Source organism: Neoarius graeffei, chromosome 6, assembly GCF_027579695.1.
Source record: "Neoarius graeffei isolate fNeoGra1 chromosome 6, fNeoGra1.pri, whole genome shotgun sequence".
NCBI classification, from domain to species: Eukaryota; Metazoa; Chordata; class Actinopteri; order Siluriformes; family Ariidae; genus Neoarius; species Neoarius graeffei.
The window spans coordinates 11,774,564-11,839,420 of NC_083574.1; the positions used below are offsets into that span (position 1 = coordinate 11,774,564).

A 64,857-nucleotide genomic window follows, 5' to 3' on the forward strand; every position below is an offset into this window, starting at 1 on the left:
AGTTGGGGTTAGGGGCCTTGCTCAAGGGTACTGTATCATGCTTCAGCCATGATACAGCGCGAGGAGAAAGTGCTGTTCATTCACTCAACTCGCCCTCACGTTTTTCCTGCCAGTCCTGGGAATCGAACCGGCAACCCTTTCGGCCCAACCTTCAGGCTGCCCCGTGGTATCAGCTCCTTTGAGTGCGACAAGAAAGAGGAAATCTGAATGATGGAACGGAGTAAAGTACTATCTAACTTGCTAAAGGGAAATTGTTATTTTGGACTTAAAGTGTATATGACGGATGGTATGACAGGAGTTTTTAATTCTGTCTGTGGATTTTCTGTGCATGTCAACAGAAAGCTCGGACTATAAGATCACCCAGAGACTCCGAACCTCAAACAAACCCCTGTGACGAGCGGCGTAAGCTTTATTTAGCCAAGATGTGCACTTTGCTAGCTGTCTACTATCTCAGATGAAAATGGGCATGAAAAGAAAAATGAAAACTATTCAGCAGACTAAATAAATGAATCCCATTTTAACTCATTTCTCTCTCTCCCTCTAAAGGCCTCTGCATGCTCTTGCGACAAGGCTTTCGCAGATAGCTTTTCGCAGACAGTTGTAATTTATCGTTGAGCGGGGAGTAATAGGCGTGCACGATGTTATTCACCGCTACAACGCAAGGGGGCGCGAAGTCGCAAAATCGCTAGGAGTAGTTGGTGGGTGTGGTTAGTGGAGTGTTTATCCTCCGGTTACTTATAATAACTAGAACTGGAGTCGTATAGATGTCCGTACTTTCTCACTTCCTCGATCAACCGCTCTTCGCGCTGCTCCATCTTCGCTCGTGTTTTTTAAAATGGCGGTCGTGAAAACAAACCCAACCGGGAAAGTAGGGAAGCGGAAGTGCGTGTACAGCGGATGTAGAGTGGACCAATCAGAGCCCTCTTGTCTGCGACGCTGTCTGCGAGGCTTCTGCGGTGGTCACAATTTTTGGGAAGTGCGCGCAGAGCGTCTGCGAAGGTGGGGGGGCTACGCAGACGCTATCTGCGACACCGTCTGCGAGGACTCGTTGTCAGCATAAATTGGCCTTAACAACACGACCACTGTATCTGAACAGTAATTCCATGAATTATCGACCTAATGAATTCGGTGCTAACGGCAGGTAATGATAGCTGTCCCAGCCACCAGCTACTTTTAAACAATGACTTCTTTTCCTTCAACACATCATCTACATTTATGAATAGAGACACGCATTAAATACTGAACAAAAAGACGTGTAGAAAAGAACTTTGCTACACCACACGAAATTAAAGACGGCGTTCTTTTTCGAGACACGAGCTCTGTAAAATATCCGCAAATTTCCGACGGACCCAAATGCCTGTGCTTTTGGAAAAAAGCGACGTCTTGGGGGTGTTTGCAGCTGTCACGACTGACTTTAAGAAGCAAGTCACATACTCCGGGTGGCTGCCATTTCCAGAAAACAATGTGCCAGTCAGCTCCGATACTGAAATGCTTTGTGTGCTTGGAAGTGATCAATTCATTCATTCATTCTTTCATCATTTCAGTGAATTCAGTCCGCTTTCTTTTTTTGCTTGTTGGCATGGTGACGGTTTCAGTACGATTACATGGGATTTCAAAATAAAGTAACTTGTAGACAAGACGCTTTGAAGCAAATAACCAGACCTGCCAACCTTCATGCATTTTGCATTAGAGCGCTGCATCTTAACTATACAGTATGACCCGTCATGCAAAAAAAAAAAATAAGCCAAAATGTGTGGTGTGGTGCATTATGATTCATCAAATGCGACACTAGAAACCCCAGGCTGTTGAGCCACTCAAATCGTATATCAAGCAAGTATGGGAAGGAATTGTGTACAGAACTTCAACAGTTTGTGTCCCGAGTCCCCAAACATCTACTGAGCGTTGTTAAAACACAAGGTCATCGAACACAGTGGTAAACATACCCCTGTTCCAACTTTTTGGAATGTACTGCAGGCATCAAATTCATGGGAAAAAAAAAAAATCAAGTTTATCAGTTGGAACAGTAAATATCTTGGTCTTGGTATTATATTTAATTGAATATAGGGCTTCAAAAGGATTTGCAAATCATTGCATTCGGTTTTTATTCATGCTTTACACAGTGGCCCAACTTTTTTGTCACTGGGGTCATAACATACGGTACAAGTTACAGAACCGTTTCTGTTGTAAAATACAAGTCTTAGGCATATGCAAAGAAATGACGTAGAGCAAAGATGCCTTGAAAAATAACAAAATTAAAATGTTTCCGTATTCAAAAATACAGAAACTGGGACGTCTGGTCACTGTAACTGTCAGGGATGGATGAAGACGAATGTATACGCGGAAGATATTTATTAAGAAAAGTGCAATCAGGCAAACAGTCCAAATCGGCAGGCATAAATCAGAAACGATAAACAAGTATTCGGTCGGGCAAGGTACAAACAGAATATCGTAGGCACAGACAAAGGAACTAGGAATTCGGAAACCAAAACATGGCTCGGTAATGTGACTAAACAACTCAATACTTCACAACCTGAGGTAGTCTTTGGCATCCTTATATATGCGTGCTGATTGCACCTTAATCCAGTGTGGGTGTAAGTCATTAGTGGCACACACACATGAATCAGTTTGCAGCAGTCCAGAGCCAGCCAATGCACACGGGTATAACATTACCCTATAGACCCAGAACGGTAAGAGATAGAGAATGACGCTTAGTGAGGAAAAGTTGCACCCTGCTGCCCTGCACAAAAAAAAAGACTGAAAAAAAATCATGAAAATTGACAGAGTTATTAGTGATTGAAAAAAAAAAATCCCGTTTTTCATGGATCATTCCGGTTCGGTGATCCAGATCAGCACCAAAAGTCACAGCAATGTAATTTAGCCCGGAGGTATTCTTCATGTGAAATGTGGTGATGACTGGTTGAAAACTGAGGGAGAAATAGTGTCCTAAAAACATTAGGAGGATGATAATAAAGTAGAAGGATCCTGAGCAAGAATAACAATTTGTGCCAGCACTGCTAGCGCAAATTAATAATAAATAAAAGAAAGAGTCAATATTTGGTGTGACTTCTTTGATTTAAAAACTAGAATGGTGCACAGTCGAGCACATACCTCCAAAAAGCCATGTTATCAACAGCAAAATAAAAATCGCTTGAACTTAGGATAAAAACGATATGATTGGAAGATGATGATGACATGATTGGCAAAACCAAGTTATCTCTGTAGGACAAGGTAACAAATGGGTGATCTAACATTACATCATGGTAATTACCAGAGGTGGGACAAAGTCACTAATGTGCAAGTCACAAGTAAGTCTCAAGTCCTACCACTCAAGTCCGAGTCAAGTCACAAGTCAAGGCACTTTTGACCAAGTCAAGTCCAAGTCCAAGTCCTACCCAAGCCAAGTCGAGTCCAAGTCTCATTTTTTTCCAAGTCCCTAACAAGTCACCATTTATTCTACAGGCAATCAACACATTTTTGATCACAAATGTATTACCTCTCCACACTGCAGTGTATGTCCTCCTTTGCCAGTCACCTTGGATAAAAATGTCTGCTAAATGTAATGTAATGTCAATGATTCATAGAGTCAGCACAAGTAACTACAGTACACCCATTCTTTTCCATTTTAAAATGTTTTAGAGCTTGTGCCCCAAGACAATCAAAGAATCTCAGAGGAGACAATGATTAGTTAGTTAACGTTAGTAAAGCATCCTAAATTTTCAGTGAGTTTAGTTTGAGTGAGTCAGTGTACATCTGAGGCTAAGGGTGTGAGAATGAGTGAAAGTATGACCATTTCCTTAAATTTTTTATTGGAAAATTAGTGAGAAATTAAAACAAAATTCTAAACAAAACTAGTACTGGTACTGCGTAACAAAAATAATTTTCTTTTCATTTCATTCATGTCATTTTTCACATAAAAATGCTTTTCATGTGCATTTTAAGACATGAAACTCAAAGTCCAAGCTAACAGATGATCTGTGTACTTTTAGAATCAAAGAATGGTTTTCCTTCTGAAGTTAGGCACTGTCCCAACATACAACATGACATGCCTTTCACACAATACAATGTGACTTGAGTACGTTTGTGTGTGTGAGAGAGACCAACTAACTGACAAAAAATTCCGGAAATATCTGTTCTCCACTACTGAGAGAGGGATGTTGCATCCCTTGACCAAATCTGTTAGTATGGAATTTGTGATGGCTTTTTGTTGTGGGTGGGTAGCATTGTACTGTCTATCTTTTGCAGTAAGGAATCTAGAAATGGACGGCTGCTCTGTCTCACTTGGGATGATCTTGCTCTTCAGATATTCTGCAAATCTAAACAAGAAAAAAAAGTAAAATTAGTAGGCCTACTTGTTTTCTGTTTTTAATCATGTAGACATTAACATGTTTTTATCATTTTCAATATCAAAGTCTGAGTTCATTTAATCTGAACATATTTGTTTATACACAGTATAATGTTTAATACAAGCCAGCCAGGATGTTCCCTTAAGCAGTTTAGCTAGACCACAATGCATTCACTAAACACTCGCTAAAATACCGGTAGCCTCAGTAAACACAGAACGTTGTGACGATGTAGCCAGAATAAGAGTCCTCTAGGGCTCTGGCCAGAATGTGAGAATGAAGCCCTGGCAACATTCTAGAGAGCCGTGTAATAAAATAGAATAAACAGTTGTTGTGAATTTCAGAATGTTCAGTGGAATCCTCCAGATCCAAGTTGCGTGCTTTTGGCGAATTTGGTTTCTCGCCAGAGACTAATAAATGCACTGGTAAAGCCACGCTATGTAGAGGCATTGTGTGCCCTGTCGTTTGGGTAAGACTGTGGGATAATGCTTCGCGTCGGAGTAGGCTACACTCCAATCTGTCGGGATGTACTGCGCTATAAAACGTCAGCTGAGCTTACATTTTACATAGCCCAAATGGCCCATTATTCACATTGCCTACATGACACCAGAGAGAGGAAGAGAATAGAATTGAATGTCTCTGATGACACGTAATCCCAGCACTAATAACACACATCGCACAGCGTCCACGACTTGGTGCAGTACGTAGCAAACAGTTAAACGCCTGGTTTAACTTGCATTGCTAGTCATCTCGTCTCAGTGGTTTAAATGCCTTTCATGACAAGCACTGACTTTCCCATTGCAAAGAGCGAACTTCTGTTTTACATACTTAGTTTGCAGCCTGGGTAACTGTTTATTTGATTCACGTTTTATCCTTTGCTGTCCGGTTCTTATCATAAGTCTGTGTCGTTCTGACCAGAGCCTTTATAACAATCTTGTAAATGTTCTCTGCTCTGACCAAATCACCACCTTCTGGCTATGCCTTCCCAATGTGTGTTAACTGGTAGCCTAGTCCACATAATCTAACACTAGACTGAACACAAAAGCAATCCAATAAAAAAAAAATCTACTTCACTATTTTATATTCAGCGAAGCAAAACAAATCCTTGACAGCGTTAATACATTAACACATTCCACTTCTAGCCACCAACTAGCCTGTACAGATTCTTGCTAGCTGTAGCCTAGCTTTGTTACTTACTTGTCCTTATGCAGCCTCAGGTGACGAACGAAGTTTGATGTGGTTGACTGACTGTCTGAAATTGTGGCTCCACATGTTCTGCACGTAGCAATGCGTTTGCCATCTGTATTGGGGTATTCTTTAAATCCAAAGGAAATTCCGCGGGGAATCATGTTTTTATCCGTCCGTTCATCATTCAGCGTCATCAATGTTCAGCGTCCTCGTTGCCCATCACCGTTTGGTTTTTCATTTGAACCAGTTGAAGTGCTTGAGTGACACCTAGTGCTAGTGGATCGAGCTGCCATAGCCTAGGACAAGGAGCTACACCGCATTCAAATAATAATGAGTGTACTTGGATTCAAAATCGAGGGGGGGAAAAAAAAGAATATTTATACCTGATACGCCAAGTCATTGCAAGCTAAAACTGTCAAGTCCAAGTCAAGTCTCGAGTCAACAGCGTGCAAGTCCGAGTCGAGTTGCAAGTCATTTCTCATCTAGGGATTTCAAGTCTCGAGTCATCAAAATGGTGACTCGAGTCTGACTCGAGTCCAAGTCACATGACTCGAGTCCACATGTCTGGTAATTACTAACACTGGCCACTCTTTAGGACTGGTAATTACCAACACTGGCCACTAGGTGGTGTGTATGACTGGTAATTATTAACAACACTGCCACTAGGCGGTGTGTATGACTGGTAATTACTAACACTGGCCACTAGGCAGTGTGTATGACTGGTAATTACTAACACTGGCCACTAGGTGGTGTGTATGACTGGTAATTACTAACACTGGCCACTAGGTGGTGTGTATGACTGGTAATTACTAACACTGGCCACTAGGCGGTGTGTATGACTGGTAATTACTAACACTGGCCACTAGGCGGTGTGTATGACTGGTAATTACTAACACTGGCCACTAGGCAGTGTGTATGACTGGTAATTACTAACACTGGCCACTAGGCGGTGTGTATGACTGGTAATTACTAACACTGGCCACTAGGCGGGCAGCACAGTGGTGTAGTGGTTAGCGCTGTCACCTCACAGCAAGAAGGTCCTGGGTTCGAGCCCCAGGGGCCGGTGAGGGCCTTTCTGTGCGGAGTTTGCATGTTCTCCCCGTGTCCGCGTGGGTTTCCTCCGGGTGCTCTGGTTTCCCCCACAGTCCAAAGACATGCAGGTTAGGTTAACTAGTGACTCTAAATTGACCGTAGGTGTGAATGTGAGTGTGAATGGTTGTCTGTGTGTCAGCCCTGTGATGACCTGGCGACTTGTCCAGGGTGTACCCCGCCTTTCGCCCGTAGTCAGCTGGGATAGGCTCCAGCTTGCCTGCGACCCTGTAGAAGGATAAAGCGGCTAGAGATAATGAGATGAGATGAGACAGTGGCCACTAGGCGGTGTGTATGACTGGTAATTACTAACACTGGCCACTAGGCAGTGTGTATGACTGGTAATTACTAACACTGGCCATTACTAACAACACTGCCACTAGGCGGTGTGTATGACTGGTAATTACTAACACTGGCCACTAGGCGGTGTGTATGACTGGCAATTACTAACACTGGTATGGTGGAGGCACGCACAAGACCGAAACCATCAGAAAACAACTCGATGGGTTTCTTTACGTAGCCACACTCAATGCCTATAGGGCTCCGCTCGCTATAAAAATCAATTGCATAGAAAGTCCATTTTCTGTATTATATGTAATTTCAGTAATAATAATAATAACAATTATCCATCCTAATGATCTTGTCAACTCTGTTACAAAAACGCATAAAAGCCACAAAGACTTTCAACAATATGCATGACACCTGCACCGAGAGATGTCACTTCCTCTGGTGGGAAACGTCAGAAAGGCAGTGAGGGACGTTCTGGTTTTTTTCTCTCATTAATTTGAACAAAATGTTGAGGATACACCAACAGTAGATTAATTATTCATCAAATCGGTCATTGTGATATTGGAGTGAATCTCTCAATCTGTAAAAAAAAAGATAAAGATCCATAAAATTCTGTTTTTATACATGCCATGTGGTAGCTAGTTTGAGGTCAGCATGTGGAGTTAAGACACAAAATGGGGGGAAATGTCAACTCCTGTTACGGACAAGTTTGTTAACGGATTGCCCAGTTTAACGAGAACAGAGTTGACGACATTTGAGACTAACAGAGTCAACATTTGAAACATCCATCCAGCCATTATCCATAACTGCTTATCCTGTGCAGGGTCGCGGGCAAGCTGGAGCCTATCCCAGCTGACTATGAGTGAGAGGCGGGGTACACCCTGGACAAGTCACCAGGTCAATTTAGAGCCTCCAATTAGCCTAACCTGCATGTCTTTGGACTGTGGGGAAAACCGGAGCGCCCAGAGAAAACCCATGCAGACATGGGGAGAACATGCAAACTCCACACAGGAAAGCCCCCACTGGTCACTGGGCTTGAACCCAGAACCTTCGACACCACCATGCCACCCATTTGAAATGTACCCGCAATTACAGAGTGGGCCACATAACGAAACAAACCAAACAAAATTATTATCTCACCCGGGACGGAGTCCACCAGGGGGCGAGGTATTGTTTTCAGTAGGGTGTCTTTCTTTCTTGTTTTTTTTTTGTTAATGATATTACAGGAAAACTGCTGGACCAATCTTCATGAAACTTACAGGATAGACGGGCATTGGTCTCAAATAGAACCTCCAACATTTTGACGGTCATCCAGTCAAGGTCACCAAAAAGGTCAAAATCGTTTTTTTCGCCATACCTTCCTTCATGTTCATTCAGATGTGTTCTGATTGGCTGAGAGCAGTACGGTGTGCGAATGAGAAATCAGAACCATGTTTATTGGCCAAGTATGTTCACACACAAGGTCAAAATCAAGGTCAAGGTCACCAAAAAGGTCAAAATATTTTTTTTTTCATGATATCTTGCTTCATATTTATCATAAGTGCTTCCAGGCGAGGTTTGTTTTGCCTGGCAACACTTATTATTATCCATCCAGCCATCCATCCATTATCTGTAGCCGCTTATCCTGTCCTACAGGGTCGCAGGCAAGCTGGAGCCTATCCCAGCTGACTATGGGCGAGAGGCGGGGTACACCCTGGACAAGTCACCAGGTCATTGCAAGGATAACTCATGCCCCTTTTCCACCAAAGCAGTGCCAGGGCTGGTTCGGGGCCAGTGCTTAGTTTGGAACCGGGTTTTCTGTTTCCACTGACAAAGAACTGGCTCTGGGGCCAGAAAACACGGTTCCAGGCTAGCACCAACTCTTTGCTGGGCCAGAAGAAAGAACCGCTTATATCAGCGGGGGCAGTGGAGTTGTTAAGACCAACAACAATCGCAAGACCGCGAAAGATCGCCATTTTTAAGCGCCGAGAAGCAGCAGCTGTACAAACACAAAGTCATTCATTATTGTTGTTGGTGCTTCTTCTTCTCCGTGTTGTTGTTGCTTCAATATTCGCGCCAAGGTTTATGCAAACGCAGCGATGTAACTGACGTATACAGCGACGTAACTGACGTGGCTCCCCTTAGCACCACGAGCTATGGAAAAGCAAACTGGTTCTCAGCTGGCTCGCAAGTTGAACAAGTTGTGAACCAGCACCAGCACTGGCCCCGAACCAGCCCTGGAACTGATTTGGTGGAAAAGGGGTAACAGAGACGCAGACAACCATTCACACTCACGGTCAATTTAAAGCAGGGGTCACCAAACTTTTTTCTCTGGGGTCCACATTGTCGTTCCTGACTGTGATGGAGGCCGGGGTTGGGTCAGCTATATCACATAGAATTGTATGACCCAGACAAATATGACCACCAGCAGGCCTCATTGTGTAGTAGAGATTACTAACCTGGCACGGCCATCCCCACTACTATATCCATACTACTATATCAACACTTGATTCCTGGCACATATTTATCTTTACTAGTGGTTTGCAAAAGTGGTAATCAAGTCTTCACACTTTGTTTTAATTTGAAATACCACTGATATTCCATTTATTTATTTTCTAATAAAAATAATATCAAAGCTGTCAAGGTAAGAAACATCTGCCTATTTGAGGTGATTGACACTGGCAAAGGTGAGTGGAAAATTATAAATTGTAGGTAGGCCTGTTGATATTATTAATAATATAAATAATAATTGTATGCAGCACTTAATAAAGGTCAAATAAATAGGCCTATAAAATAAATACATTTAAAAAAACAGTGAAATTATAATAATATGAGCAATAGATCAATAGATCACAGCAGTTGTGCTGTGTCCTGCACGTCATTGCTCTCATCCATGGCCAAAGCAAAAAACTCGAATTCTGACGCTCTCTCATTCAGCTGGTCATACACGTTGTCCCCCAAATCTTCGGTTCGCCTGGTCATAGTAGGTGCGGAGAGACTCACCGCATTGAGCGCATCCTTCTTGTCGGGACACGCCTCCTCGGCCACAGCAAGCATGCATACTTTAACAAAGTCCCCATCAGTAAACGGCTTTCCATGGGTAGCTAGTCGGTGAGCTGCCTTATAGCTAGCTCAGACAGCAGCCTGGTTGATCTGGGTTTGGTGAAGGAATACATTCTGTTGTGCAGCCAGTCCGCATTTCATCCTCCGAATCCTATCTTCTCTTGTTTGCCCTCGCAAACTAGCATACTCTTTGTGACGGGTTTCGTAGTGACGACGCAGATTATATTCTTTGAAAACCGGCACACTTTCTTTACATACAAGATAAACTGCATGGTCCTTACACTGAACGAAAAAATAATCGGTGGTCCACTGTTCTTTAAAAACTCTGCACTCTCTGTCAGCTTACCGCTAGCCATTTTGCTGTCCTGAACACTTTCAGTTCTCTGCGCGTGCGCTGCCTGTCACTGCTTGATCGCGAGCATATGATGAAAATTCGGAAAATATGAATAGTTCATTTTATAACTAAATATCAATTTTAATTGATAAAATCAACAAAATACAAGATACAGACGGGCGGCACGGTGGTGTAGTGGTTAGCGCTGTCGCCTCACAGCAAGAAGGTCCTGGGTTCGAGCCCCGGGGCCGGCGAGGGCCTTTCTGTGTGGAGTTTGCATGTTCTCCCCGTGTCTGCGTGGGTTTCCTCCGGGTGCTCCGGTTTCCCCCACAGTCCAAAGACATGCAGGTTAGGTTAACTGGTGACTCTAAATTGACCGTAGGTGTGAATGTGAGTGTGAATGGTTGTCTGTGTCTGTGTCGGCCCTGTGATGACCTGGCGACTTGTCCAGGGTGTACCCCGCCTTTCGCCCGTAGTCAGCTGGGATAGGCTCCAGCTTGCCTGCGACCCTGTAGAAGGATAAAGCGGCTAGAGATGATGAGATGAGACAAGATACAGACATGTTACAGTATTATTTGCCAAAAAGCAATTTAAAAAAATAGGCCATGACCACTTTTGGGGATTGCCTCATAGGGCCGGTTCAAGTGATGGGGGGCAGAGGGGCTGGGGGGCCGGTCAAAGGGGGGTGGCGGGCCGGATCTGGCCCGCGGGCCGTAGTTTGGTGACCCCTGATTTAAAGCCACCAATTAACCTAACCTGCATGTCTTTGGACTGTGTGGGAAACCGGAGCACCTGGAGGAAACCCATGCAGACACGGGGAGAACATGCAAACTCCACACAGAAAGGCCTTCGCCAGCCGCTGGGCTCGAACCCAGGACCTTCTTGCTGTGAGGCGACAGTGCTAACCACTACAGCACCGTACCACCCCTTATTATTATTATCCATCCATCCATCCATCTTTTTGGTACTGACTCAATAATGTAGAAGTCATGGAATAAAAATCTATCACAAAAAGTTTGTCCTCACACACACACACACAAAGGGGGAGAGGGAGGACAAGGACTTTGCACAGCACTGTATGTTGCATTGCAAACACTGGAGTGATAAGGGAGTGGAGAAGATCCAAAAGAAGCATATTTTATGGATTAAATGTCGAGAATGTCCAAGTGCTGGACATTTTGCTGAGTTAAATTCATTCTTATTTGCATCAATTGAAAGCTAATTCAGATACAGTAGCAAGATCACAACCAATAAATAAATAAATAAATAAATAAACTGGGCGTGGCCAGGAAGCAAGCAGAACTATACATTTACACACACAGGTCAGGCTGGAAGTCAGCTAGATACATTTTAAACACATAAAAACTGCTCGTTTCTGTTATTAAAACTCCCTCATGGATAAGCCTATGGCAAAAACTGTCGAAGTTGCATTATGACGTAATATTTAACCATTTTTAACAATCCAGAGATAAGAACTGTTTCCACTTCCTTGGCGACAGGGTTGTGAAAAGCATCGTTACTGAAATGGAGCCTGTTTTTGTTTTGAACTTCAGAGTATTTATCATTCCCAGTTAAACCCACTCCACTTACTCTTTCTGAAGAAGTCACTGTCCTGAGTGTGCTCCCACTCTGTCGTTATGCCCAGTGTTTATGTCAAGAGTGTCGTGTTTCAGTCCCACCTCATTCTCAGTACTGCCGAGCCTTTTCAGGGGAAAGTAGGCAAACATAAAGAAAAATAGAACCGTCCAGATGACGTAATCGACTAATTTGCATACTATTTTTTTTTTTCATTTGAATGAGCATGTTAAATTTAGGAAGTTTTTTTCCCCCCTTTTCTGAACACATACAGTACAGAATAGACTGGAGAATGTAAAATAATAGATCAGAACTAATGTCTTCAAGAAAGAAGTCTTTTGGCACCACAGCCTGTTTACAGTGCTCAGCGTGAATGAGGCAAGTCAAGTCAAGTCAACTTTATTGTCAAATATGCTCGACATACAGCACAGATGAAATATCAGTCCTCTCTGACCCACGGTGCAAACAGGCAATGCAATAAATAAAAACAGAATGATTGAAAAAAAAACAATATAAACAGTATAAACACTCTAGATAGGAACTAGACATAGACTAAACACTCAAACAATATAAACAGTATAAATAAACAGTATAAACACTGGGTGGCACGGTGGTGTAGTGGTTAGCGCTGTCGCCTCACAGCAAGAAGGTCCTGGGTTCGAGCCCCGTGCCCGGTGAGGGCCTTTCTGTGTGGAGTTTGCATGTTCTCCCCGTGTCCGAGTGGGTTTCCTCCGGGTGCTCCGGTTTCCCCCACAGTCCAAAGACATGCAGGTTAGGTTAACTGGTGACTCTAAATTGACCGTAGGTGTGAATGTGAGTGTGAATGGTTGTCTGTGTCTATGTGTCAGCCCTGTGATGACCTGGCGACTTGTCCAGGGTGTACCCCGCCTTTCGCCCGTAGTCAGCTGGGATAGGCTCCAGCTTGCCTGCGACCCTGTAGAAGGATAAAGCGGCTAGAGATGATGAGATGAGATGAGTATAAACACTAGATAAGAACAAGACATAGACTAAACACTCAAACAGACAATATAAACAGTATAAACACTCTAGATATGAACTAGACCCATACGAAAAAAACAGTAAAGAACTTATAAGGATTTACCACTGTCTTAGTAGTAAATCCTTATAAATATAAGGATAAATCCTTATAAGGATTTATAAATAAATATATATGCCATGTATGATTTACTCCTGAAAGTGGCCCCTTTTGCATTTTCCTCATACAAATTTTTTATGAAAATCTAGTATGTATGAAGTGAACATTGTGCATGGTTTTTACAGATAATTTGTATGATGAATTACACCGTCTTTGTATGCTTCGTGTAATGTTTGTAGTTTTAAATTATATTTTACAGTTTAAAATGTATATGCCTTTTATATGTAAATCCACACAAACATACATGTTTTTGTTTGAATTGTGGATGTATCATAAAGGTATTCTATGATGGCTCTCTATGTTTTTTATATGTCAACCTACTGAAAAAGACAGGTTTATTGTATGACTTCTTTAGGTTTATAGATGTTTTTATATGTCGATCAATTACTATAAATGTAAAAATAGAAGAGGTTTTTTTTGTATGAATTGTTCAGGTTTATCTATGTTTTTAAAATGTCAACCAATTACTGTCAATGTAATGTTGACATATAAAAAACATAGAGAGCCATCATAGAATACCTTTACGATACATCCACAATTCAAACAAAAACATATATGTTTGTGTGGATTTACATATAAAAGGCATATACATTTTAAACTGTAAAATATAATTTAAAATTACAAACATTACATGAAGCATACAAAGACAACACTCATATATATACATACATATATATACACACACACACACACACACACACACACACACACACACACACACACATAAACTGGTTCAAATAACCAAACAGTCAAGGGCACTTGAGGTATAGCAGGTAAACATGAAACATGAAATAAGCAGTATTTAAGTAAGAGTACACCCCCTTTGAAACCCTTAGCAAAAAGTAGTATGCTTCAGTATAAGTACTAGGGTGCATCTTTTGTTTATACTTTTTAGTGTAAGCCAAGTATATTTCACTATATTATTCTTAAGTATATAAAATATAGTTTATAAAAAGTCAACTTCAAGTATACTTCCTCAGTTTTAGTAAAAAAAATAAGTATACTCATAGTACACTTGAATAAACTTCTTTTTGACAAGGGAAAGTAACATTTTAAACAATATCTCAATGAACACAAACAATTTCCAAAATGTTGACAAGACAAAGTTTAATATAACATCTGTTTAACTTATAACGTGAAAGTAAGGTTAATAATATAAACTTGGATTACACATTTTTCAGTTTTACTCAAATTAGGGTGGTGCAAAAATGAGTACACCCCACAACAAAAACTACTACATCTAGTACTTTGTATGGCCTCCATGATTTTTAATGACAGCACAAAGTCTATGCATGGAATAAACAAGTTGCCGACATTTTGCAACATCAATCTTTTTCCAGGGCGGCATGGTGGTGTAGTGGTTAGCGCTGTCACCTCACAGCAAGAAGGTCTGGGTTTGAGCCCTGTGGCCGGCGAGGGTCTTTCTGTGCAGAGATTGCATGTTGTCTGCGTGGGTTTCCTCTGGGTGCTCCAGTTTCCTCCACAGTCCAAAGACATGCAGGTTAGGTTAACTGGTGACTCTAAATTGACCGTAGGTGTGAATGTGAGTGTGAATGGTTGTCTGTGTCTATGTGTCAGCCCTGTGATGACCTGGCGACTTGCCCAGGGTGTACCCCGCCTTTCGCCCGTAGTCAGCTGGGATAGGCTCCAGCTTGCCTGCAACCCTCTAGAACAGGATAAAGTGGCTAGAGATAATGAGATGAGCTCTTTTTCCATTCTTCAAAAATGTGTAATCTAAGTTTATATTATTAACCTTACTTTCACGTTATAAGTTAAACAGATGTTATATTAAACATTGTCTTGTCGACATTTTGGAAATTGTTTGTGTTCATTGAGATATTGTTTAAAATGTTACTTTTCAAAGGGGGTGTACTCATTTATGCTGAGCACTATATATAAAATACTACTATTGACCTTTAAAGTGCATATCACGGGTAAATTCAGGAGCAAGATCAATGTAATTCTCCTATTTTATATTAAACTTTGGTCAAATATCTGTAACATTCTGCATTCTCTGCAATTTTTTTTTTACCTTGCGCAATACCAGAAAAATTAAGTTGAAATCAAGCCATTTGAGGCGAATTGGTCCGTCTCTGAAAAAAACTTGGCATTTGGATTTTCCGGCAAACATTGATTTTCGTGACGTCGCGTGCGGGACGCCTCCCTCTGAATCATACGTCAGCGCTGGTTTGTTTATGAGAAAACGGCCTGGTGGTTTTCTGCAAATTTCTTCAACGTTATCGCGTACTTATTAAAATGGTTAACAGATGTATCGTAGGAGGGTGTAGCAACACCAATCTTGATGGGACTAGTACTCATCGTTTCCCAAAAGACCAGACAATGAGAGAGAAATGGGAACGCTTGGTCTACACAGGCTGTGCACTGAAACTGCACATGCTGGCACTTCCGCAGATAACGTCATGATTCTGGCTCCAGACTCCCTTAGACACGTTTTGTTATTTTATTTTTTTTCTGCTGTAGACAGATGGCCTTGTGCAAAATTACCCTTCTGGATGAATGTATAAAGGGACATACTTTCTTATAAAAAAAAAAAAAAACGAAATTGGTCCAGAATATGCACTTTAAAGCACTGAATGGTCTCGCACCACAGTACCTGAGTGAACTTCTGGTCCTTTATGACCCGCCATGCCTACTTAGATCAAAAGGTGCAGGCTATCTGTTGGTACCTCGTATAGTGAAGGCTACATCAGGGGGCAGAGCCTTTTCTTACAATGCTCCACAGTTATGGAACAGCCTTCCAAGTAATGTTCAGGAATCAGAGTCAGTCTCAGTGTTTAAGTCTAGGCTGAAAACATATCTGTTTAGTCAAGCCTTTTGTTAATGGTGTTTATGAGGTAAAGGAGTAGATCTGGAGGGTCCTCAGACAGAGTGTTTTGGTTAACTGGGACGTATGGATGCTGTCAATCCCCACTCGCTTGCTCACTCGAGTTTATTAATGGTGTAGTGGCTGTTGCTTTATGTCCCGGGGCTCCTTCATGCCTGTGTTACCTTCTGGCTCTGCCCTTTTAGTTATGCTGTCATAGTTAGTCGCCGGAGTCCCTGCTTGTACTCAGTGCAATATGTATACTGTTCCTACTTATTCAGGTGACATTAGGCATACCTGACAACCTGCCCCCCCCCCAAAAAAAAATCTGTCCCTCTGAGTTACATGTTGGTCCTGGGATCGAGATGCTGACCTCTTCTGCTCCTCGGACCTGCCTGATCCATCCTGGTGCCCTGTGTCTGGTTGGAGTCTCATCGCATCACTCCTGTAGAGGACGGCCCCGTTTGGACAGTTGAAAGTCGCACTTGGAGGATGCTCTGGACTCTTACAGTAATGCTTTTATGGCTGAGGACTACAGTTGACTTGCTAACTTTAGGATTGCAGTTGTCATGAACAGTTTTGCACTCAAGTTTCCATCACTTATAACATCAGTGAAACTGACTTCATGTTAAAACTGTTAATGTTATAGTCATGTTGTCTGTTGTTGCCCAAATGAGGATGGGTTCCTTTTTGAGTCTGGTTCCTCTCAAGGTTTCTCTCAAGGTTCCTCTCAAGGTTTCCCATGTCGTCTGAGGGAGTTTTTCCTTGCCACCGTCACCACAGGCTTGCTCATTGGGGATAGATTAGGGATAAAATTAGCTCATGTTTTAAGTGGTTCAAATTCTGTAAAGCTGCTTTGCGACAATGTTTATTGTTAAAAGCGCTATACAAATAAACTTGACGTGACTTGACTTTATATAGGGGATAACGGGGAGACTTGGGGCAGTTTGTATTTCCATAAATTAATCAGGTTTTAGATGACATAAGGGTGGCATGGTGGTGTAGTGGTTAGCACTGTCGCCTCACAGGTTTGAGCTCAGTGGCTGACGAGGGCCTTTCTGTGTGGAGTTTGCATGTTCTCCCCGTGTCCGTGTGGGTTTCCTCTGGGTGCTCTGGTTTCCCCTACAGTCCAAAGACATGCAGGTTAGGTTAATTGGTGGCTCTAAATTGACTGTAGATGTGAATGGTTGTTTGTGTTCATGTGTCAGCCCTGCGACTTGTCCAGGGTGTACCCTGCCTCTTGCCCATAGTCAGCTGGGATAGGCTCCAGCTTGCCTGCGACTCTGTAGAACAGGATTAGTGGCTACAGATAATGGATGGATGGATAGATAACATCAGAAGTTAGATGTCCTCTTCGAGTAACCTACTTCCTTTGGAGCCACAGAGCTGGACAATGCAATAAGGTTAAATACTTTTATCAACCAAAACTTGTATTTTCTACTTCGTCTCCACCTCCATTCTATGGTGTAATGTATGCTGGTGAATTGGGGATTTGTTAGGAATTAAAGTATGCAGCCTAGGGTTACCATATATAGTATTATTTATTAAACTTTGATTCTGGGGAAAAAAACATTTAAGAATTTTTTTTTTCAAAATATCCAGATGGGGAGAGTTGGGACAGTTCATCGTGTTACAGGTTTTTTTTTCTTGTGGTTTACAAATATAAAATGAACTTTCTTTGTTAAAAATGTGGGTGTGTCCCTGCATGAGGATTAAGCTTATTTAATTCCTTCTTGAGAATGGAACTGTTTTGTCTTGTCCGGTTTTGGGTAAACTGACATTTTTCTATCGCTGTACCAGCATTGTGTGTTCATACAGTTCATGTTACAAGTTTTAATAATAAATAAAAATTATTCATCTAGGCCTGGGCATTTTATTTTTGTTCCATGTCTCCTCACAGTGTCCTAAGTCTCCCAACATATCATCCCAAGTCTCCCCTCAATGTCTTATGTCTTCCTGCAAAAAATAAGACTGTCACCTTTTCGTATTTGGTCATTTGGAACAATGGTGTTCAGTGATTGGTCAATGAGAACAGTGGTGTTCAGTGATTGGTCAATGAGAACAGTGGTGTTCAGTGATTGGCCATTTGGAACAATGGTGTTCAGTGATTGGTCATGTGGAACAATGGTGGTCAGTGATTGGCCATTTGAAAAAATGATGTTCAGTGATTGGTCATTTGGAACAATGGTGTTCAGTAATTGGCCATTTGCAACAATGGTTTTCAGTGATTGGTCAATGAGAACAATGGTGTTCAGTGATTGGCCAATTGTGATTCCAAAATGGCCAATCACTGAACACCATTGTTTCAAATGACCAATCACTGAACTTTTTTGTTCAGTGATTGGTCATTTGAAACAATGGTGTTCAGTGATTGGCCATTTTGGAAAAGTGGTGTTCAGTGATTGGTCAATTGCGAACAATGGTGTTCAGTGATTGGCCATTTGGAACAATGGTGTTCAGTGATTGGCCATATTGCTGTACCAGCATTGTGTGTTCATACAGTTTATATGTTACAAGTTTTGATAATAAATAAAAATTATTCATCTAGGCCTGGGTGTTTTATTTTTGTTCCATGTCTCCTCACAGTGTCGCAAGTCCCCCAACATATCCCAAGTCTCCCCTCAATGTCTTATGTCTTCCTGCAAAAAATAAGACTGTCACCTTTTTGTATTTGGTCATTTGGAACAATGGTGTTCAGTGATTGGTCAATGAGAACAGTGGTGTTCAGTGATTGGCCATTTGGAACAATGGTGTTCAGTGATTGGCCATTTGCAACAATGATGTTCAGTGATTGGTCATTTGGAACGATGATGTTCAGTAATTGGCCATTTGCAACAATGGTGTTCAGTGATTGGTCAGTGAGAACAGTGGTGTTCAGTGATTGGCTAATTGTGATTCCAAAATGGCCAATCACTGAACACCATTGTTTCAAATGACCAATCATTGAACACCATTGTTCAGTGATTGGTCATTTGAAACAATGGTGTTCAGTGATTGGCCATTTTGGAAAAGTGGTGTTCAGTGATTGGCCATTTGGAACGATGGTGTTCAGTCATTGGCCATTTGCAACAATGGTGTTCAGTGATTGGTTGATGAGAACAATGGTGTTTAGTGATTGGCCATTTGCAACAGTGGTGTTCAGTGATTGGCCATTTGGAACGATGATGTTCAGTGATTGGCCATTTGGAATGATAGTGTTCAGTGATTGGTCATTTAGAACAATGGTGTTCAGTGATTGGCCATTTGGAATTATAGTGTTCAGTGATTGTCCATTTGGAGCAATCGTGTTCAGTGATTGGCCATTTGGAACAATGGTGTTCAGTGATTGGCCATTTGGAACAATGATGTTCAGTGATTGGCCATTTGGAATGATAGTGTTCAGTGATTGGTCATTTAGAACAATGGTGTTCAGTGATTGGCCATTTGGAATGATAGTGTTCAGTTATTATCCATTTGGAGCAATCGTGTTCAGTGATTGGCCATTTGGAGCAATCGTGTTCAGTGATTGGCCATTTGGAACAATGGTGTTCAGTGATTGGCTATTTGGAACAATGGTGTTCAGTGATTGTCCATTTGGAGCAATGGTGTTCAGTAATTGGCCATTTGGAACAATAGTGTTCAGTGATTGGCCATTTGTAACAGTGGTGTTCAGTGACTAGTCAATGGCAACATCAGCTCATATGAAGTGCAACCTGATCGAGCCTTCTCTCTCAACTCATATAACCAGCAAACGTGATATCTGTTTAAAAAAAAAGTCACTTAATGTGTTCAATATGAATTCTCATTCAAACAGGAAGGTAAAAGAAATGTATTTTAAATATTTGTACCATCTGTCATATCTATCTCAGCCAATGTATTTATTCACCCCACACCACCATGTGAAGGAAATTTAGTGAATGAACATTCCTATTCTCTGTGTTTCTGTGTGTTGAGCTCAAGTGGCCTAGTGTATTGAGAAGAGTTGTTTTTCCACATGCTGTAATCGCCTTTCTGTGGCCTTGGCTGATGATAAGCAGGGTGTCTGAGTTCCTGCACATCCCAGAGCATGCCAGATGCACGCTTTAACAAAGCTTCATAGAAAATCTTGAGCCAATCACGTGAAGATGCGAGCAGTAAGCGAATGCCTTTAGAGTATAATAGATAACAGTCACTAAGATACAACTCAGAGTGAGTGTACTCTCGGCATCACTGAAGTGGTGTCTTCTTCTCTTCTTCTCCTCTTTCCTTTCCTGTTTTATATGATCTTCTATAATAAATACCGGAAAAGGCAACTGCTAAGCATTCTGAAGTGTTTATTAGAAGTTTCCATTACAACCACAAAGAAATGTAACCATCTTCATTTATTTAATTTGAACTTGAACAGTAGTTTTACACCATGTCCTGTCTAATTACACTTTTTAATGTTTAAGATCTCAGGACTACCAACTGTGTTTAATCTTTATCTCAGTATTACCCTTTCTACAGCAATTCCTAATAAAACAGATGCTGAAGGCATGTCTAATACACTAAAACTAATGAGTATCTCAATATGAGAACTAATAAACTTATTCATGAACTGTTCAAAAAAGAAATAAGCAAGTACATTCATACAAAGCATTTAATTACCATCAATAAGTCTGAAAACAAACACGAAGAAAGTTATGAGTAAAAATCATTTGTTTTTATGTAGAATTTCAATTGTGCATTGAATTATTTTTATCATTTCGTAATTATAATGCATTCATAATAGAAGCATGTCAAGCATAGCATTTTGCAAAATGTTTTTATTAATTGCATTATTTCCTAAAATTATAATAATACACAATATTTGTTGTATATAAGGAACAATGTGTAGTATGTTAAAAAAAATGATTGCAAAATGGAAGCATAATTTTGTAGCAGTTGCTGTGATCTTACTGAAAATTCTTAGGGAAAAGATCAAATCAGTTTCATATTATTAAAACTAAACTGCCTTTCAGATTTTTCAAGTTGAAGTCATAAAAATAATTTTCCTTGACACCCCATCATTTTTGTTTAGCCGACCAAAAGCTACTGAATGCAAATCACAGACTTCCAATTTTATTAGTTTTTTTAAAATAGAACAATTAATGAATTTAGTGTCACGTGGCCCTAAATTCTCCACTATTTTTTTTTCTGCTTCACCATGACCCAATTCTAGATACTACATCATGCATCACATAGTGGGCTTTCCCCGTTCGTGCAAGGCATTATGGGATACAAATTCGAAACAGGAGAGAAAAATGGAGGACATGAGTGAGCGAATGAAACGTGGAAGCCCGACTACAGTAACAGAAAATGACAAGAAAAGACATTATGTTGCGAAGGAAAGGAAACGCAGGACCAAACTAATAAATATCGGTGGTCAGCGAGCACCTCAGTGTGATTAGCTGTTTGTTTAGCGACAGAATGATGTAACTGTCAGTTACAAATTAAACCTGTAGATGGCAGTAATGCAACACTGTGGATGCCAGCTGCTGTAAAACCCAAAAGAAGAAGATGGTAAACCTACGCATGTGCACACGGACTTCCTCTGTCTGCTTGACTGCAGAAAGTGAGCGATTTCATGCGCACTATTTGTTCGGGAATCCCCTCAAATTAAATAACTTCCCAGCCACAGAATGGCTGTTTTTTTTTTTTTTTTAGGTATTACAGAAATAAACATGGGGCGGCACGGTGGTGTAGTGGTTAGCGCTGTCGCCTCACAGCAAGAAGGTCCGGGTTCGAGCCCCGTGGCCGGTGAGGGGCCTTTCTGTGCGGAGTTTGCATGTTCTCCCCGTGTCCGCGTGGGTTTCCTCCGGGTGCTCCGGTTTCCCCCACAGTCCAAAGACATGCAGGTTAGGTTAACTGGTGACTCTAAATTGACCGTAGGTGTGAATGTGAGTGTGAATGGTTGTCTGTGTCTATGTGTCAGCCCTGTGATGACCTGGCGACTTGTCCAGAGTGCACCCCGCCTTTCGCCCGTAGTCAGCTGGGATAGGCTCCAGCTTGCTTGCGACCCTGTAGAACAGGATAAAGCGGCTAGAGATAATGAGATGAGATGAGAAATAAACATATATCACAATGACCAAATTTCAGAGGGAACTAAATTTCACCTATTTTATGAAATCGAAAGGCCGTCTAGCTTTAATACTAATGCATCTCTGTTTGGATGTGTTATTGTTTAGTTACCTGTATTTGAAGTGTAGATGCTGCATTATAAAGAAAAGTGGTATAATCCTAGTGCAGTGCGGCTGTGACTAACCAGACGCTCGTGGATTTTCAATAAAATCAAGGGTTTAATGTGAGAAGGGTAATCCGAAGTCAATGTATAAAAGTCAAGCCAGGTCAAAACCTAGAATAACCAAAACAGTAACATGGGCAAGGCAAATCGGTGTCAAAAGCAGGCAGCAGTCGAAAAAACAGGAATCAAGAGATACAGGCAACCAAAACAAAAGGGCTAGGCAATAGGAAAAAAATGGAAGGCAAAAAACTAAATCATACACAGAGAAACAAACCATACAAGAATGCTCAGTACGCTTACGAGGATTGAAAGACAATACTTCGCAACGGGGTGTAAATACAAACACAGACAAAAAGGTATAGGTGTTTGTAATTAGAATTCGGGCGATGCACTTCTAAGAAGTGGTTCTGGATTGGTTGATGGAGTACATGTGATAGTAACTGGTGCGTGAGGGGGGTTATGGGAAATGGAGTCCTGAGGGTTCAGGCAGACGGAGGGTGAGCCCAGGAGCGTGACACCTAGGTTTTAGTTATAATGTGGCTCGATCAATCAATCAATCAATCAATCAATCAATCAATCAATCAATCAATCAATCTGCCTTTAATGAAGGCAGAAAATATTTTCTAGCTTAGCTACTGTTATCACCATAGTTTGGAACAATGATTTTAGCCCATTTGTAGATGACAGGAATGAAGAGCAGAGCAGAACCCAGCACAGATACTGACAAGAAGACCCACAGAAAGACACGATCTAAAACTTGAGCCACAAACTTCCAGTCCTGAACAACCTGTGAAGAAATGCAACAATATAAGTTAGCTTCTACCGGGTGGATTAATTAGCATGCGCAAATGACATACAACATTTTCAGAATCAGGAACACATGGGTATGTATGTGGAATTCCAAGCAAAGTAAAGTGGTGTAATGCTGTCATATAGTCCAACTCTCCTGCGATCACAACAGGCAGTCACCTACAGTCAAAGTCCCTCGCATGCCAGGACCTGGTCTTCCCAGGCAGTCTCCCATCCCAGTATTAACCACGCCCTTAAGGAGCATTGGGTGACACCAATCTCTGCTTCTCTAGCCCTCAGCCTCTCACTTATTATACAGCTAGGGTTACAGTGGGGGGCTAGTCCTCTGGTAACCGAAGAGTTTGACTCCCCACTCACATTTGGATTGCAGCTTGCCTTGCCAGACAGCAGTAGGTACCATTTTTAAGATGGTCTTTGGTATGACCCGACCGCAGGTAGAACTCATGATCTCCTGATCGAGAGGTGGACACACTAACGACTAGGCCAGCTCGCGGTCCAGTCAGTTAAACATATAGAGACTCTAAAGACGCTAATCAGACTTGAGTAAAAAATGTGAGGGGAGTTGAGTGAATGAACAGCGCTTTCCCCTCCCTGTGTATCATGGCTGACGTGACCTTGAGCAAGGCACCTAACCATAGCTGCCCACTGCTCTGGGTATGTGTGTGTGTGCTCATTGCTCACTTGTCTGTGCATGCGTGTGTTCACTGCTTCAGATGGGTTAAATTCAGAGGAGGAATTTCGCTGTGCTTGAGTGTACATGAGACAAATAAAGTCTTCTTCTTCTTCTTCTACTAATGTCTTTTATGTGTGATATAAAGAGAAAACACTACACCTCATAGCCAAATGTTGGCCAATGACTTGATTATGTTCTGCTGAGAGCGTAAATAGGATGTACGACATTAGAAACTTCTTTATAAATGGATAATGACCAAGTCTGTGTTGGAATACGTATAGTCTGTATATTGGAATCTACTTCTTTGTGTCTATATTCATGCACTTAACTAGCTAAGTAGCTTCAAGGCATAAACAATCTATATATAGATATAAAAATGTCACAAATGGAAGAAGACAAACAAGGAACAAGGTGGAAAATAATACGTGTTGCTATAAGCAACAAAGGCCATCACTCACATCAACAGATTACTTACTCCCCAGAAGGCGAAACCCACTGAGAGACATTCTTCTTACCTCTCTGACTTCATTCTCCTTTACCACATGCAGAGTGATATATCGAATAGAGTCCAGTGCTGCTTGAAGGTTGTGTGCTGCTGAGTTTAGCAGAAGGTTGTCGTCTTGTTTTAAGCCCTTCTCACAATTTAGCGCTGCAGTTCCTCCAGCTCGATGACTCCCTTCTGTTGTGGCATAGCGATCCACATGTCTGCGCATGCAAAGCAGCTTCGGAAGACTGTGCAGGAAGACACGACGGATCCAGGGTGCCATGTCGTGATGCGTGGATGGGGAGCGGTGGTGAATGTTAATGGCAAAGATCGTGATGATGATGGAGAGTGTGACAAAGATCAGAGTGAAGACTAGATACTCGCCAATAAGCGGGATGACCTAAAGAGAGAAATTCAGTGTAATTATGCCGACAAACTAACAATATGGCAACCACGATATGCCAACAAAACAATATGGCATCACACTTTGTAACGACATTTTAGGAATACACTCCTAGGCAAACAATGGGCCAAATCCAAAGTTTGTCGGTTGGGGTTTGGCCCATTTTTTTGCCCAGGAGTGTATGTACCACTATGAAAAGTTACAAAGGTGAAAGTTCAGGATTGGGGAGGGGTTACAGCCATCTATCCATTAATTATCTGTAGCTGCTTATCCTGTACAGGGTCGCAGGCAAGCTGGTGCCTATCCCAGCTGACTATGGGCAAAAGGTGAGGCACACCCTGGACAAGTCGCCAGATCATCGCAGGGCTGACAGACAACCAACCATTCACATCTACAATCAATTTAGAGCCACTGATTAGCCTAACCTACATGTCTTTGGACTGCAGGGGAAACTGGAGCACCCAGAGGAAACCCATGCGGACACGGGGAGAACATGCAAACTCCGCACAGAAAGGCCCTTGCCGGCCACGGGACTCGAACCCGGACCTTCTTGCTGTGAGGCGACAGCGCTAACCACTACACCACCATGCTGCCCAGAGGGGTTACATTTTTCTGTTTATTTGCAACCCCGTTTCTACATTCCACATTCTTCAAATTTGTACAAGTTTCCCATGAACTAAGCTTCCCACAAAGAATGATTTTCAAAGGATGAAAATAAGCCATTTCAGTTATTTAGTAAAAGTGAAACGATACTGAAAATAATTTTCCCAACAGTTATGAAATGGTTTGCATACCCTTAGAACAAAACGACAAACACAAGCAAGGAATAAAATACCACAGGGCATGCTATTATAATAAACTCCAGTCTTCAACATTCTGAAATTGATTATTTTCCAATAACAGTTTAATGTTTATTTATTTTTCTTATATCATATCACACTGGTAAAAATCTGTACCAAAAGCCACAAACCCCTCCATCTTGGGGACCATTGCATGCCTAAACCCTAAAATCCCAGCTTTATCTCTGGTTATTAGAAAGTCGTGACACTGGAAATGCTTCTAAAAATGTTTAATAACCATCTCATCATAGAAAACTTCACATCAGATCACTTTATATCAACAGTTACCTATGAAGCAGTTACTTACCTTTGAGGAAGACGGGATGATTTCCTCGATCACCAGAAGAAACACGGTGAGTGAGACGAGAACGGAAGTACAAAGAGAGATTTTCTCTCCGCAGTTAGAGGGCAGGTAGAAGACCAGCACAGTCAAGAAGGATAGACCGATGCAAGGAATGATGAGGAAGAGCGTGTAAAAGAGAGGGAGACGCCGGATGATGAAGGAATAAGTGATGAAGGGATAGGAGCCTGTCGTGTCCATCCTCAAACCACGGCTCCCTGTAGCTGTCACTATCTCCCATTCACTGTTGTCAAAGTAGTCTCGTTTGTCCACATGGATGTCCTCCAGGAGTATGTCCACCTGACAGTTAAAGAATAATTTCTGATAAAGAAACCTGAAGTATACAAGTTCAGATAAATATCTGCATATTTTTAAGTGTGATTGGGGTGCCATTTGTATCACACTGATATTTACAGTGTTTACGTACATACTTACATTTACAAATATGAATGTAAAGTAAAGGACAAGACATCTCAAACAGAAATAAAGCGTCCTTCACAATATCCTATGTGCTTGTTTCAGATCAATAACCGAAAACATTAATAAAATCTATACAACCTTTTCAGCAGCATTTTGCTCGTCTCATTCCACAATAACTACAATAAATACTTACTTTTTTTCGCATTAGATAGATAGATAGATAGATAGATAGATAGATAGATAGATAGATAGATAGATAGATAGATAGATAGATAGATAAACTTTAGTTCAACAGGGTGGCCCATTCAGCACAGCTGGTATCTATAGGGGTCCTGCAAAACTACAATGATTTACAATTTCAAAAATACAATATAAAACTATACTAGAGCAGCAGTTACAATTACCAGCAGTCCATAATTATCGACACCTTTTCAGATTTACCAATAAAAAACAATTTTACAAACGTAAGTTTCAGTTACAACAGTTAATTATTGGTTAATTAATCAACCGGAAGACCCCTCTCGCCGTTTGATCTTGTCGTCTGATGACATAGCTCGTTACTGGAGATGGAATTTTTTTTATCATGATCAGCAATTTGAGGAAAACCTGAACATTATCATCGCAGGTAAGCATGGTGGAAAGATCATGGACATGTTATTACTTATCAAATTCACCGATATTTCATGAGATCCTTGTCGAAACCTACTTTGTTTCTTACCCTTTCATTTGACAGTTGCCATTGTGTATCTAAACACGCGCTTGAAAAGTCACTTGAGGTGATCACTTTCACCGGTGTCCACATAAAGGAAGGATAAGTCATTTATTTTAGAAGTCTCATCTCATCTCATTATCTCTAGCCGCTTTATCCTGTTCCACAGGGTCGCAGGCAAGCTGGAGCCTATCCCAGCTGACTACGGGCGAAAGGCGGAGTACACCCTGGACAAGTCGCCAAGTCATCACAGGGCTGACACTTATGGCCCTTTTCCACTACCCTTTTTCAGCTCACTTCAGCTCGCTTCAGCTCACTTCAGCCCGACACGGCTCGCGTTTCGACTATCTAAGAACAGCACGACTCAGCTCGCTTCAGCCCTGCTCAGCCCCCAAAACTCGCACGGTTTTGGAGTGGGGCTGAAGCGAGCCAAACCGAGCTGAGTGGGGCTAGGGGCGTGAGCAGACACTCCCCTGTGCACTGATTGGTGAGGAGGAGTGTCCTCACATGCCCACACACGCCCCGCGAGCACGCTGGGATCTGTAAACACTGTAAACCCGGAAGAAGGAGAATTACGAATTACGAGAATTATGAAGCCTTATGCGCCTCGCCTCATCTATACGCTCTTGCCAGTATCTGTTGGCGTTGTCGGTGACAACAAGCCACAGCACCAAGACCAGCAACACTAACGACTCCATGTCCTCCATGTTTATTGTTTACTATCCGGGTTGTGAGACTACCGCTTAAAAGCTCACTGATGTCACTGTTTGCGCCGCATAACGACATCACCTGACATCCACCCACTTTCGCTAACTCCACCCAATGTGTCCACCCACTTCCAGCCAGCACGGTTCAGCGTGGTTGTAGTCGAAATGCAACTCCAACAGCCCCGCTCGGCTCGACTCAGCCCAACTCAGCACGGCACGGCTCAGCCCAACTCAGCCGCGTTGGTAGTGGAAAAGCGGCAATAGACACAGACAACCATTCACACTCACGGTCAATTTAGAGTCACCAGTTAACCTAACCTGCATGTCTTTGGACTGTGGGGGAAACCGGAGCACCCGGAGGAAACCCACGCGGACACGGGGAGAACATGCAAACTCCACACAGAAAGGCCCTCACTGGCCACGGGGCTCGAACCTGGACCTTCTTGCTGTGAGGCAACAGCGTTAACCACTACACCACCATGCCGCCCCTATTTTAGAAGTATTTTTGTTAAATTTTTGAAATTCTCTCTACATCCTGACAGCAATGAATAAAGCAAATGCTCTGACAATAAAAAGGAAAGTCATGGGGAAGTCATGGCCTAATGCTTTGGGACCAAAAGGTTGCTGTTTTGAGTCCCTGGACTAGCAGGAATGGCTGAAGTGCCCTTGAGCAAGGCACCTAACCCCCACCTGCTCCCCAGGCTACTCTGGGTATCTTGTACATCATTCTGGATAAAGGCGTCTGCTAAATGCTGGTAATGTAATGTAAAAAAAAAAAAATCTGTCATCTTTGGCAGTCACAGGGCTGTAAAAAGCCCATCCAATCATTTCATTTGATCGGAGTTAAATGATTGGCTGGCCTGCCGATTTAACTATACACCCATTGTGTGTGACTGGAGTCTTCCACAAGGCTAGACATATTGCTAAAGCAAACAAGCTAGTTGACAGCTATGAATACTCACAATAGCCATATTCATTGTTTACATTCATTATGATAATGTTAGGTGTTTTCTTACATGTGAATGAGACTTCACGTAGTTGGATATCATTGGAATGTCCTTTAGAGACATTTTGTGTATTTGCGAATTCTATGCTAAAAACTCAATTCGGATACTTTCAACTCTCTTACTTCTCAATACGTTACTTAAAGGAAGCATAGGTCATTTATTTTAGAAGTATTTTTTATTCTATTTCTTGAAACAATATGCTACGCTCCTCTCCCCAAAGCTCTCTGTCATGGACATGGCCTCCAGCAGTAGTCAGGCAGTGCGCGTTCATGTGTTTTCGAGGAGTGGCTTTGGAGGGAGCACTGAAGGGAGGGGGTGGGATTTTTTTTTGTTTGGATACTTTCAAAATCTAGCATACTCCTGCCGGTTTCTCCAAAATGACCTACATTGCCTTTGAGAGCAAAAAGCCATTGTCAGCAAAGAAACTTGAATGAATTAGATTGTTGCCTGAAATAGGTTAATACATTTTACTATGCTTCAAAAAATAAAAAAAAAAGGTGCAAGAGCTAGATAGCACCCCAATCATGGCATCATCTCATCTCATTATCTCTAGCCACTTTATCCTGTTCTACAGGGTCGCAGGCAAGCTGGAGCCTATCCCAGCTGACTACAGGCGAAAGGCGGGGTACACCCTGGACAAGTCGCCAGGTCATCACAGGGCTGACACATAAACACAGACATCCATTCACACTCACGGTCAATTTAGAGTCACCAGTTAACCTAACCTGCATGTCTTTGGACTGTGGGGGAAACCGGAGCACCCGGAGGAAACCCACGCGGACACGGGGAGAACATGCAAACTCCGCACAGAAAGGCCCTCGCCGGCCACGGGGCTCGAACCCAGACCTTCTTGCTGTGAGGCGACAGTGCTAACCACTACACCACCGTGCCGCCCACTCATGGCATCATGTGTAAGATTATTTAAATAAGTTAATTTAATAAATGTTGCTGTCTTTCAGATTGTGTCTTACCATAACTGTAAGTGAAAATACCTGTGAGCCATCGTAGGTCCATGAGCCAAACTTCATGGAGCAGTTCTGAAGGTCAAAAGGGAAGAAGGTCACATCAATAGTGCAGGCTGATTTGTAGTTCGCGGGTGGTGTCCAGGAGATGGTGCCATCATGCTTCACTACGGCTTTAGTAGCTGTGGCCTCAAATTGCCCATCTGCACTATTAAAACATATCCATTTATTTCATGATATATTCCATCAGTAATTTTCCTTAACTTACATTCTGTCAGACTTGCAAATTAGTGAATATTCATTGTATTCAATACAAATTGTATAGACAATAAGTATTCATGTAGCATTAACCTTGATATCACCCTCAAAGTTTAAAGCGTGATGAGCGGTAGTGTGAAACCATCCATGATTCTTTAGTGTTAAAGTTTAAAGCTGGGTTCAGTAGTTGTAGAATCCGTACAGAGGGTTTGCCAATAATAACGTTCATGTCATGTCAGAATTATGGTAATTACAAGCTAGAAGCTTTCACACCTTTATTTAACTCAATTACTAGTTGGGTAATCTTGAATTTTTCTGGAAGCTGTAATTTGATATTGCTTGACAGGACATTATAACTAAACATGCCAGAAAAAATGGCAGCAGCCTCAACAGGTCATTGATATGTCGAATAATAATTTTAAAAAAATCCTTCTCGTTTTTAAAGGACTGATGGAATAATTAATGTGTGGCAGCCTGAAAAAAAAATCCCCTTCATATACACAATTTTTCGACATGTTCCTCGAATGAAAAATTAAAACTACACGCTTTCCAGAACTGTTTCTCTGTTTTGTGTACAACCCCCATTCCAAAAAAGTTGGGACAAAGTACAAATTGTAAATAAAAACGGAATGCAATAATTTACAAATCTCAAAAACTGATATTGTATTCACAATAGAACATAGACAACATATCAAATGTCGAAAGTGAGACATTTTGAAATTTCATGCCAAATACTGGCTCATTTGAAATTTCATGACAGCAACACATCTCAAAAAAGTTGGGACAGGGGCAATAAGAGGCTGGAAAAGTTAAAGGTACAAAAAAGGAACAGCTGGAGGACCAAATTGCAACTCATTACGTCAATTGGCAATAGGTCATTAACATGACTGAGTATAAAAAGAGCATCTTGGTGTGGCAGCGGCTCTCAGAAGTAAAGCTGGGAAGAGGATCACCAATCCCCCTAATTCTGCACCGACAAATAGTGGAGCAATATCAGAAAGGAGTTCGACAGTGTAAAATTGCAAAGAGTTTGAACATATCATCATCTACAGTGCATAATATCATCAAAAGATTCAGAGAATCTGGAAGAATCTCTGTGCGTAAGGGTCAAGGCCGGAAAACCATACTGGGTGCCCGTGATCTTCGGGCCCTTAGACAGCACTGCATCACATACAGGCATGCTTCTGTATTGGAAATCACAAAATGGGCTCAGGAATATTTCCAGAGAACATTATCTGTGAACACAATTCACCGTGCCATCCGCCGTTGCCAGCTAAAACTCTATAGTTCAAAGAAGAAGCCGTATCTAAACATGATCCAGAAGCGCAGACGTCTTCTCTGGGCCAAGGCTCATTTAAAATGGACTGTGGCAAAGTGGAAAACTGTTCTGTGGTCAGACGAATCAAAATGTGAAGTTCTTTATGGAAATCAGGGACGCCGTGTCATTCGGACTAAAGAGGAGAAGGACGACCCAAGTTGTTATCAGCGCTCAGTTCAGAAGCCTGCATCTCTGATGGTATGGGGTTGCATTAGTGCGTGTGGCATGGGCAGCTTACACATCTGGAAAGACACCATCAATGCTGAAAGGTATATCCAGGTTCTAGAGCAACATATGCTCCCGTCCAGACGATGTCTCTTTCAGGGAAGACCTTGCATTTTCCAACATGACAATGCCAAACCACATACTGCATCAATTACAGCATCATGGCTGCGTAGAAGAAGGGTCCGGGTACTGAACTGGCCAGCCTGCAGTCCAGATCTTTCACCCATAGAAAACATTTGGCACATCATAAAACAGAAGATACGACAAAAAAGACCTAAGACAGTTGAACAACTAGAATCCTGCATTAGACAAGAATGGGTAAACATTCCTATCCCTAAACTTGAGCAACTTGTCTCCTCAGTCCCCAGACGTTTACAGACTGTTGTAAAGAGAAAAGGGGATGTCTCACAGTGGGAAACATGGCCTTGTCCCAACTTTTTTGAGATGTGGTGTTGTCATGAAATTTAAAATCACCTAATTTTTCTCTTTCAATGATACATTTTCTCAGTTTAAACATTTGATATGTCATCTATGTTCTATTCTGAATAAAATATGGAATTTTGTAACTTCCACATCATTGCATTCCATTTTTATTTACAATTTGTACTTTGTCCCAACTTTTTTGGAATTGGGGTTGTATGTAAATGTCCCTTTTTTATTCGGACTGAAACATTACAGCTTTGTCTCATCATCGACAGCTGGTATTTATACCATGTTCAAACTGAATGGATTAAGTTTATGTCTATTTTGCTATGGCATGTAACCAACAACTTTATCAAAGCATAACATTCACTGTGTAAGGGCCCGGTCCCACAACACCAATAACTATAACTACCTATAACTACAACTATACCTATAACTACAACTATGACTGTACCTCTACCTGAATTTAGTTCCAGTCTGGAGCAGAAACACCACAACTATAATCCCAACTATAATATTGGTTGGTGCTGCCACTCAGCTAAATAAACACATGCAATTTAGGAGTAGTCATGGAAGTTTTTTCCAAGTAGTAGCACGTTATTCCGGGTCATACTGTATAGCTTGGACTTCAAAACAGCCTGTGCACATACTAAGGTGGTTGATATAATATGGATAGGTCATGGATTACGGATATATAATTAAAAAAAGGACACAAAATACGGAGTGGTTACGGATTTTAATACGGATGCATCACGGATGCTAATAATTTACGGATTGGTCACGGATGTTTCACAGTATATTACAATTTGGACTGCTGAAGTTCATAATTAAAATATCTTACCTGCATTTATATGTTTACTTTATTCATTTACTATTGATATTTCATGGAAAATTACAAATCTGTGAATAAAAGATCCGTGCTTTGTATTATATTTTTTTATTTTCCGTGAATCTGTATTCTGTGACTTCATGATGCAGCAAGGATGTACAAAGATACTCGGGGAAAAATAGCACGTGCTCAGACAATGTCACATGTAAACAATTAACTGACTGGTCAGATGTTTTATCAGATCAGGTCCAGGCCTGGAAAAATTGCTCCAGAAGCAATCTCACCGATACGGATAAACCCAGGCCGGGGCTATAGGTATCGTTATCAATCTGGTGTGAACACCAACCATGTAAACTGCAGGGGAGCAATTTATTTATAGTTATTGTTATAGTTGTAGTTATAGTTATCGGTATTGTAGGACCGGGCCTTTAAAAAAGGACGCTCTTCTTAGTTAACGATTTAAGTCCAAAAGTTCTGTCAATATTTACATGTGGAACAGGTTATGCAGTTGCTTAAGTTGATTTTCTTTATGGTCCATTCAGATTATGCCAATTACCTGTGTATCTTTTCATCAAAAACAAATTTCAGCATGTCATTCAACTGTCAAATGGTGGCACTTGGCTTGGTTGCTTCATTCTGAATGGACTGTACATACTTGTCATAGAGCACAATGTCTGGAATCCATATAGAATCAGATGGTACTCTGATATACATGATATCCAGATAGCTCTTCGGGTTCCATCGCAGCTTTGTGTCGACCCATTCCTGAACACAAGACATTATGTTAGATCAATCTGAGACTTACAAGAAGGGCAATTTCAGTTCCCAGCGCTTAGGGTGATTTTATTTTTCTATCGATCTGCAGATGCAGTCTTCTGAGGGTCATAACTCCTGACTGTTGGCAAGCTCAATACTGACATGTTCTTCACTAGAGCATTACAGGACCAGATCGAAACAGTTCCACCCCCGTTTTCATCTTGCTTCTCTCGTCTGACGGATCAACACTTAAGCCACCTATAAACCAAAGAACCTCTCTTTGTATCAACCTAATCCTGTAAGAAATTGCTCGAGGCAACCTACGACCTCCTGACCCCTCTGGGAACAATCGAGCAGAAGCAGAAATACAGGTTTCAATCTCCATAAAGCTGCCAGGACAGGAAAAAGCACATGTGGGCTGGCGGTGCAGGAGGTGGAGGAGGAGGAGGATAAGAAAGGAAAGACAAAGATTAAAATTGAGTCTTGCTGGTAAATTTCCATCAAGATGCATTATCAGAGACAAGCCAGTTTTCTGAGGAAAAAAATAGAAGTATTATATAATTTAGGCCTTCACTGTGATGGAGCTTTAATGTAATACATTACCTGCTTCATCCATACATTGGTCGTCATCAGCTGATTCTTTTCATCCTTCGAACAAGGTGGATAAAATATTTAAATACACTTTTCAATAAAGTCCTTTATCAAGCAATATTTTTACTTCTAGATATCAATATATCAAAAAAAAGTATGAAACACCTTGAACTGCAAACCTGAGCATGAGTACGAAATATTTTCAGTACAAAGTAATCAATATTCACCACATCGACCAGCTGAGAGATGGCCAGTCCAAATTTGACTTGTACTGTCCCATTCAGAGTTTCCACTGGTCTCACCCATTTCTGGTATTCCTTGAAGAGATCGTTCAACAGCTCATCCTCTTTTTTGGCATACAAAGATATCTTGTGGGGAACTGAGGCAAAATAAATGCATCATGTACAGTATGTTTCCCAACATATCATGACCAAAATGCTTCTCATGCTTTACTTCTACTTCTATTCCAAGTCGCACCATTGGTTCAGTGGAAAATCTCACTTGGAAACTCTACATTTGGACCTAAGGACTGCTGCTGTAATCATGAAGATGGTCCTGTGAAGTGTGAAAGCAGTTTCCAAGCTTGGGAGTAAACAACCGATCTCAGGTCCTCTTTAAAGTAGTGGTTTGGGGCTCACTTTGACGAGCTGAACCATCTGAATCGTGGTGAGGTCTACATCAGGTGTGGAAGCTATCTGCTCTCAGTGCTACATGCTGAGTAACGTGATTGGTCCAACTTGTCACATTACTTTTGCTAAGACTGTTTCTATGTTTGTGATGCTGGGGAAAGGGTTATTGTGGTTGCTGATATATAAAATGAGACTTTCATAGGACTGGAGCACTGGAATTCGTTTACTTTTGTGGTGCTAGCGCTTGCACTGAGAACATTGCGAATAAAATCTCCTTAATATGAGAATATTTGCAGGTATTCTTGCATGACGACATGCTATACATCTAAAAATCTCTTCATCACATGGGGGTTAGTACCACAGGAACATAATAACTTAAAAAAAACATGGGAAGGGATGAAACTAGTGCCTAGGATGTTGCAAACCTGTATAAAAGTGACATGCTGTACAGGACCAGTCAAAAGTTTGGACACACCTTCTAATTCAATGGTTTTTCTTTATTTTTATTAATTAAAAGACACGCCATGCCTTAAAGTAATGATAGATGTCGTTCCTCTTTACTTAGTTGAGCGGTTCTTGACATAATATGGATTACTACAGTTGTGGAATAGGGCTATTTGTGAACAGGCTATTTTTATTATTAGCTCATCTGGTCGACAGGCGATGAGCTTATACCATCATGTGTCATCCGTCGTCTGTCCGTCATCGTCCACTGTGGCAGCGGGGGTGTGGTCAAGCGCCGGTCTGTGACAGGAGGGCGGAGTCAGGGAAGGTAAGTGGCAGAATCACTTCACCTGAGAGCAATTAACCTGTGTTTGTGTGTCTTCCCAGTGACCGCGCCCTATATGAGGAGGGAGAGTGAGAGCGGGGGGAGCTAATCTCCAGACCAGACGCCGGTTGTGTGTGGGTGTGTGTCGGAGTGGGAAGTTGTTCACTGAAAAGTGTAGCAATAAAAGCCACATTTACAAACCTCATCTCTGTCCTGCCGTCCTCTGTGCTCCACCCCTTCGTTAGAACTGTTACAGCGGTGCCGAAACCCAGGACCTGGAGCACAGCAGCCTCTCAGCCCCATGGAGTCCTCCCCATTCGCTGAACTGATCCATGCCCTCGCCACGGCCCAGCAAAGCCAGCACCAGGCGCTACTCACCCTCCAAAAGGAGCAAGAAGAGCGGTTCGAGGCCCTGGTGTTGGCCCAACAAGAAGATCGCCAGGCGTTCCGGCACCTCCTCGCGTCGGTGGGGCCCACCAGCGCTCCTACCGCGGGCCCGTCTCCCCTCACCGTCACCAAGATGGGCCCGCAGGACGACCCCGAGGCATTCATCACGCTCTTTGAGCAGGTCGCCGAAGCCTCGGGGTGGCCGATGGAGCAGCGCGCGGCGCGCCTCCTCCCTCTGCTCACGGGAGAAGCACAGCTGGCCGCGCTACAGCTCCCCGCCGACTGCCGGCTGGCCTACGCGGACCTCCGCCGGGCCGTCCTCCAAGGCGTAGGGCGCACCCCAGAACAGCAGCGCCAGCGCTTCCGCGCGCTGCGCTTGGAGGAAGTCGGCCGGCCGTTCGCGTTTGGCCAGCAGCTCCGGGACGCCTGCTGGCGGTGGCTGAGGGCCAACAACCGTGACGCTGAAGGAATCCTCGCCCAGGTGGCGCTGGAACAGTTCGTCGCTCGCTTGCCAGCAGGAACTGCGGAGTGGGTCCGGTGCCACCGCCCGGCGTCGCTGGATCGAGCAGTCGAGCTGGCGGAGGACCATTTGGCGGCTGTCCCGGCGGCAGGACAGCAGATGGCATCTTCTCTTCTCTCCTCTTCTCTCTCTCTCTCTCCCCCTCCTCCTGTGTCCCGTCCTCGCCCCATTCCCCCTCCACGGAGGTGGGGGCCGGCACCCCCCCAGCCGGCCCGCCGCACCCGCGGTGCCCTCCCGTTTCTCCCTTCTGTGTCTGTCTCTCCCCCACCTCAGGTGAGTGAGCCCCAGATCACCGGTGCAGAGGGAAAGCCCGGGCCGGTTTGCTGGCACTGCGGGGAGCCGGGCCACCTTCAACAGCAGTGCACGGCAATGGAAGTGGGCGCGGTGGTTCGGATCCCCGATGCGCCAGAGGCCGCCCTCGATCGGGCCGGAGCGTACATATCAGGCGTTGGTGGATTCTGGTTGTAATCAGACCTCAATTCGCCAAAGCCTGGTTCAAAACGAGGCATTGGGGGGAGCACAAGGGGTGAAGGTGTTATGTGTGCATGGGGATGTTCACAGCTACCCTTTAGTGTCAGTCCACATTATTTTCAGAGGGGAAAAATTTATAGTGAAGGTGGCGGTTAATCCTCGCCTTACCCACTCTCTAATTTTGGGGACTGATTGGCCGGGATTTCGGGGTTTAATGACATGCCTAGTCGAGAGAGGGTCCTGCCATTTGACAGGGGGAGGTCCCGGTGTCGCTTTGGCGGGAGCAGCTGTCACAGAGCCGTCTACGTCATCTCCGCGTCAGAGTGAGGAGCCGCCGGCTCCTCCTCTCTCTATTGGGGAATCCCTCGCGGATTTCCCATTAGAGCAGTCGCGAGACGAGACTCTGCGGCATGCGTTTGACCAAGTGAGAGTAATCGATGGTCAAATGCTCCAGCCGAACGCCACCCCGTCCTTCCCCTACTTCGCGATTATGAAGGATAGATTATACCGAGTGACGCAGGACACTCAAACTAAAGAGCGCATCACGCAGCTTTTAATTCCGAAGAGCCACCGGGAATTGGTATTCCAGGCGGCTCACTTTAATCCCATGGCTGGACACTTGGGGCAGGATAAAACACTAGCCCGAATAATGGCCCGTTTCTATTGGCCGGGGATTCGCGGCGATGTCTGTAGGTGGTGTACGGCATGCCGCGAATGCCAGTTAGTAAACCCAGCGGCCATTCCAAAAGCGCCTTTGCGCCCTCTACTGTTAATCGAGACCCCGTTTGAGAGAATTGGGATGGATCTCGTCGGGCCATTAGATCGGTCAGCACGAGGGTACCGCTTTATATTAGTTCTGGTGGACTATGCAACGCGATACCCGGAAGCAGTGCCTCTGCGCAATATCTCAGCATGCAGTATTGCCGAGGCACTCTTCCGCGTCATCTCCCGAGTTGGAATCCCGAAAGAGATTCTGACTGATCAAGGCACTACGTTTATGTCACGAACACTGCGCGAACTGTATGGGTTATTGGGGATTAAGCCAATCCGCACCAGCGTGTATCACCCACAAACGGACGGTTTAGTGGAACGATTCAACCGCACCCTCAAAAATATTATTAAGAAATTCGTAAGTGAGGACGCACGTAACTGGGATAAGTGGCTCGAACCCTTGCTGTTCTCAGTGCGAGAGGTCCCCCAAGCCTCCACGGGGTTCTCCCCGTTCGAATTATTATATGGGCGTAAGCCACGCGGCATCCTGGATGTGCTGCGGGAGAATTGGGAGGAGGGACCTTCACAAAGTAAGAACGAAATTCAGTACGTTATGGACCTGCGCGCAAAACTCCACACGCTCACCCACCTAACTCAGGAGAATTTGCGGCAGGCCCAGGAATGGCAAGCCCGCCTGTACAACAAGGGTACGCGCCTTAGAGAGTTCACACCGGGAGATAAGGTACTCGTACTGTTGCCCACGTCAAGCTCCAAATTGATCGCCAAGTGGCAAGGACCCTTTGAGGTCACACGGCGAGTCGGGGACGTCGACTATGAGGTGAGGCGAACGGACAGGGGTGGGGCGCTACAGATTTACCACCTCAATCTGCTTAAACTCTGGAACGAGGAGGTCCCCGTGGCGTTGGTGTCGGTGGTTCCGGAGAAGGCGGAGCTGGGGCCGGAGGTTCAAAAGGGAACATTGGCATCACGTACCTCTCCGGTCCCCTGTGGAGACCACCTCTCCCCGACCCAACTCACGGAGGTTGCCCAGTTGCAGGCCGAGTTTTCGGATGTGTTCTCGCCCCTGCCTGGTCGCACTAACCTCATAGAGCACCACATCGAGACGCCCCCGGGGGTGGTAGTGCGTAGCCGCCCTTACAGGCTACCCGAACACAAAAAAAAGGTGGTTCGGGAAGAACTTCAGACCATGCTCGAAATGGGCATCGTCGAGGAGTCCCACAGTGACTGGAGCAGCCCGGTGGTCTTGGTACCCAAGGCCGACGGGTCGGTCCGGTTTTGTGTGGACTATAGGAAAGTCAACGCGGTGTCTAAATTTGACGCGTACCCAATGCCTCGTATTGACGAGCTGCTCGATCGACTAGGCACTGCTCGCTTTTATTCGACACTGGATTAGACGAAGGGATATTGGCAGATCCCCTTGACTCCACTATCCCGAGAAAAAACGGCCTTTTCCACACCGTTTGGGTTACACCAATTCGTCACACTTCCGTTTGGGCTGTTTGGGGCGCCCGCTACGTTTCAGTGGCTGATGGATCGGGTCCTCCGCCCCCACGCCACCTATGCGGCCGCCTATCTGGATGACATCATCACATATAGTAATGACTGGCCGAGGCACTTGGAACACCTAAGGGCCGTCCTTAGGTCACTGAGGCGGGCGGGTCTCACAGCCAACCCAAAGAAGTGTGCGATTGGGCGGGTGGAAGTACGGTATCTGGGCTTCCACTTGGGCAACGGGCAGGTGCGTCCCCAAATTAATAAGACCGCAGCGATTGCGGCCTGCCCGAGGCCCAAGACCAAAAAGGGGGTGAGACAGTTCCTGGGGCTGGCTGGCTATTATCGTAGGTTTATACCTAATTATTCGGACGTCACCAGCCCGCTGACTGACCTCACTAAAAATGGAGCGCCAGATCCGGTCCAGTGGACGGAGCAGTGTCAGCGGGCTTTCTCTGAGGTAAAGGCTGCACTGTGTGGGGGGCCACTTTTACACTCCCCTGACTTCTCTCTCCCTTTTATGTTACAGACGGATGCGTCGGACAGAGGGCTGGGGGCCGTTTTGTCCCAGCAGGTGGAGGGGGAGGACCGCCCGGTCCTTTACATCAGTCGGAAGCTGTCAGTGCGTGAGGGGCGCTACAGCACGATTGAGAAGGAGTGCCTGGCGATCAAGTGGACGGTCCTCGCCCTCCATTACTACCTGCTGGGGCACCCTTTCACCCTCTGTTCGGACCACGCGCCCCTCCAGTGGCTCCACCGCATGAAGGATGCCAACGCGCGGATCACCCGTTGGTATCTGGCACTCCAACCCTTCAACTTCAAGGTGGTCCACAGGCCGGGGGCGCAGATGGTTGTGGCGGACTTCCTCTCCCATCAAGGGGGGGGGGAGTCGGCTGCAGGCCGGACGGGTGCCCGGCCTGAGTCGGGCAGTGGGGGTATGTGGCAGCGGGGGCGTGGTCAAGCGCCGGTCTGTGACAGGAGGGCGGAGTCAGGGAAGGTAAGTGGCAGAATCACTTCACCTGAGAGCAATTAACCTGTGTTTGTGTGTCTTCCCAGTGACCGCGCCCTATATGAGGAGGGAGAGTGAGAGCGGAGGGAGCTAATCTCCAGACCAGACGCCGGTTGTGTGTGGGTGTGTGTCGGAGTGGGAAGTTGTTCACTGAAAAGTGTAGCAATAAAAGCCACATTTACAAACCTCATTTCTGTCCTGCCGTCCTCTGTGCTCCACCCCTTCGTTAGAACTGTTACATCCACATTTCACGAAAATCACTTCTTCTCTCTCAATTCTTCACAGATTTTTATTCTTTTTGACAGGAAGGTAGGTCTGCCTGGGGTACATATAGCTTCTACCCAAATTTGCATAAGGGTGAATATCATTGGGGAGTGCCTTTTCAGGCCCAGGATTTCCATAAATTCAAATCTTAATTTCCCATTCTTTTTAGGTCCCATTAGAAATAATTGACATTCAACATTATGAAATGAGTATTTACTGAGCTCCTGCACATTTTTTAAATTAATTATGGGATATTAATTAGAGCGTAAACCATGTAATGCGTCCACCCTGTCATGGACATATGCAATTCTGTTAAAATGTGTTTTCATTATAATAGTAACATAAAAATAGACTTTTCTGATAGGTATAATGTCCCCTTTTCCTACTGAGGGTTATTAATTTCATTTTTTAAATTATGAATTAATAAAACTCTGTGCAAACTGTCAATTTTAAAGGAACTCTTACCATCCGCAGATATGTTTTCGTCAATTTTGATAAAACGGTGATATTTGGATGGAATTCTTACTTCCATGTTATTGACCTGAACTTAACTACAGAACACATTTGATTAAATATACAATATTTAACAGGATAAACTAATTATAATCTAAAAATATCAATATGACAGGGTGGACCAGTGCATGACAGGGAGGACCGGCAGACGACAGGGTGGACACATAGGCTAATCAAGTTTGGCAAAACATGAAAATTTATTAAAATGAAATTGTTTCTATTTTATTTGGTCATTAGTCTTTTTAACAAGAAATACAAACTAGGACACAAGACAAACAAAACATAAGAGATTCAATTCAATTCATATCAATTCAATTCATTTAAGATCTCCTGAACATACAGCCATGACTCCCTGTCCACTTGTAGGGAGCGTTTATTGACGGGTTGTGGCTCCTGAATAAAACAGATAATCTGTTGGTCTGCATACCAGTTGATGTCTTCCCGTGGGCTGGGCCAGTAGAATTTATTAATACCATTACGGCCCATGCACTTCACTAAAACACTCTGCTCTTCTACTTCAAGAATAATGGCTGGATATGCATCATCGTCATAGCTTATGACACACCATTGTCCAGTGTGTTTTGGCTCGATTTGTTCAGGGCGCCATTTGGTCTGACTAGTGCCAGCAGCACACACACACACACACACACACACACACACACACACACACACACACAAATAGTTATTACAAAAACACAACCTTCCTCTCCCTGCCTCAATTCCTCATCTCACACATCACCCCTCCTCCACACACCCACCGCTTTCTCTCCCATACACTGCCCAAATCACACACATCACCCCCCAACACATACAAACACCCATATTTCTTCCTCTTCCATATTTAGCCCCACATGTACGTCCATGTGCATGTGTGCGTCTGCTTGTGTGTCTGTCTTTGTGCCGTAAGAATCAGAGTGTCTGTTTGAGAGAGTAGATGATGTGTGATGATTCCCATTCAAATGTGTCCTTCTGTTTCAGACTGAGTGTTCAGGCACTCCTGAACTACCATTTCATGACCTGTATCATTTTATCTAACCTTGAGGGCCCTGGCTGTGGTGGACTTTCTGGAGTTGGGGGAGGAGTCTGAAGCTCCACCACTGTACGAACTTTAGCTCTGGCAGCTCTCTTTGCCTCTCTCCATTTCTTCCTTTTGGCTCGCTTTTGAGCAATTCCAGCGTTATGGACGTGACACTTGAACTCAAAATGGCAACAAATGACCCAGTGCATGTTTTATTGTCTCCCAGTATTTAAACAGGTGTTGCATATTTTAAGGCTGTACCATACTGGAGAAGTGATAGAACAAGAACAATTCCCATAGTACATCTAGGGCATGCCAGAAAATGCCAATAAAAGATGCGTTATGGATGTGACAGAAAAAGTATCACTTTTCTTGGGTGACTGTACATTTTTATCAAACTCTGTGAAATTGTAAACCTAATGTCGAAATGGAGATATCCATTTGATAGAGGGGTCCAAGGTGAATATTAAAAAATCTTTGTTTAAAATATTTTGTATTTTATGCAGAGTTTCAGAAGGAAAAGTCAGCGTTATGGATGTGACGAAATTCCGTTATGGATGTGACGCGTCTGAAATAGACATGGCATATGTTTAGAAAATCAGCAATTTAACCACCATAACCCTTTGAAAAACTCTCTAAATATCAGCTAAAACTATCAAAGTTCTTAAATGATATTTAGGATGGCTATTGTTTTGCTGTTTTGTGGATTTTAGCATACATTTCTGTGGATTGTGGCAATAATATAGAATTGTACATGATCAAAGTTATTCGTGTCATTAGCTAAAGTAGTGAAGGCGAAGGGAACAATTCTTGTGACAAATTGGTTCAACTTATTCACATCTGTAAAATACAGGCCTAGGTGAGATCTCTGGGAGTGGTTTTGATGTATTACATGTTGCTTTATTTTTGCATGGTGAGGTTGACATTTACATGGAATTGCCCTTTTGTCTCTCAGTCAGTTCACTAATTCCTTTCTTCTTCCCTGTCTCTCTGTCTTTCTTCCATCTCTCCCTTTCTTTCAAAAGGTATTCTTCTCTTCTTTCTGAGTTTGCATTTCGGCGTTCTCGATACCGCCGTGCAACTTCTGCTGCACTCAGAGGCATGTCCTGAATGAAGGCACAGATTACATGCAAATGTAAATAATTACTAACTTACATTAGACTATTTATTATTAAAATGTTCTTTTATTTCCACCTCAATATTTCAAATTAAACATACCATACACACATAGTATAACCTGCAATGTCCACCCTGTCGCATGTATGTCCACCCTATCAGAGCTAAGTGAATGACAGGGTGGACATTTTCAGAGAACGACAGGATGGACATTTTTAGCTATTAGTTAGCATTTCAGGTCACTACACTCTGTCCTTAGCTAACTAGCTAGTATGTCCTTGAAGAGAATTTTATGTACATAAACCTGCATATTTTGTAAATAATAAACATCTAACACATCCTTCAATATTATGCTGATAGGGTGGACATGGTAAGCTTAGTTAGGTGAAGAAAACACACTTAAACCAACAACAAAGATCAACACAGAGGTCATCAGACACACTCACCTCAGCAGTTACAGTGGTGCTTGAAAGTTTGTGAACCCTTTAGAATTTTCTATATTTCTGCATAAATATGACCGAAAACATCATCAGATTTTCACACAAGGCCTAAAAGTAGATAAAGAGAACCCAGTTAAACAAATGAGACAAAAATATTATACTTGGTCATTTATTTATTGAGGAAAATGATCCAATATTACATATCCGTGAGTGGCAAAAGTATGTGTACCTTTGCTTTCAATATCTGGTGTGACCCCCTTGTACAGCAATAATTGCAACTACACATTTCTGGTAACTGTTGATCAGTCCTGCACACCGGCTTGGAGGAATTTTAGCCCATTCCTCCGTACAGAACAGCTTCAACTCTGGGATGTTGGTGGGTTTCCTCACATGAACTGCTCGCTTCAGGTCCTTCCACAACATTTCCATTGGATTAAGGTCAGGACTTTGACTTGGCCATTCCAAAACATTACCTTTATTCTTCTTTAACCATTTTTGGTAGAATGACTTCTGTGCTTAGGGTCATTGTCTTGCTGCATGACCCACCTTTTCTTGAGATTCAGTTCATGGACAGATGTCCTGACATTTTCCTTTAGAATTTGCTGGTATAATTCAGAATTCATTGTTCCATCAATGATGGTAAGCCGCCCTGGCCCAGATGCAGCAAAACAGGCCCAAACCATGATACTACCACCACCATGTTTCACAGATGGGATAAGGTTCTTATGCTGGAATGCAGTGTTTTCCTTTCTCCAAACATAACACTCCTCATTTAAACCAAAAAGTTCTAGTTTGGTCTCATCCATCCACAAAACATTTTTCCAATAGCCTTCTGGCTTGTCCATGTGATCTTTAGCAAACCAGATGAGCAGCAATGTTCTTTTTGGAGAGCACTGGATTTCTCCTTGCAATCCTGCCATGCACACCATTGTTGTTCAGTGTTCTCCTGATGGTGGACTCATGAACATTAACATTAGCCAATGTGAGAGAGGCCTTCAGTTGCTTAGAAGTTACCGTGCGGTCCTTTGTGACCTTGCCAACTATTACACGCCTTGCTCTTGGAGTGATCTTTGTTGGTCAACCACTCCTGGGGAGGGTAACAATGGTCTTGAATTTCCTCCATTTGTACACAATCTGTCTGACTGTGGATTGGTGGAGTCCAAACTCTTTAGAGATGGTTTTGTAACCTATTCCAGCCTGATGAGCATCAACAACGCTTTTTCTGAAGTCCTCAGAAATCTCTTTTGTTCGTGCCATGATACGCTTCCCCAAACATGTGTTGTGAAGATCAGACTTTGATAGATCTCTGTTCTTTAAATAAAACAAGGATGCCCACTCACACCTGATTGTCATCCCATTGATTGAAAACATCTGACTTGAATTTCACCTTCAAATTAACTGCTAATCCTAGAGGTTCACATACTTTTGCCACTCACAGATATGTAATATTGGATCATTTTTCTCAATAAATAAATGACCAAGTATAATATTTTTGTCTCATTTGTTTAACTGGGTTCTCTTTATCTACTTTTAGGACTTGTGTGAAAATCTGATGATGTTTTAGGTCATATTTATGCAGAAATATAGAAAATTCTAAAGGGTTCACAAACTTTCAAGCGCCACTGTAAATGTCCCGCCACTGAGTAGAGAAAAAAATGTTGTTGTGATGTCACTGCAGTAGAGGACCTCTTCTTAAAGGGACAGATTTCTCAATACGACAGGGTGGACAATTGTTTCGGGGACATCTAAAATCTTTTCATTTTTTATGAAATTAATTATTATTTTTACTACCAAATGATAAATGACCTTGAAGTGGGCAAGGTATTACTTACCAAAAGAACAATTTAAAAGAAAATCTAAGGAAAAACAAATATGATATATATTTTTTTTCATATTGAAATCTACTGAGTGGTGTAGGGGACATGCCAAAATAGCATGCGTCCTATCACATAAAACTGAAAAAAGTCTTTAATATGAATGTAAATTGCTAAGAAATGGTGTTTTGTGAATGCAACACATGAAGCTCAGTACAATGCACCCTTTATCAATTAACTTTATATTATATCAACAGTGCAAATGACTTGTTTTATGTCCAGGACAGCAAAAGGCACTGCTCAGTGATATTCACCCATAATTGCAATTAAGACTGAAGATATGGAGTAATTAAGCTCTAACGAGCAGTTTCCACGCAAATCGCTTCTTCTCCCTCAATTCTTCGCCAATTTTGATTCTTTCTGGCATGAAGATAGGGGTACATAGAGTACATATAACTTCTACCCAGATTTGCTTAATTACAATTATTAATTATAATAATTAATTAGTTATGGACTAATTAAGCCTTAATGAGAAGTTCAACAAAAATTGCTTCTTCTCGGTCAGTTCCTCGCCATTTTGGATTCTTTCTGGCAAATAGGTCAGAATTCCTAAGGTGTATATAGGTTCTATATATAGCTTGTACAGTGGTGCTTGAAAGTTTGTGAACCCTTTAGAATTTTCTATATTTCTGCATAAATATGACCTAAAACAACATCAGATTTTCACACAAGTCCTAAGCGTAGATAAAGAGAACCCAGTTAAACAAATGAAACAAAAATATTATACTTGGTCATTTATTTATTGAGGAAAATGATCCAATATTACATATCTATGAGTGGCAAAAGTATGTGAACCCCTAGGATTAGCAGTTAATTTGAAAGTGAAATTAGAGTCAGGTGTTTTCAATCAATGGGATGATGATCAGGTGTGAGTGGGCACCCTGTTTTATTTAAAGAACAGGGATCTATCAAAGTCTGATCTTCACGACACATTTGTGGAAGTGTATCATGGCAAGAACAAAGGAGATTTCTGAGGACCTCAGAAAAAGCGTTGTTGATGCTCATCAGGCTGGAAAAGGTTACAAAACCATCTCTAAAGAGTTTGGACTCCACCAATCCACAGTCAGACAGATTGTGTACAAATGGAGGAAATTCAAGACCATTGTTACCCTCCTCAGGAGTGGTCAACCAACAAAGATCACTCCAAGAGCAAGGCGTGTAATAGTCGGCAAGGTCACAAAGGACCCCAGGGTAACTTCTAAGCAACTGAAGGCCTCTCTCACATTGGCTAATGTTAATGTTCATGAGTCCACCATCAGGAGAACACTGAACAACAATGGTGTGTACGGCAGGGCTGCAAGGAGAAAGCCACTGCTCTCCAAAAAGAACATTGCTGCTCATCTGCAGTTTGCTAAAGATCGCGTGGACAAGCCAGAAGGCTATTGGAAAAATGTTTTGTGGATGGATGAGACCAAAATAGAATTTTTTGGTTTAAATGAGAAGTGTTATGTTTGGAGAAAGGAAAACGCCGCATTCCAGCATAAGAACCTTATCCCATCTGTAAAACATGGTGGTGTTAGTATCATGGTTTGGGCCTGTTTTGCTGCATCCGGGCTAGGACGGCTTACCATCATTGATGGAACAATGAATTCTGAATGATACCAGCGAATTCTAAAGGAAAATTTCAGGACATCTGTCCATGAACCGAATCTCAAGAGAAGGTGGGTCATGCAGCAAGACAACGACCCTAAGCACACAAGTCGTTCTACCAAAGAATGGTTAAAGAAGAATAAAGTTAATGTTTTGGAATGGCCAAGTCAAAGTCCTGACCTTAATCCAATCGAAATGTTGTGTCAGGACCTGATGCGAGCAGTTCATGTGAAGAAACCCACCAACACCCCAGAGTTGAAGCTGTTCTGTATGGAGGAATGGGCTAAAATTCCTCCAAGCCAGTGTGCAGGACTGATCAACAGTTACCGGAAACGTTTAGTTGCAGTTATTGCTGCACAAGGGGGTCACACCAGATACTGAAAGCAGAGGTTCACATACTTTTGCCACTCACAGATATGTAATATTGGATCATTTTCCTCAATAAATGAATGGCCAAGTATAATATTTTTGTCTCATTTGTTTAACTGGGTTCTCTTTATCTACTTTTAGGACTTGTGTGAAAATCTGATGATGTTTTAGGTCATATTTATGCAGAAATATAGACAATTCTAAAAGGTTCACAAACTTTCAAGCACTACTGTATATAGTGTGCAACATTTATTGCGCAAGGTGGCCCACTTTAGTTTGTTCCTTCTGGACTAGACGGGGTCGGAGTGAGCTACGCCGTCATTGACGGCCTCATTTACCATTTACTGTTTGACCTCAAATGCATTAAGAAGGCAAGAAACTCATCCACTAATTAACTTTTGACATGGCTCACCTGTTAATTGAAAAGTATTCCAGGTGACGTCCTCATGAAGTTGGTTAAGATAATGCCAATAGAGTGCAAAGCATCATCAAGGTAGTCCAAAACTAGCCCAGAATCAGTCCTGGGTATGGACTCATTTATTTGGACCAAGTGTGAAAACACCCTTATTCACTGAACATCCTTTCTACACACTTTGCCTTGTACTCCTGTATACTGTAATGATTTATAATCCTATTATACAAGTATATAAAGGATACAAATAAGTACCTTAGAGGGTACTGCTCCAGTGACAAGCCATTGTACCTCAAAAGGTACAATACTGTATTTTATTTTCTAAGAGTGTATCATCGTATCAAGAGAATTAGAATTTTAATGGCTTGAATTATGTGGTTGTTTAAACGTTATTACCATTCTAGCTTTAAAAATCAGTGCGTTTGGTTACCAGAACTGATGCTTGATCATAAACTCATCCACTCCTCCAATTCTTACTCCATTATTCAAATTACCAACAAGCTTTTATTGTCTCAGCAATTACCTGCCAGGAACTTTTCTTTCCTCCATAGCATACCATCCATCCATTATCTGTAGCCGCTTATCCTGTGCAGAGTCACAGGCAAGCTGGAGCCTATCCCAGCTGACTATGGGCGAGAGGCGGAGTACACCCTGGACAAATCGCCAGATCATCGCAGGGCTGACACATAGAGATAAACAACCATTCACACCTACGGTCAATTTAGAGCCACCAATTAGCCTAACCTGCATGTCTTTGGACTGTGGGGAAACCGGAGCACCTGGAGGAAACCCATGCAGACATGGGGAGAACATGCAAACTCCACACAGCTGCTGGGCTCGAACCCAGGACCTTCTTGCCATGAGGCGACAGTGCTAACCACTACACCACCGTGCCGCCCCAGAGCATACCAGGAATCTTAAAATAACATTTTACAAATGCAAATGACCTGGAAAATGGCATGATCATTTTCAAAACTACTTACAGAACAGTAATAATGCAACTTGATAAAACTACAGCCTTATAAGTATATTTGGGCTTACAGGAAAACATGGGAAATACATCCGAGATTCTGCAAACTAATTCAGGCAATTTTCCTCTGTAAATCCAGAACCACCATTAGTGGCGTCCTCACTAATTTAATTTTGCCCTGACACAATGAATTACAGCAGGAAGCCCAACAAGGTTTAGTCAGATAAAGTGCATTACTGAAAGAGTAGATTCAGTTATGAGGTACAGTTTATGATCGATGGAAGTCTAGATATGGTTTAATGAGCTGCTGTCATATGTTGTTTGTATGATTAAAAAAAATTCTGGTGCGTACTATTTACATTTACATTTCATTTCCAAACAGAGAAATGAAAGTTTTAATTTCAGAAAACGACTTTAAAGTCCTGATATTTAGATTTCCAATCGCAGTGAAAGTAACAAAGTACAATTACTATAAATTTGTTTCTTTAGTATCTGTAGTGCCCTGTGATGACCTGGCGACTTGTCCAGGGTGTACCCCGCCTTTCGCCCGTAGTCAGCTGGGATAGGCTCCAGCTTGCCTGCGACCCTGTAGAACAGGAAAAAGCGGCTAGAGATAATGAGATGAGAGATGAGTATCTGTAGTTTTATAAAAGCTGCCATGCTTGAAAAAGAAAAGCAGATCAGTATCACGTTATAACGTGAAAGGTTTATTGTTCTAAGATATTTTCACGTTATTATGACGTACAAACTTATCCTGTGATAACAAGAAACTTTTTTGTAATAACAATGTACTTACTAAAATATTATCCACCATGCTCAATAACAGCAGAATCTTATCATGTCTCAACTCAAGCATGAAGTACTGTAGAACTTAATCAAATCATGTTAATGAGCCGTATTCATCAGTTTATCGGATCTCTGCACACCGTTTCCTCATTCAAACACGAGTTTCACCTTATAGCCTAACAATATAAATGATCTGTCTAACAATTATAACAAAAATTATAAAGGATATTCCACAGTTGCACGAAGATATGAAGTTTATCTTCGAGTGGTGAATGTATATATCACAAGTGAGCGAAGCGAACAAGTGATACACTACCGTTCAAAAGTTTGGGGTCACCCAGATAATTTTGTGTTTTCCATGAAAAGTCACACTTTTATTTCCCACCATAAGTTGTAAAATGAATAGAAAATATAGTCAAGACATTTTTCTGGCCATTTTGAGCATTTAATCGACCCCACAAATGTGATGCTCCAGAAACTGAATCTGCTCAAAGGAAGGTCAGTTTTATAGCTTCTCTAAGGAGCTAAACTGTTTTCAGCTGTGCTAACATGATTGTACAAGGGTTTTCTAATCATCCATTAGCCTTCTGAGGCAATGAGCAAACACACTGTACCATTAGAACACTGGAGTGAGAGTTGCTGGAAATGGGCCTCTATACACCTATGGAGATATTGCACCAAAAACCATTTGCAGCTAGAATAGTCATTTACCACATTAGCAATGTATAGAGTGGATTTCTGATTAGTTTAAAGTGATCTTCGTTGAAAAGAACAGTGCTTTTCTTTCAAAAATAAGGACATTTCAAAGTGACCCCAAACTTTTGAACGGTAGTGTATATTTTTCAACACGAGAAGATAAACTTTATATCAATGTGCCACCGTGTAATGTTCTTTATATTATATGGACACATCCACAAAAAAAAAAACCCTGCAAGTTAATCAAAAGAATTTTAATTTTGAACCTGTTCACCATTTTGACTACGCGCATCTACCGTAGTCAGCGGGAAAACACTGAGAGTGATGTCATCGGAGTGAAATATCGGGACTTATTATACATACAGGACACTTTTTTGATGGAATAAAAACGTGTTCTATTCCCTTCTAGCGGGTTTCATTTATTTGGTTTGATAACATGCAATATTGTTAGCATATCGCTTATCCTACGTGTATTATGTCGCTCTACCCAGTGGAGAATGAGCATTGAATATGGTTTACGATATTGCATGGTTGTCAAGACAACATGACGTCACACGTCAGAGACTTAAAACTTCCATGCTAGCGAGTGACTGGGACAATTTATAAACAAACATGGCCGCCAGGTTTGCTTTGTTAAATACGGAATATTTTGAGAGAATTTTGAAAGAGAAAGACGCGTTGTCATGGTACTGAACTGATCTTCAACTCGTTCAATATCATGCTAGCTGAATGGAATATATCTGATATGCCACTCAACGCCAGCCAATATTATTTAAACATGTCACTCAGATCCGCGATGTATTTCGTATGAAAAATGCGAGTTTTTCAACACGAGAAGATAAACTTCATAGCTTCAAGCCAATGTGTGATTTTCTTTTTATTATATCGACACATTCACAAGCAAAAAGTACCCAAATTTATCAAAACAATTCATCAATTTCCTCATGAGTGACATAAAGAGAAAGATGACACACTTGTCGTTCGTATGAAAAATACGAGTGGCGTGTTTCCCAGTAAAACACTCGTGTTTATGTAAAATATCATGATATAACACGAAACATTTTGTGTTATGACAAGAACTTATCACATTATAATAAGATAAATAGTATATTGCTGTAACAAGAAACGAGAAAAGTTTCTTGTTTCAATGTGATAAGTTTGTATGTCGAAATAACATGAAAATATCTTTTTAAAACATGAGAAACATCTTGTTGAAACAATAAATGTTTTACTTGATAATGTTTTTCTTTATCTGGCATGGCAGCGATACACTGCCGTAGTATTTTACTTGAATTTCATGGTATCAGAAGAAAAAAAAATCTCAACTTTCTGTCTAAAATCCTAACAAATCTAAACTTTAAAAGATATGACGTGATGATACTAAAGTTTTCACACGCACCTTGGTTCCCACATCCAACCTTACATGGCATTACCAAGGCATAGTCTACTAGGTGAGTGACTGAATGTTTTTTTCCCTAAAAAGTGGACGTATATTAGCATATTATACATTTAATTCATGCATAGAGGCAGTGCTATTTTATTTATTAATTCATGTAATGAAAGGAATGTAGGTGGAAGCGGTGACATTTACCTATGACAAGGGAAGTGACATTTCAAATCTGCTGATACAGCGGGATGTTTGATCTCACTTTTGATTGCAATTGAGCAAATGTTACGGTCCACAGAGACTGAAGTATTACCCAGACAAGCAAAGGCATAAAAGTCATTGTCCTGTTTTTGTACAGCTGGGTTCGGTGGACGTTCACTGTCTATGCCATGCTACTTCAACTTAAAGAGGCTATTTAATGACTAGCTGTAACTGTGAGGAAGCCATGGCCTAATGGTTGGAGAAGCTGCTTTGGGACCAAAAGGTTGCTGGTTTGATTCCCTGGACCAGCAGGAATGGCTGAAGTCTAAATGCCACTATATCTGTAACGGTCCATGTGTCTGAAATTGCTTGCTCTTTCACTACTCCCTATATAGTGAGCTCATTGGTAAAAAAAAATGCTTTTGGACACTAGTCCGTCATGCTGGTATTTACGTCATTACTGTCGCACAGTTAAAACGTTCCAGATGAGTTGGCTGGTGGGTTTTCAAAATAATAAATACAGTGGGGCAAAAAAGTATTTAGTCAGTCACCAATTGTGCAAGTTCTCCCACTTAAAAAGATGAGAGAGGCCTGTAATTTTCATCATAGGTATACCTCAACTATGAGAGACAAAATGAGCAAAAAAATTCAGAAAATCACATTGTCTGATTTTTAAAGAATTTATTTGCAAATTATGGTGGAAAATAAGTATTTGGTCAATAACAAAAGTTCATCTCAATACTTTGTTATATACCCTTTGTTGGCAATGACAGAGGTCAAATGTTTTCTGTAAGTCTTCACAAGGTTTTCACACACTGTTGCTGGTATTTTGGCCCATTCCTCCATGCAGATCTCCTCTAGAGCAGTGATGTTTTGGGGCTGTCGCTGGGCAACATGGACTTTCAACTCCCTCCAAAGATTTTCTATGGGGTTGAGATCTGGAGACTGGCTAGGCCACTCCAGGACCTTGAAATGCTTCTTACGAAGCCACTCCTTCATTGCCCGGGTGGTGTGTTTGGGATCATTGTCATGCTGAAAGACCCAGCCACGTTTCATCTTCAATGCCCTTGCTGATGGAAGGAGGTTTTCACTCAAAATCTCACGATACATGGCCCCATTCATTCTTTCCTTTACACGGATCAGTCGTCCTGGTCCCTTTGCAGAAAAACAGCCCCAAAGCATTATGTTTCCACCCCCATGCTTCACAGTAGGTATGGTGTTCTTTGGATGCAACTCAGTATTCTTTCTCCTACAAACATAAGTTGAGTTTTTACCAAAAAGTTCTATTTTGGTTTCATTTGACCATATGACATTCTCCCAATCCTCTTCTGGATCATCCAAATGCTCTCTAGCAAATTTCAGATGGGCCTGGACATGTACTGGCTTAAGCAGGGGGCACTACAGGATTTGAGTCCCTGGCGGCGTAGTGTGTTACTGAGTGTGCCTTTGTTACTTTGGTCCCAGCTCTCTGCAGGTCATTCGCTAGGTTCCCCCGTGTGGTTCTGGGATTTTTGCTCACCATTCTTGTGATCATTTTGACCCCACGGGGTGAGATCTTGCGTGGAGCCCCAGATCGAGGGAGATTATCAGTGGTCTTGTATGTCTTCCATTTTCTAATAATTGCTCCCACAGTTGATTTCTTCACACCAAGCTGCTTACCTATTGCAGATTCAGTCTTCCCAGCCTGGTGCAGGTCTACAATTTTGTTTCTGTTGTCCTTTGACAGCTCTTTGGTCTTGGCCATAGTGGAGTTTGGAGTGTGACTGTTTGAGGTTGTGGACAGGTGTCGTTTATACTGATAACGAGTTCAAACAGATGCCATTAATACAGGTAACGAGTGGAGGACAGAGGAGCCTCTTAAAGAAGTTGTTACAGGTCTGTGAGAGCCAGAAATCTTGCTTGTTTGTAGGTGACCAAATACTTATTTTACCGGGGAATTTACCAATTAATTCATTAAAAATCCTACAATGTGATTTCCTGGATTCTTTCCCCCCATTCTGTCTCTCATAGTTGAAGTGTACCTATGATGAAAATTACAGGCCTCTCTCATCTTTTTTAGTGGGGTCGCCATTTTGTAGTGCTCTCCAAAACCTTAGTGAGGATTATTTACACCCTATATAGTGCACTCAAAGTATCCCACAATGCATCACGAAAATAGTGTACAACGATGGTCACTAACCAAAGCAATATATCCCATCATGCATTGTGGTCGCGCTGAAAGAAATCAAATTAAAAGTCTCAAATTTGATTTAATAAAAGGCAGCGGCAAAGAACAAAGTATTCAGCCTTGATTTAAAAAAAATAAACCTGAAAGATGCAGGTATTGATTAATGTGGGAAATATGCTCAGTATAATATATATATATATATATATATATATATATATATATATATATATATATATATATGTTATTTACCAGCTGGGAGGTCTGTATCGTGAAATACCGTGACCGAGGTATTGAAAGTACTGAGTGAGGCCCTCTGGGCCGAGGTCAGTATTCAAGGCCGAGGTCACGGTATTTCACCATACGGACCGTCCTTAAGCTGGCAAATAATATATTTATTTTTTTCTTTACCAAATTCTAACAGAAAATGAGAGGGCTTGAAAGGGAAAACCGAGCCGAGCCGCCATTTTGAATCCTCATTCACGGCTGTAATGCAAATGGCTTTCTCCTCGGTATACAAGTGCACTTCCATGGCAGGAAAAAAACTACATTTTGCCGCCTATGTAGTCCCATATTTATACAAAATTGAGTCATTCAGGATTTGGCCATGTTTTTGCTCGGCGTTAGCAACAGTTACAGGTTTTTAGCTTTCTCCTGAAATGTTTTCTTTTATTTCTTCTTCCTCAGGGTAGTAAAACTCGCTTTCGCTGTGAAGACTGTCGTTATCGCTATCCATGCTGTAAAATCAATGCTATTCTCCTGAGAAATGCTGGCAAAATTTATAAGATTTTTTATAATCTTATAAATAAATCTTATTAAAAAAAGATAAATGTTGACAAAAAATGCTACTATGTTTGTTGCTGTTGTTGTGAACGAGCGAGTCGCCAGAGGTCCGTAACTGGGGTCCGTATCGTAGGCTATGGACCCACTTGCCAGCCAATCAGAGTGCAGGATTTGATGGAAACCGGACTGTGAAAAAAACAAGTATTTATTATTTTGAAAACCCACCAGCTGACTGATCTGGAACGTTTTAACTGTGCGACAGTAATGACGTAAATACCAACGCGACAGACTAGTATCCAAAAGTGTTTTTTCATTTTATCAATGAGCTCACTATATACTCCTCCTCTATATAGGGAGTAGTGAAAGAGTGGGCGATTTCGGACACAGGGACCGTTACAGATATAGTGGCATTTAGACGTCAGTCATTCCTGCTGGTCCAGGGAATCAAACCAGCAATCTTTGACGTTAGAAACTCCTTCCTTAAATGTTCAATAAATGTGTCCTTTTGGAAAAATTCGCCAGTTCAAGGCTTTGTTTTTCCTTGTACCAGCTTGTATTTTAAATGTTTAGTCTAGCATTAGTCTTATATTATGTGGATCATCCACCATGTTCACAAGTCCATCTAGAACCTGGGATTTGTCCTTCATCCAGAATTACAGTCAGAACTCCTGCTATAGAAAATTAATCAACAACTTCTGATCAATCTCGGACTGAATGGAGAATTCGGGTAATAAAATTAGGACAAATGAAATTGAATTTTGAACACAGGACTTTTTTTATATCAAGTATCAGACAAGCACATATCAGATATAAACACTTTGTCATAGAGGTTCACGCTGTCAGCATTTTGTTTATTTCTACTCTGAAAATATTAAAGTAAAACTGCTGAAATGAACTCAAAATGTAGGTCATTACAAAACTGTCAGTGCTACACTGTGGACGTTTATTATTATTATTATATTTTTTTTGAGGAAATGAGAAAAGCGGATTTAATTATATATTGCAGAAGCATGCCTAACCACTTTTCAAAAATGTATTTACACCAAATCCACCCTCTTTCAGTTCAATTTAGTTGTTTTTTTTCTAATATCTACTGTTTTAACAATAGACATTGTGACAAAGCAGCTTTACAGAAACTCGGAAAGTACAGTAGATTTAGATCCCAAATGAAAAAGCCAGAGGTGATAGTGGCGAGAAAATAATAATAATTAAAAAAAAAACCCGAGAAACTTCATGAGGAAGAAACCTTGAGAGGAGTCAGAAAAAAAGGAAGCAGATGATTTTCTGGTTAATGATGGATGAGTGAATTATTTAACAATTATTCACCAATATTCACTGAGCCTGAGGTGGATAATTGTCTTAGTATAAATACACAGGTGATTATTTAAAAAAAAAAGTGTTAAAAATAATTTATTTCAGTCATCAAAAGCAGCATGCAAATGTAATAATGGCATGGCGCAGGCTTGTATCACTTATCTACGCTCAGTCATATAAAATACTTTGTTTTGAAATCAATAAAATAAATCACAAGAACACTACGTTTGAATAGTTTTAGACCAAACTTCGTAGCATCTCAAATGCTTTTAGAAACAGCATTTTCTTTCATCATTTCTAATTCTTCTTCACTTATGGCGATGAAGCGATTGGCCGCCATTTTGCCGAGTCGCTCGAGGTGATTATTGAGAAATAGTCTGAATTTCTCGACCAATCAGCACACGCGATTTCCTATAATCACCTCTGTATTTATACTAAAAACCATTATCGTATACAGGTGTAGAGGAATAAAGTCATACACTACTGAGTGTATTTCTTGGATGTTAAGTATGAGCAGATTGTAAATATGAGGCCTGGGATGGGAACAGGACCGTCTTTATGATTACAGCAGCAGTTCTGACTGTATGTAGATTGAACAGTATCCATGAGAGGAACCAGATTCAAAAGGAAATGCATTGATTTTTCAGTTATACATTTAATAGTTATTCCACAAAATCGAGTCGTACATGAGCTGATAGCCACTAGCAGCCATGTACGATGAGATTGAGTTGAGTTAATGTTTTATTCTATCCACAATCACTGGAGGTGGCATGGTAGTGTAGTGGTTAGCGCTGTTGCCTCACAGCAAGAAGGTCCAGGTTTGAGCCCTGTGGCCGGCGAGGGCCTTTCTGTGTGGAGTTTGCATGTTCTCCCCGTGTCCGCATTAGGTTAACTGGTGACTCTAAATTGACCGTAGGTGTGAATGGTTGTCTATGTCTATGTGTCAGCCCTGTGATGACCTGGCGACTTGTCCAGGGTGAACCCCGCCTTTCGCCCGTAGTCAGCTGGGATAGGCTCCAGCTTGCCTGCGACCCTGTAGGACAGGATAAAGCGGCTAGAGATGATGAGATAATCACTGGATTTTGAGAAACGGAGCATTTTTATTTTTATTTTTTGCAAATTTGAGAAATAAAAACTTTATACAAAATGTCAGACAAAATAATTTCCGCTTCGAATGTAAACAAACCAGCGAAATGACAGGAGCGATTTGTGAAACATGCTATAATAATAATAACAATAATAATAATTATTATTATTATTGAAAAATACGCTCTTAACATCAAATACTTTCATTCAATATTTTGTTGCTTTTTTTTGTATTTTTGGGGTTTTGTTTTCGAGTAGAGTTTTTATTTCATCCTCAGTTGGTTCAGCAACACGTTCCGCCACTTTGTTTTTCTCTACTCACAGTATATGAGCTGATAGCCTAGTAGTAGAGTAGCCAATCAGAACACACCATTGATCATGGCCAGTGAATGTGGATAGAATATTATACCATAACACTATTCTTTAATAGGTTTTCCTGCATTATAATCATGGTTATGAATATTTCATGATTACTATTACACCTGCCACACCCACACGTACAGCAATCTTAATTTAATTACGTGCAAATTTTTTAAATTTTCACATTTATGGTCATGAAAGTTTGAACATGACATTACGGCAAAGTATTTTTCTTCTCGGTGTGAGAAAGGGAATTCATATGTCTCGTGTCTATTCCTTCTCAACGGCTTCTTGGTTTGAACAAAGACAGAAGGTAATGTATGTATCTAGGTGAGGTTACATGAACTCACCCAGAGTGGAGCAGATGAAACAGCAGCAGGAGAGCACAACCAGACCGAAGCATGAGCTCCGAGCTCGTACCATGTTGCCACTTGTCGAGCTTCAGCATAACATTGACGCTATTAATCTATAAAACTGACCTGAGCATACTGCATACAAACAAAGAAGATAAAATTAAAAAAAGACATTACTTTATGTATGTGAATAATATGTATTATAATAAGTCCAATTGTAAGTATCCTGAAATATAACTATACTTATTCAGAGTGCCTATTATTATTACATATTCCAGTACATCACAGACTGGCACCAATCATTTCTCCACTATTTCACTTCCAAAGAAGTGCAAAAACATCCTGCATTCAGCATACAACAAGCACATACACAGAGACATCCGCTGTTTCCTCACCTCCTCATCCCGTCACACACTCTCACCTGGCAGTGCCAAGTTTCCCTGCTGCTTCACATTCACACATTTCACATATATGCTGTGATCTCCTCCTCCTCCTCCTCCTCCTCCTCTTCTCTTCCGTCATGTCTTCCTGCTCTGCATAAGATGCTCTTCTGTATTTTTCCCCCTGAGGGTCTCCCCCCCCCCCCAAGCAGGAAAGACAGCCAATCAGAATGAATGACCTCTTTGATAAAGAAAAGCCTGCCACCTTTTGGTCAAACATTTGTCTCATGGTCTCAATTTGGTGTTTTCTTTATGTCATGATGGCCAGTGCTTGGGATATACAATCTCACCTCATCTCATTATCTCTAGCCGCTTTATCCTGTTCTACAGGGTCGCAGGCAAGCTGGAGCCTATCCCAGCTGACTACGGGCAAAAGGCGGGGTACACCCTGGACAAGTCGCCAGGTCATCACAGGGCTGGGATATACAATATATAGTATATGTAAATGAACAAAAATCTACAGCAAAATGAAAGATTTTATGTTTTTTTTCCCTCTTAAAGGGATGCACTGACATACTGTACATAAATCCATATACATACTAGCAGTGGCGAACTGTTACTCTTAGAGCTGGGACTTTAGCTCAGCCAAAACTTAGCCAGATGCACCAAAAAAGCAACAGGGAAAAGGATTTTGTAAGGGATTAGTGGCAGGCTGCCAGGTCGCTCCATTGTGTGTAGCTGTCGATGTTGATTTTAAAAGTAACTCAGTAAATTACACAGGGAAATGAATACTTAAGTCTGAGTGAAAATTATTGTAGCGAGCGTGCGTGGAAGAAGAGTCTGGAGACAGAAATCTTAGTTTCTTGGTTGTTAGTCTGTGCTACTTGCTGTCGATCGCACTGGCTTGACTGCTTTATTAGCATTCGCTAACACTGCTGATGAACGGTTAAGCTCGTGTTGGCCTTCGAGAAGGCCAAGGGCGATAAATTTATGGTCGCTCCCACTATAAATCAAAATCTGATTGGTTAATTCATCTGTCACTTCCTACATAAACATACACTGCCATGGCCTTCTGTCCCGGCAATGAAGTCCTAACCAATCAGTGAGCCAGCTCTAAACTCTTCTCAGCCTAGAGACAACAAACAAACAAATCTTATTGGATAACTCGATTTTAATGTTTTCAGGACAGTAACCCTTTGATTTCTGAAGCAAATTTGACAGAAAATGAGGCCAAGTAAGAATCATGAAAGAATGAAAGAAATTAAATATAACATTTGAAATGCTAATAAGTTTGGGCCTTCTCTGAAGGCCTAGAAGACCCTGATGGTTCCCCTCTGCATACTAGATATGCAATTTTCTTCTCATTTAAACATCCATCCATCCATTCCATCCATTATCTGTAACTGCTTATCCTATGCAGGGTTGCGGGCAAGCTGGAGCCTATCCCAGCTGACTATGGGCGAGAGGCAGGGTAGACCCTGGGCAAGTCACCAGGTCATCACAGGGCTGACACGTAGGCACAAACAACCATCCACACTCACACCTATGGTCAATTTAGAGCCACCAATTAGCCTAACCTGCATGTCTTTGGACTGTGGGGGAAACCGGAGCACCCGGAGGAAACCCACGCGGACATGGGGAGAACATGCAAACTCTACACAGAAAGGCCCTCGTAGCCACTGGGTTCTAACCCAAGACCTTCTTGCTGTGAGGCGATAGTACTCACCACTACACCACCATGCTGCCCATACGCAACTATAAATGTATAAAAAGTATGACGTCATCTTCAACATGTGAAAATTTGTTAGCACTGGTGGATAACTGTGATATAAAGAATGCAACACTTCAGGATATGCTCTTATTGGCAAATAATCAATGTCTGGTTGGTAGCACTAGCTCCATTTCATCACACCACCCTGTCGGAGATTATTTTCCGATATCACTGCATGTCCCAAGTGTTTTCTTCCGTACATAGTAACAAGTAAAGTGATGTGTGCTGTGTTGCCATTCCTTTACAAAATGGATCTGTTTACTTGTCCTTGTTGAACTTCATTTCTGTGTGTGTGTGTGTGTGGGGGGGGGGGGGGGGGGATGTGCCATCTGAGATGCTACTTCCAGATATTTTATTATCATGATGTTATTACTGTAAATGTTCTGTTTGAGCAACAGTCAGGAAGCAGAAGTGTACGTTTCTGAGGCTTGTTCCATGTTCTTGTTTCGATTCACTTTGAGTCTGGTAAATTCTCTCTCTCTCTCTCTCCAATTATTTGCGCCCCTTATAGAAGCTTCATGGTGCACCGAAAAAATAACAAAAATCCAACCTTTCATTGAAATAAATTTACTTAGAGAAAAGAAATCCTTCATGGAGAAATACAACCCTGATTCCAAAAAAGTTGGGACAAAGTACAAATTGTAAATAAAAACAGAATGCAATGATGTGGAAGTTTCAAAATTCCATATTTTATTCAGAATAGAACATAGATGACATATCAAATGTTTAAACTGAGAAAATGTATCATTTAAAGAGAAAAATTAGGTGATTTTAAATTTCATGACAACAACACATCTCAAAAAAGTTGGGACAAGGCCATGTTTCCCACTGTGAGACATCCCCTTTTCTCTTTACAACAGTCTGTAAACGTCTGGGGACTGAGGAGACAAGTTGCTCAAGTTTAGGGATAGGAATGTTAACCCATTCTTGTCTAATGTAGGATTCTAGTTGCTCAACTGTCTTAGTCAAGTCAAGTCAAGTTTATTTGTATAGCGCTTTTAACAATAAACATTGTCGCAAAGCAGCTTTGCAGAATTTGAACGACTTAAAACATGAGCTAGTTTTAGCCCTAATCTATCCCCAATGAGCAAGCCTGTGGCGATGGTGGCAAGGAAAAACTCCCTCAGACGACATGAGGAAGAAACCTCGAGAGGAACCAGACTCAAAAGGGAACCCATCCTCATTCATCTTAGGTCTTTTTTGTCATATCTTCCGTTTTATGATGCACCAAATGTTTTCTATGGGTGAAAGATCTGGACTGCAGGCTGGCCAGTTCAGTACCCGGACCCTTCTTCTATGCAGCCATGATGCTGTAATTGATGCAGGATGTGGTTTGGCATTGTCATGTTGGAAAATGCAAGGTCTTCCCTGAAAGAGACGTCGTCTGGATGGGAGCATACTGTATGTTGCTCTAGAACCTGGATATACTTTTCAGCATTGACGGTGTCTTTCCAGATGTGTAAGCTGCCCATGCCACATGCACTAATGCAACCCCATACCATCAGAGATGCAGGCTTCTGAACTGAGCGCCGATAACAACTTGGGTCGTCCTTCTCCTCTTTTGTCCGAATGACACGGCGTCCCTGATTTCCATAAAGAACTTCACATTTTGATTCATCTGACCACAGAACAGTTTTCCACTTTGCCACAGTCCATTTTAAATGAGCCTTGGCCCAGAGAAGACGTCTGCACTTCTGGATCATGTTTAGATACGGCTTCTTCTTTGAACTATAGAGTTTTATCTGGCAACGGCGGATGGCACGGTGAATTGTGTTCACAGATAATGTTCTCTGGAAATATTCCTGAGCCCATTTTGTGATTTCCAATACAGAAGCGTGCCTGTATGTGATGCAGTGCCGTCTAAGGGCCCGAAGATCACAGGCACCCAGTATGGTTTTCCGGCCTTGACCCTTACACACAGAGATTTTTCCAGATTCTCTGAATCTTTTGATGATATTATGCACTGTAGATGATGATATGTTCAAACTCTTTGCAATTTTACACTGTCGAACTCCTTTCTGATATTGCTCCACTATTTGTCGGTGCAGAATTAGGGGGATTGGTGATCCTCTTCCCATCTTTACTTCTGAGAGCCGCTGCCACTCCAAGATGCTCTTTTTATACCCAGTCATGTTAATGACCTATTGCCAATTGACCTAATGAGTTGCAATTTGGTCCTCCAGCTGTTCCTTTTTTGTACCTTTAACTTTTCCAGCCTCTTATTGCCCCTGTCCCAACTTTTTTGAGATGTGTTGCTGTCATGAAATTTCAAATGAGCCAATATTTGGCATGAAATTTCCAAATGTCTCACTTTCGACATTTGATATGTTGTCTATGTTCTATTGTGAATACAATATCAGTTTTTGAGATTTGTAAATTATTGCATTCCATTTTTATTTACAATTTGTACTTTGTCCCAACTTTTTTGGAATCGGGGTTGTAATTATGTGCCACTATTCTTGGCACCCCTGCATTTAATACTTTGTCCAACCTCACTTTGCCAGTAAAACAGCACTGAGTCTTCTCCTATAACATTTTATAAGGTTGGAGATACAGAGCAGGACATCTGAGACCGTTCCTCTTTACACAATCTCTCCAGATCATCCAGGATCCGAGGCCCTCTCTTGTGCTCTCTCCTCTTCAGCGGGATTCAGGTCAGGGGACTGAGATGGCCATGGCAGAAGCTTGATTCTGTGCTCAGCGAACCATTTTTGTGTTGATTTGGACATATGCTTCAGATCATTGTCCTGCTGGAAGATCCAATGACGACCCAGTTTTAATTTCCTGTCAGAAGCAGCCAGATTCTGATTTAAAATGTCCTGGGATTTCATGTAGTCCATGATGCCATGGAACATAACAAGGTTTCCAGGGTCTTTGGAGGAAAAACAGCCCCAAAACATCACAGAACTTCCACCATTGTTTACAGTCAGGGGTCGGGTTCTTTTCATTACGGTATAACTATCCTTTTTACCCCAAACCCACCTTGAGTGTTTATTACCAGAAAAGCTCTATTTTTGTTCCATCTGACCAGAGAACATGGTTCCAGTCAAAGTTGTCATAGCATTTCGTAAACTTCAGGTGCTTATATTTGTGGTTAACTGACAGGAAAAGCTTTTTCCTGACATACCTTCCAAATCATCTGTTGGCATGACGAAGCATCTGTTGGCATCTGACGGATGACGAAGCAAATTTAGCCTCTGTGTCACCTTATGTTTGTTCCCCAGTTTATCAGGAAGTCATGGATTACAGCTCGAAAGTTCCTACACACTCCAGTCAACTCAAAAATACTGTACAGTCTAAATGGGAAACATGCTTCAGTTACATTGTGTTGACTATCATTTCTAGGAGTGCCAATAAAGTGGCTAGAGATAATGAGATGAGGGATTTGTTTTTCTCTGAATAAATTTATTTCAATTAAAGGTTGGATTTTTCTCAGTTTTTCAGTGTGAGATGCAGCGACTTCACCAAAAGGTGGATTTTTTTCCTAACCATTTTGTATGTCAATAAAGAAATCAGCGTATAACATAACAGGCCACTTTTCAGACAAAAAAACATCGTGAAGGCTGCCTGGTTTTGTTGCAAGTGTGACAGTCAAAGTGTCCAGAAGAACTATGGCTGGTTCTGCAAGATTCTCAGTAAAACCTACAGCTCATTTCCTTATAAAACTGTACTAATTGTACCTTAGACTTAGACAACCTTTATTGTCATTCAGTATGCAACAAGTGTACACCAAACGAAATTTCGTTGCAATTTGGCTCAGCACAGAAATAAATATGAAGTGTATTAAATTAACTTATCAAAAAAAAAAAGTCAAAGTCCTTCCCACGCCTTACAGTACCTGGTATTCCTAGGCAGTCTCCCACTCAAGTACTAATCAGGCCCAACCTGTATGTGGCGCATCGGGCGGCGCCGATCTCCGTTTCCATAGCCCTCGGCCTCTCGCCTATTACATAGCTAGGGTTACAGTGGGGGGCTAGTCCTCTGGTAACCACGAGAGTTTAACTCCCCATGCACATCTGTATTGCAGCGTGCCTTGCCAGATGGCGGTAGGTACCATTTTTATGATGGTCTTTGGTACAACCCGACCGTGAATAGAACTCATAATCTCCCGATCGAGAGGCGGACACGCTACCACTAGGCCACTAGTCGGTCCAAATTAACTTATGCAGCAGCAAAAATATTATAAAGTGCAGTAGTATAAAGTGACCTGTGGAATTTGGAATGTTCAAGTTATAAATAGAAGTTTAGAGTTTGGGTTTGGAGTTCAGCAGTCTGGTGACCTGGGGGGAAAGCTGTTACAGAACCTGGTGGTCCTGCACCTAATGCTGCAGAACCTCTTTCCAGAGGCCAGAGGGGAGGACAGTCTATAGTGAGGGTGTGAGGGGTCACTGATGATGTTTCTGGTTCGAGACATGCAACGCTTTGGTGCAATGTCCTGAATGGAGGGAAGAGAAGTCCCAATGATTTTCTCTGCTGTCCTCACCACTCTCCTCACAGTCTTCCAGTCAGAGGCACTGCAGCCTCCACACCACACAGAGATGCAACTGGTTAAAACACTCTCTATGGTGCTTCTGTAGAATGTAGTGAGGATGGGCGGGAGCAGGTGGGCTCTCCTCATCCTACGCAGGAAGTGCAGACGTTGCTGTGCCTTCTTGACCAGTGACGCAGTGTTCACAGACCAGGTGAAGTTGTCTGTGATGTGCATCCCCAGGAACTTGGTGCTATTGACCATCTCCACGGCCGTGTTGTTGAGGAGAAGTGGAGCGTGGCTGGGTTGTTTTTTCCTGAAGTCAACAATGATCTCTCACGTTCAGGATCAGATTGTTTTCCCTGCACCAGCCCACCAGCTGCTCCACCTCCTCTCTATAGGCCAGGTCGTTATCGTCCCTGATGAGGTCCACCACTGTTGTGTCATCCACAAACTTCACAATGTGGTTGCTGGTAGCCCTGGGGACACAGTTGTGTGTCATCAGAGTGAACAGCAGAGGGCTCAGGACACAGCCCTGAGGGGAGCTTGTGCTGAGGGTGATGACACTGGAGGTGTTCTGTCCAACCCGCACTGACTGTGGTCTTTTGGTGAGGAAGTCCAACAGCCAGTTGCATAGGGGGGTGCTGAAGCCCAGGGGACCCAGTTTGTTCACCAGATGCTGTGGAATGATAGTATTGAACACTGAACTGAAGTCCAGGAACAG

At 42.2% G+C, this 64,857-nt stretch overlaps 2 protein-coding genes across 2 annotated transcripts in view; both read right to left on the reverse strand.

Moving 5' to 3' along the window:
- Window positions 1-12,008, reverse strand: part of ugt5f1 (UDP glucuronosyltransferase 5 family, polypeptide F1) — a 33,905-nt gene extending 21,897 nt beyond the window's left edge. The window contains exon 1 of the mRNA XM_060923325.1: window positions 11,872-12,008. The gene's annotated coding sequence lies outside the window, so the exon portion shown is untranslated. The remainder of the gene's footprint in view (window positions 1-11,871) is intronic.
- Window positions 12,009-21,908: 9,900 nt separating this feature from the next.
- Window positions 21,909-57,960, reverse strand: chrna5 (cholinergic receptor, nicotinic, alpha 5). The gene is made up of 9 exons (XM_060922848.1): window positions 57,910-57,960; window positions 57,512-57,649; window positions 34,038-34,189; window positions 33,823-33,867; window positions 33,119-33,228; window positions 29,441-29,618; window positions 25,573-25,905; window positions 24,055-24,423; window positions 21,909-22,843 (listed from the first exon to the last, which is right to left on the reverse strand). Exons 2-9 carry the CDS (start codon window positions 57,582-57,584, stop codon window positions 22,685-22,687), a joined length of 1,419 nt encoding a protein of 472 aa, XP_060778831.1. The 5' UTR covers window positions 57,585-57,649; window positions 57,910-57,960; the 3' UTR covers window positions 21,909-22,684.
- Between the last annotated feature and the right edge of the window lie 6,897 nt (window positions 57,961-64,857).

Excerpts from the sequence above, each read along its gene's own strand:
- chrna5 (XM_060922848.1), bottom strand. The coding sequence starts at position 57,584 with ATGGTACGAGCTCGGAGCTCATGCTTCGGTCTGGTTGTGCTCTCCTGC. Across the intron at positions 33,868-34,037 it reads TCTCTCAGCTGGTCGATGTG|GATGAAAAGAATCAGCTGAT; the intron begins GTGAATATTGAT and ends CCTTGTTCGAAG. Across the intron at positions 25,906-29,440 it reads GGACCTACGATGGCTCACAG|GTGGACATACTCCTGGAGGA; the intron begins GTATTTTCACTT and ends TTTAACTGTCAG.